Source organism: Aplidium turbinatum, chromosome 1 (assembly GCF_918807975.1).
Source record: "Aplidium turbinatum chromosome 1, kaAplTurb1.1, whole genome shotgun sequence".
NCBI lineage: Eukaryota > Metazoa > Chordata > Ascidiacea > Aplousobranchia > Polyclinidae > Aplidium > Aplidium turbinatum.
In genome coordinates, this window is record NC_137472.1 from 47,710,558 (window position 1) to 47,768,816 (window position 58,259).

Genomic DNA, 58,259 nt, shown 5'->3' on the forward strand with positions numbered 1-58,259 from the left:
AGCATTTGCTAGTTAGACAATCTGGACACTTGATAAAAAGAAAATAGCTTGCAGTTTGTGGTCGCTTGCATCTCACATTGTCTCTTTTCGAGTGATGGGCGGCTACTGTAGCATTTAATTTGCTTTCATTAAACTACAATTTTCATTGATGGAATTGTTTCGACAAAGTGTTGTGTTTTGATTCAGCTGCAACTTAGGCTACACTTATCCACTTTTCTGCTTATATCTGGATTTTTTTTTGTCAGTTTCAATCGTCGCCCCCGTTAGCTCAGTGGTTACGCGCCCGACTCAACATCACGTGGCGCTGATTCGGCTATCGAGGTGTGCGCTAGAGCAACGCGTTTCAGCACTGCTCTCCATTCAGCGGCACCTAGTTGATGGAAAATTCCCGAGCAAAAACATTTCAACAATCGGGAAACTTCACTCTGCCACTCTCGGTAACCGGCCTGCGTCAAAAGCCTCTACAAGTATGCGAAACTACCAGGATAACCTATCAAAGGCTTTGTCAGTCGGAGGATAAAAGTAAAAAACCAAACCAAATTCCCATACCTTTCTCAAAGTTTAGACTTTACAGCCAAAAATAACCGATTATCTTGTTTATTGCAAATTTTGTAAGAATGTTTTTATCAGAGGTGGGCAGTACCGCCACTACTAACGCTGCTACTTTTTGGTAGAGGTAGCACCGCTACATTTTTGTTAGAGTTGCAGTAGCAGCTGCAGTAGTGGCGCTACTTTTTTTTGTAGCGGAGAGGGGCTACATTTCGTTCAGTCTCACACCCACTACCTGCTACTTTCCAGTTTGAAGTGAAAAAAATGACTCATTTTTAGAGATTTTTTATGGAAATAACGCTTGAAAAAATCAAAGCAGAAATTATTCGACTATTGGGGGAAACATCAAGGTACGTTGACACCGACAAGAATGACACTAACACCAGTCACGACTCGGAGAATGAAGTTCTTGGTGTGTTGGTGCCATCGCATGAAATGTCGGTATATGGAAAGAAAAGTCAATTGTGGAGGCCTTTTTTCAGACACAAACAAGACCTTGAGCTTTCCTATTGTCGATTTATAACATCTCTTTCTCAAATAGGCTACATTGTAGCCTATTTAGTGGGTAGCGTGCTACTTTTAAAGTAGCGGATGCCCACCTCTGATTTTATCAATGTAGGCTATAGCCTATTTCAAAATATTTCACGATTTTATGCTTATTTCTTTTCATTACTATATTTTTTTAAATCTTATTTGTGTTTTTTCTCATTAATTGCTGTCTATATTATGAATTTTTTATATACTGTAGGCCTAAGGCTATATAGGCAATAGGTTATTTACAATAGCCTACTCCTAAATGTCTTAAAGTAAAATGGGCTGAGCAAAGCCATGCAATTAAAGAGAGGAAAAATAACACGTATTTGACTGAAACGCGTTATCGATGAAAGCAGTAGGGGAGACTGGAGGAAGTTGGGCCACCCATATATCTTGCGATGCACAATCGCTGTACCGGTATGTCACGTGATGGCGTCATGTGATGCCGTTTCGTTCTCAGATCATACAATGGTGAGGTGAAGTTGATTGCGGTCAGCGTTTATGAGCGAAATAAGAAAGTTTAGTTTTTGTGTTTTTTTGAAAAATTATCTACTTGAGACGTAAGCATGCAGAACTGAAACTGAAAGTGCTATAATTATTTGTGGCTCACCAGGGGTTAAGTGTCTTTATGGTACTCCATTCTGTCGAATCTTTCATAGATCAGTCTGGCAAGTTGTACAAAACAACATGGCTGCTGTTGGGGTAAGTTGGGCCACTTTAAAAAGTTAACTTGGGCTGGTGACCCAACTTTCCCCATTCATATTTTGTGATCAAAACAGAAGGAATGTAGCCTATGTATAAATTAGACAGTTAGTTATCTCGCGCAATAACACAAGCAGTAGCCTACTGCCCGAAATGGTTCGAAATAGATCTCGGAAAACCAATTTTGGCAAAGTCCCTTTTATGTCTATCAAGATGCACTGAAACTAATTCTTGAGAAGGGATTTTCTGAGCGAAAAACAGTTAATAGATTCAAATCTCAAGGCATGATCAGGTCTACATTCCAGTGATTCAGAAAAAAAAGTACTAAAAAGTGCACCAGATGGTCCGGATCCAACCATGGGATTCGGGAAAGATATTCCAAAGGTATTTTCCGCTGAAAGGGAAAGAGACCTAACGAATCATCTTGTGAACCTATCTCCTACATTTCATGGGTTATCCTCAGAGAAGGTGAGAAAAGCTGCTCATATTTTTGCTGAACGAAACAAACTTTCATGCCCACACTCTTGGGAGAGAAATGGAATGGCTGGTATTGACTGGCTAAGACATTTCATGAAGTGGAACAATTTATCCTTAAGAAAACCTCAAGCTAGATCCTTGGGACGTGCTACGGCATTTAATGCAGTTACGGTTGGTTGGTTCTTTGACAACCTGGTTAAAGTAATGGACATGAAAGTAATGAATTACAGTGATAGCTGGAGTCAATGCTGCTGGAAATCACGTAGTCTACCCCTTATTTTGATCTTTCCTCCGCTTCGTTATTTTGATCACATGATGAAAGGAACTCCTTCCACGTGGATAAGCAAGTCCAACCAATCTGGCTGGATAAACGAGTCGTTGTGGATAGATTACCTTCAGCACTTCATAAAACATGTAGCCTACGTTGTAGCCTCCACCTGAAGATCCGGTGCTATTAATTATTGACAACCACAAATTTCATGTAGCAAGTGAAGCTGTGAATCTTGGTAAAGAAAATGGAATTGTCATGTTGACGCTGCATCCTCACACCTCACACAGGCTTCAACCTTTAGAAAGATCGGTTATTTAATCCTTTAAAAGCATTTGCAACAAATATGTAGATGATTAGATGAGGTACTCAAGTAGCCTAATATTGGTAGGCACTTCACTATATTGGGTATTCCGAAGGCAGTCTATACAGCCTACAACAAACCAATGACTCCATCTAATATTTTGTCTGGATGGGCAGTTTCAGGAATTTGTCCATTGAATCGGAATATTTTCACGGAAGAGGATTTCTTACCAGCTAGTGTAGATAATCGTCCAGATCCGAATGAAGAGGATATCACTCATCTAACAAGACCGTCATCGATGATTGCATTTTCCGGAAACAACTCAATAGGGCACGGTGGTGAAAGTAATGTATTATTATTGTAACTGTCTCCGCCGCCAGTGTGGCCAAATCGTTTGGCATCCGCTGGCTTCGATCAGTCTTTCAACAAGGTTGATAGGATCTCCATTCTGTTTTGTCCTTTGCGATGTTTTGCAATCGATGGAGATGTGGTGTGCTGAGCAAGGATCCCAGGCCAGCTTTTCTGATGTCAGATCTCAGCAGTTGTAATAAATTGGTACGGTGACGTCCGGTTCGGCCTTGGTACTTTTTGCTGCCAATTATTGCAAATTCAAGGGCTTTCTGAGGAGGTGAGTCCTGGTGAAGTCTCAGAATGTGTCCAAACATGTTCCATCTCATGGTGGAGATCTTGCAAGACAATGGTTCACTGTTGCATATTTTGTAGAGATTTTTGTTCGAGATAAGACTGTTTGGCCAAGTATGACCAGTTATGACACGTAAATGTCTTCGATGACAGGCATCCAATCTTTCAAGACTTGCTTTGGTAACAGACCAGCTATTACAGTTGTAGATCATAATTGGGATGCAGTACGCGTTGTACAATCTTAGTCGCAACTGTAATGGGATTCTCGATCTCTTGCTCCATAGTTTCCAGTGTGATCTGAAAGCGACATTGCCTAAATTGCAGCGGGATTTGACATCGGCAGTGCTGCACAATAATGATCCCAAAAGTTTGTGTGTACGCCATGTTTCGTTTCCTCGAATCGGTAGGCTATCAGTATCAGTTTCATTTGTGTCTGCAAGAAATATGTGGGTGAATTCAGTTTTAGTCTCATTCATGAAAAGATTGTAGTTTTTCAGGTTCTTTGTAGCAATAGATTGTAGCATATCAAGTGGCTGTCTTTCCTCATCCAGAAACTCAACATCGTCTGCATACTCCATTTCCAAAGGCATGCATGTGTCAGATATAGGGGGGTTTGGTCTGGAGGACTGCTCTCGCACTGAGCTCAATGCTGCAGATAGGTAGCAGGTGAAGAGTATTGGGGAGAGGCTGTCTCCTTGAGGGGAACCGATGGTAGTCTCAAAGTTTGCGGACATTTCGTTGTTAATGCGCACATACAGTTTCGTGCCAGCTAGCAGGGCGCGGGTTAGTCGCAGTTCATCTTCATCACAGCCAGCTTGGTCTAAAATTTGAAGGATTTTTTTGCGTTTGATGGTGTCAAAGGCTTTGGACATATCTATTCCCATTTTGTGGAAGTCCCATTTTCTAGCCATTACCACTGAAACGAGCATACGTTGTGCCCAGACAATGTCAGCACAGCTTCTGCCACGTTTGAAACCGCTTTGGAAGGGTCCAGTGAAGCTGTCAATTTTGTCTCTAATCCGATGCAAAATGATGATGGAGAGGATTTTTCTGATGCTATTGAGGAGCACAATGGGTCGAAGATTAGCTGGTGGTCCTTTTGGTTTCTTGGGTTTTGGTATAGCAATTAGTATGCCTTCGCCGATGGTGTCTACTGGTTTGTGTTGTTTGAAAGATTCATTAATAGTCTGTGATATTAAACCGGAGGTTATGTCTTTGGAGAATTTGAAGAGTTCGTTGTTGACGTTATCAGGGCCAGCAGCACGACGGTTTTTCAAAGAAGAAATTGCTGCAGACACTTCCTCAGTGGTTATTGGTGTTTGCAAGGGTCTTGCTTCTCCGGTGAATGGTTGTATTGGTTCATCATCTGAATCTGTAAATTGTTGCTGAAACCATTTTCTTACAATCTCTACTTTGCTTTTGTCTGAGAGCACAAAACTGCCATTGACATCTTGAATCATGATGGGGGTAGGAGGCTTTCTCGCTTTAAGTAGTTTTGCTGCTTGGAACATTTTACTGCTGTCTTCAGATGCGGATATTTCTTCTGCCAAAGAGTTGGCTTTTTCTATTGCAACCTCCTTTAATCTTTTAGATATGCTGTGTAGGATGTTTGTACGTTTCTTTCGGAGGTTAGAGCGTTCCATGTTGTTTGTGCTTTGATAAATTTGTAGCCTTAAGGCTTTTTGTTGTTTGGACAGATCTGCTACTTGTTGATCAAACGTATGTTGTGGTGGGTTGCTTCTTGTGATGCCGGCAGCTTTTATGGCTGAAACTTTCATGCAGTCAAGTAGATGGTTTATAGTTGTGTTTGGATCATTGTTGCGGTCTAATTCGCTCAACATATTCTTCAGAATTTTCCTATATGATTGCTGGGTCTTTCGATCATCTCTCAGACGATGGATGTTGATTCTCTGTTGCTTGGATTTCTTTGGATGGCGTTTGTGAATTAAATGAATTTTATCAATTCTTAGTTTCGTGGAAACAAGCTTGTGGTCAGAGTTTAGGTCCGTGCCTGCAAAAGACCTTGCGTTTTGTAGTAGAGGGCGTGCTTTCTGTTGACAGATGACGTAGTCAATTTGGTTGTAAATAGGCTTACTTAAGTTGGGGTTGTTTGGATCTTTAATAAATCCCGTCCAGGTAGTGCGGTGTCTGCTTGGGTGTTGAAAGGCAGTGTTGCTAGCAAAGTAACCATTGGCAGAAAGGAAATCCATGAGTGCATTACCGTTCAGATTGCGTTGGCCAGTGCCGTAACTGCCCAGGCATGCGTTTAGGCCCGTGTCAATGTCATCTTGGGTAAGCTTTCCGAGTTTGGAGTTCATGTCGCCACATATAAAAGTAAGCCAGTTAGCGGGGGTGGAGCTAGCAGTGTGAAGTTCTGCATAGAAATTTTCAAGATTTTCTGGTGTTTCTGCTGCTCTTTCAGAGGTTGGTCCATAGGCGTTGATCAGTCGCATTTTTGTTAGACTACCATTTCGAGTTGGAATAGCGAGGTCCATAGTTGCAATTCTATCGCTAACGTACTTATAGTTCACAACGTGGTTGATCAGTCTTTGGCCAATAATAAATCCCAAGCCATAATGAACTGATTTGTTTTGTTGCAGCAGGACAAGTTTGTGCCCTGTTTGTAAGTTGACTTCTTGGTGGTCCTTGATTTTGGTTTCTTGAATGCATAAGAGGTCAATATTGTAGCTTTGGCAGTCTTTGCCCAGAGTTTGCTTTTTGGTTTCAGCATTAAGGCCTCGTACATTCCATGTGCCGATGGTGATTTCCCATGGTATAGTGTTGGGCCTTGAAGGTGCTTGTTGAAAGTTAGACATCTTTCCGAGGTTGGGCCGAGGGTTTATCCTTTTACCACCCACTCGGTGTTTATGCGGCTGTCAGCCCGCAAGCCTAGACGATGATTAGCTTCCTGAAAAATCAGTACTGACAGGGTGAACCGCGAGAAGGTTATCGTCTTTCCCACCCCAAGTAATGTATTGAGAGATTGAATCAATAGCCATGAATCTAGTGATCAACTTAAGGAAGGAATTGATGATGGTGACGGAGCTTTAGAAGAAATAACACACACACAACCTCTTTCATCAGCAGATGACCCTCCAAATACGTTTGAAGTGACAGCACAAGACAATTGCAACATTGATGTCAACATCATCAGTAGGCTACTGTAGGCTACTCCTAAAAGACATGTAGGCCTATCCGGATGTGACACAGTTTATGTATCACTAAAAGATATTTTTCCATTTCCGAGGGCGCCAGCAAGAACAAAAACAGGAAAAGGAAGAGGAAAAGGTAAAACGACCATCCTTGCAGACACTCCTGAAAAAGAAAATATAAACTTATTGGCCAAAAAGAAAAAACAAGAGCAAGAAAAAAAGCTGGAAAGAAAGTTAAACAAAAAGCGAAAGCAAAATGCAAGAGAATCAAACAATACACAAAAGAAGCGAACAAATTAATCAATCGAGTGAAAATATCAGTAAAGGCCAAGACGCTTGTCACCCAATTGATGGCTCCAAATATCTTGATTGGAGATGATGTGGGCTATTTGTGATGAACCTTATAAAAATAGTCCATCCAGAGAACAATGGGTAAACCAGGGCTTTGGAGCAGGCGTAAATGTTAAGTTGCTCCAGCTCCGGGGCTCTCTTATATCATAAAGTAGCTCCAACTCCTGCTCCGGAGCTTATTGATACCACTGCTCTGGCTCCAGCCACCGAAAAGTGCGTTCAAATATGACGACCTATCAAATTTAATTTCTTAAGCTTAGAGTTGTCTACAGTCAACTGTTGCTAAAAACGGCACAACTTTATGAAATTTAACGTAGCCTACTTTCATCAAAATGTCATGAGGAACTGCGTTTCAAAACATATTCGTTAATTCGACGTCTAATTACACAAATATTTTCTTAATTTTGTGAAGGGTTGCTGTTAAATTATGTGACTTCAGCCAATAGTAGTAGCATCTTATGAAATACATCGGAGCCGGAGCTATTTTTCAAACAACTGGCTCCAGCTCCTGCTCCACTTGAATTTCAAGCAGAGCTTCGTCTCCAGCTCTAGCTCCGTTCAAAATGCACAGCTCCGGGGCTCCGGCTCCTTGCTCCGACTCCAAAGCCCTAGGGTAAACTGCCGATGCTTAAGTTGTGCTATTTGCCAAAGTAATGGCATGGCATCCACAAGTTCTAGGCCTACCTGTAAAACTTGGGCGCACTCTTTGTGTACAGACAATCCATGCAAATTTGTGTGTCCAGATTGTGACCGAAGCACTGAAAACTGAAAGTGTTTCGTTTCATTTTTTAAATGTTTGGATACTTCGTTTTAGTTACGGTATTATTACAAATGTTGGAAATGAATGTTTATTTGTCAATAATTTTCGACCTATTTCTGCATTGTTTGTTTAAAAATGTTTTATTGTAATTATGGGAACCTGTAGCCTACACAATTATCCGAAAGACGCTTGCCCGAAAGGACACCTGCCCGCAATTGCACTTCCCTGAAGGAAAGTTGCATATAAAATACACTTTATTTTCGGGGAAGTATCCTGTTGGGAAAGTGTCCTTTCGGGAAAGTATTTCGGGACAGTGTCCATTTACAGTATGATATTAATTCATCATTTGCAGTTAACACTGATTTAGTATGATTATTTCTTTATTTATTGTTCTGCACACCGTCCCAACGTGCCCCATGTACGGCCCAATGTACCCCAGGGGGTACATTGGGCCGAAAAGTTACCGTTTTTTAAACCTTACAGTTTTGCCTGAAAGACTTAGAGTAAATTGAAAATTCGGAAAGAAATAAACTAGAAGAATCAATCAATCAATCATCAATCATTTTATTTTTCGTCATTAACGCGTCCGGGACGAAAAAGATACTAACTACAAAAATCGATATAGACCTACCAGCACGTGAACGGGAAAATCAAGAATAAGATCATAATGACGCATACTGCAAAGTGTTTTACAATCGAATTAGAGTTGAGTGATCTACTGTAGCCTATAGGCTACCGTACGTTCAAAAATGTGAAAAATGCCCAACTTCCCCTAGTCTCCCCTATAAGGCCTATAGGCCTAGTAGCCTAGGCCTATACGGCTATAGGCCTGCAAAATGCATCAAAAATACAAATGAGTAGCCTATTGGAACTATGTAATGTTTGACTTCAGCGTTCAGTTTGTTAAGCGCCCGATGCAAAAAATGCAAGATCAAGCGGAGCTGGTTCGACTTTCGTTAAGTGCGCTTGAGCTACGCATTTTAAGGACAGCTCTCCATTCGGAGCACCTGGTGCTGGTGCAGACAACAAATAATAATTCACAAACAACACTTCAACAAGCGGAAACTTCACTCTACCAAGCTCGGTAACCGGCCCAATAGGCTAGCTCTCAAAGAAGCTTTCTCAGTCCGACAATAAAGGTCTAATCAATCGCCGTAGCCAGTGGCGTACGCAGGGGGGGGGGCCATTGGGCCATGCCCCCCCCCTTAAAAATGTTTTAGTAGTTAACGACGTAGATTAAGGCATTTAATATGTTTTGCATTGCTCTGTCAAAGCAATTACTGTAACAATGTTGTGTTATAGACTAAGCCAATACGAAATACATGGCCCAATCCACCTACCCCACCCCAGGTATGCCAATGTAGCATAGCGTTCTGTAAGCCTATTATAGTGATTAGCAGTAGCGTAGCCAGGAATTTTGAAAGGGGGGGTTTTGACCACCCAACGGCGGGGGGTCTGGGGGGCCTCCCCAAGAAAATTTTGAAAAATTACTTTGAATTTGGTGCATTCTGAGAGCATTTTCAACAAAAATGTGGGTACGAATATTCCTGTAAAATGGTGCTGTCCAGTAGCATAGCAAAAAAATAAGATCATGTTTTCTTCGGCATGCCTAATTGCCTAATTTTAAACAAAACTGCATTAAAAGAGCGAGTTTTGCCAATACCAAACATTCAAATATCTCAGCCAGGAATTAACAACAAGAAAACATAGAGACTGAGCTTTATTTCCGAAAAATACGGAAGAAAACATGATCTTATCCTTTTGCTATGCCATCTGACAGCACCATTTTACAGGAATATTCATACCCACATTTTTGTTGAAAATGCTCTCAGAATGCACCAAATTCAAAGTAATTTTTCAAAATTTTCTTGGGGAGGCCCCCCAGACCCCCCGCCGCTGGGTGTCATCTTAAGCGAAAACGCCGTCGGGCTTCGCCCGCCGGTCGTCAAAACCCCTCTTTCAAAATTCCTGGCTACGCTACTCTCAATGGCCCCCCCCCCCCCCCCTTGAGAAAATCCTGCGTACGCCACTGGCCGTAGCCTATAACTTTAGCCTATATGCTTTAAAAAAGCCATTCTAATAACCTAACAAGGACTTACAATCAATAACCGTGCCGAGAAGGAAAAATTGCCAAAGTTTATCTAGGCTACTTTACGCTGTCACACTTTCTATCTATGTAGCCTATCTTTATAAACAACCAATTGGACAAATTACTGCAATCATGCCTGAGTTCTGATAGCATACAATCTCAAGCCTACACGTGGCAATATCACGACAGCAGCTTCAAGCCGAAAAAAAAAAGTCTTTACAAAACAATGATAGTTTGATACCTAGGCCTACACCGCTCTTCAATGAACATGACTTGATTAGGAAGTAGTTCCGAAAGCTCTTGAAAAACTGCTAGGGCTGTTACTTCAGCTAAGCAGCATTAATTAGGCTGAAAGAGATCATTTGTATCTAAGCTTACACTTTGAGTTAAGCATGTTTGGCCATCTCTGTAGCCGCTGGTATAGGCCTATAGGCTGGATTTGCATTGTCCCAAATAGCATAGGCTACCCTTCTTCAGCCATGGATGCTTTTCAAAAACAAATAAATCGCTTAAAGGTAATTACATGTCATCGTTTAAATTTTGTTTAATACAGTGTGATGGCTATAAAATGACACCTGTTGGGTACACCTGTCCCTAGGTAGGCTACACCACTAAGCAGTGTGCCAGTGGTGTAGCCTAAATAGCCCAACCTACTGGAAGTGGGAATCGGGCGTCAAAGCCTCCTTTCTTGAGCTTGATTGAGGCTATAGTTTTTCATACCGTACTTTGTTAAACTACTTGGTTACGTTTAAATAAACTTATAACCTAAAGTACCGTAGCCTACGGTACCACCGTAAGCTACAAAAAAATAAATTTTTATCAAACATTGCCGGTAGCCCATTAGCCTAATTCACTGATTCTTGCGTGAGTCTGAAAATGAACTTGGAAAAAACCGGAAGTGTAGATAAATTGATTCTGTTGCAAAATATAATAAGCTGACAGAGTAGGCCAACTGACAAATTGTGCAGATTTTGCCAAGGTAAAAAGAATCCCTGCTGATTGCTGATATGGTAAAATGCCCGATTTTATGGATAAAAAAAAAAGAAGATCAAGTGGCTCTTCTTCTGCTCTCGGGGTGAGCGCTTGAATAAGTTCAAGGACAACGGCATCTAATAAATGGAATAATTTACAGACAATAGCAATTCGATACTCGAAAAACTTAAATCTACCAATCTTAGGATCTATTTGATTAGGATTCGATTTGCATAATTCTATATGGGTAACGAATAGGACCTTCTGATAATCCCTCTTTTAAGCTGAAACAGGCAGTAGAAGTAATAACTATAGCCTATGTGATGTATTTAATTGCTTATGTATCTAAAAAGATGAAATCACTGAAAAGTGTTATAAAGGTGTGCTAAAAGATTATGCAGCTGCTTGTAAAAATATATATATAGACTATCGTAGTCTCTGCCAATCTCGGTAACCGGCCCTGCGTCAAGAGCCTCTACAAGTATGCGAAACTACCAGGATAACCTATCAAGGTTTTGTCAGTCCGAGGATAAAGATTCAAAAACCAAACCAAACCAAGCCTAGTCCACTTCAATTTGTCCCCGAATGTTTTGTTAATCTTTCGAGCAAGGTTTCGCGGGAAAGCTCACAGCTGGCGGGAAGCTGTGAATTACAATTTATTGTATCATCATTGACCCGATACGGTACCACTACCATTTTCTGACCTGGTTGAGATCCAAATACGTTGGCCACAAAATTGGTTGTTCAGTTTTATTTAGTATAGGTTGATTTCAACATAATATGGTAATTTCAACTTATCATACAGAAAAAAATTGAATACAACACTTGTTAAACTTAATATGAGGGGTTCTACAGTATTGGTGCAAATTAAGCTAAACTATGACAAGATGTATACAGTGACAATCTGCTTTTATTCCGACGTTTCGTCAATTAGACACGACTGACTTCTTCAGGGGGCTAGACCAGGTAGTGACTACCTGTCTAGCATGGCATAACACAGGACCATGTTACTGAAATCAACTAAAACATGCAAAATAGAAATTCAACAATCCTTGTTCTTAAGTTTTCGAAACATATGAAAAGCCTTCAACAGCAGCCTAACCACTACAGTATCATATCTCTAGGCTACTGTTTTTGACATGTATTGTTTGAGGTGTGTTTGCTAGAAATAAAAAAAATTGCTTGCAAAAGTACTGTACAGTACGGTATCCTATGTTTTTTGTTGATTGTTAACAGGCCAGATATGTCAAGACACTTATTTATATGTGACCTTGTAAGGTCTTCTGCTCACTTCATCCTGTTTTATGCCTCATTTCCTGGAGTCCAGGTGGGACATGGACTGGCAAGGGTGCAACCTAATTCGTACCATGAACATTTCGTACCGTCAGTTCGTACCTTGAAAAGATTGAGAGAAAAAAATAAAAAAAGCCGAATTCGCTGATCGAAGTTTCCGCAAGGAGAGTATCGGAGTATATCGGTAGTTAAGGTTAGGGCATCGGAGTATTGGTTAGGTATCGGTATCCGCAAACAAACAGACAAGATCAAGAGAGAAAAAATAGAACATCGCTGATCGCATTTTCCGCAAACATTTTAAAATTTCCGGTAATGATCTTAAGAGTTTGCCGAATTCGTTGATTGCAGTTTCCGCAAGCATTTTAAAAGGGTTAGGGTGTTTCCGCAAACAAACTTAAAAAGATCAAGAGAAAAAAAATAGAACAAAGCCAAAATCGCTGATCGCAGTTTCCTTTTTTCCGCAGTCGCTAATCGCAATTTCCTCAGACATTTTAAAATGGTTAGGGTTGATCGGAGTTTACGCAAACATTTTAAAAGGGTTAGGGTTGATCGGAGTTTCCGCAAATATAATAAAATTTCTGGTAATGATCCTAAGAGATTTTGTTTGTTTGCGGAAAACTTTAAAATGTTTGCAGAAACTGCGATCATCAACTTCGGCTTTTTTAAATTTTTTCTCTCGATCTTTTTAAGGTACAAACTGACGGTATGAATTGTTCATGGTACGAATTAGGTTGCATCCGACTGGCAAGGCACATATCACTGACATACTCTATGGCAGGGGTCACCAAACTTTTTTCTCTGAGGGCCAGATTGCTGCCAGATTAACAGAGCTCTGCGGGCCGGATGCAAATTGTGAAAAGATATACAACTATTTAGAATCTCCATTGACTTGAATTGAGCACAATAGATAACAAAGTCAGCGGTGGAATAGCAAAGTTGTGATGAAAATCGAAAGGTTGCTGGAAAAGTTATTTCTGCTGTGATACCGTACACTACAGGGCATCGTGCTCTTTAAAAAAATTACATCTTTCCAAATTTGACCTAGGCTGTCCCCATTTGTGGTTGCCTTATGATAAATAGCAACGTCAGTCCTTTACAAAAAGTTTGGTAACTTTTTTCCTTATTAGTTGTAGTGCAGCTGTTATTTCCGCAGCACGTGATGGGCCGGACGAAATCAGTATGCGAGCCGGTTCCGGCCAGCGGGCCGTAGTTTGGTGACCCCTGCTCTATGGTATGGCACATACCGTACTGCCTGACATACATCGGCACATACATACTCACACACTCAGTCTCCATGCATCATGATTTATGTAATGCACCAATGTATTGTCATGATATCTTAAGAAAAAATAAAATAGACCAGTGATTTGATTTGTGACAGCTACCCGGTACTGTATGTGAATAAGTTCAGGTATACAATACTGCATTGTTGGTTAGATCTCTGAAGATTATTTCCAGATGTAGTAGATCTCTCAGTTCAACAAAGCCTATTATTGCAAAATGGTTTTACAAAATACTGGAAACTTGATTGTGAAAAGCAGGTAATTGCATCAAACAATGCTTTAGAATTGGTAGCATAATTTAAGGTTGCTTGTTTCAGTTATTTTGTTGATACTTTAGCAGTAGCTTACATATGTTTTGTGCAGAGATTTGTTTTTTGATTGACAAGATATGCTAGGATTGGTTTTGATGAACCTAAATGATCAAAAAACTATTTACTGGTCACCACAGTTGACTACCAATAGCGTATAGCCTACATTGTATGACTAAAGTTTCATATCTAATAGATTCTTGTGGTTAAGGACTTAACCAATTTATAGCTGTTAAGTTCATGTGTTTATGATGCGTTTGCAAACTTACTTTTTACAAGGAAATATGCTTGAGCACATGCCACAACGTTTGTTTGATTAGAAAACCATAGCCTCTTACTATATATATATGTTAACTATAGCCGCTGTCTAGCCTAGTGATAAAATGGTGTAAGAAGAAATGACTTGTTTATTAGGCTTTTAACCTGGCGCTCATTTTTCAGTGATGTAATTTTTATTTTAGTTAAACTCCCAGCTTTTTAATTGTAAAAAAGACACTGCTCACTTCTACCCAGGTTGTAATGAATTGGATAGGCATCATTGCTAAAAAAGGGCAGTTGAGAGAAAGTAACTTGTCAAATGCCAATCCTACTCTTATCAGTGCCAAAGATGTAATATTAGTATAAGTAATGAGAACTTCATGTTTTTATTTCCCAATGCTTGGTATCTATTATTATTTCATATTTTTATGGCTTGTAATTTGTTTGACTGCTATTTCATTATGTTCACTGCAAGTTTAAATTTTGTGTGTGCCTTAATATTAAGACCCTCTCAGTAACTCACTGCCTGGTGTTTTTGCCAATGTAGACCATGTTCTCAATGCCATGGGATGGTCTGTACACAGGGCAGTCTTGGAATGTATGGCATGACATCTCATTTGCACCTCACCACACTAACAGGCAGAACTCCCTGTCAAACTCTTGACAAATTTTAGTCATTGATAGAAGGCAGTGGCTATTTGACCGGCGCCAGTCTTTGAATCTGAAACACTATTTGACCGGTCATGACGTCACTATATCGCTCACCTAGAACCGAACTATGTTATGTCCGTTTTTCAAGTTTTGAGAAAAACAGGAAAATAGATTTTGAATTGGGTTTTTGTAAATTATCTCCCGATATATATATATGCAATATTTTATACCAGTGTGACTAGTAATATCTTGCTGGTTGTTGGGCATCATTTATGATACTTTTTAACCACTAGGGTGAGCAATATAGTGTTTTTTTTAAGTATCGGACGGACTTAACATTGTTTGGTTTTGAAAATTCTAACTGATAATTTCATAAAATAATGGACATAGCATATTTATAAAATCGAATGAAGTATTATAACCACTGTTTTTACATTGAAACAATTTTAGATGGAGCTATAAATTGAGATGGAAGCATCCAGGTAGCAGATGTAAACTTTTTTACAGTGTAGAACCATGATTTCCTGTTTTGGTACTACACAATCTTTTCACTTGTGTGATATTATGTTCAATTGTTTCTTTGCCATACTCTTACACATCTTCTGCAATAGTGCTATAAAATGTGCCAGGTCTTATTTGGACTTTTGGTACATGGCCTCCACAAAAAACCTTGCTAGTAAATAGCTGAAAGATTTATTGCTCAATACCGCAATCACGTTCAAATGTTAGATAGAACCATAACTGAGATTTCTGAATATCAAATTTAGCTGCCTAATCACCAACTTTCATCAGACTTTGAAATAATCTCCAACAGCTCAACTAAATTAACATCTGGACATTAAAAAACATCCCAATCATAACACTGTAAGTTATTAAACAATACTGTGTTTACTAAATTAGTTGATCTGACAACCTTAATCATTGTCACAAACCAGTGATGCATTCATGAAACTAGAATTCAAGGAATGGTTAAATAAAATCTCTATGCTAATTTCTAACAGTATCTAAAGAACGAACAAACAACATAATGAAATTACAAGGAAAGATAATAACTCTGCAACCTAAATATCAGCAAAATTGATACTTAGTATCTCAGAATTTTCAACAGTTCTTTTGAGTATTGTAGTCAAGATGAGTCCAGCTGAAACAAAAGCAAAACTAGCACTGGTGTTCACTGTTCAGCTACTTCTGGAATGTCTGCATAAAAGTGGTGGTGGTGTGGAGGAATGAGGTTTTTTTGCATAATTTCATCAAATCGGCTTTTTTGTCCTTTTTTACTGCCAGCTGTGATTTGTAACATTTGGGTAGTTCCATAACTAACGGCAATGAAAATTCAGTTGCAAGTCGTCTGCTGCTCTGTCGACTTGATTTTATGAAGTCTATCTCACTGAAAGACGACTCTGAATATTTGTACTTGAAGTATAGCTTGACTGGATTTACCTAGCAAAACTTTAATTGCATAATCTTGGTCCACAGTATTTTTTCACCGTCAGAATAAGTGAGCAAGTCTTTTAGGCGCAGACAGTTAGGCGTTGGACCGTTGGTCAAATAGGCGGCAACACTGGCGTCAGGATATTTAGGTGCGGAGCACTGTGGCACCCGTTCATTTACATGCTATTCTTAGAAAAGTCTGCAGATTGTATCAGCTTGGCAGGTAGGGCAATGCTTTTCACACAAAATGTTACATTGAAAAAAAAAAATGTTGTTTTGTTAATGCGCATGCATTTATTTGTGGTTAGTCATGGCTTCAGTGAGTGAAGCTGATGTATCTGGCAATGCTTTAGTAAAAATATACCGTAGGCTATATTCAAGCGGGTGGTAGGCTTGAGTGAAGAATAACTTAGTTTTTCGTCAAAACTCCGACTAGGTTTTGCCAAACCTAAGCTGATACAATCTGCAGACTTTACTAGGAATAGCACCTAAATGAGTGGACGCCACAGTGCTGTGCACCTAAATATCCTGATGCCACAGTGTGCGCAGTTGCGCACCTATTTGACCAGCGCTTAACTGTCTGCGCCTAAAAGACGTGGACCCCAGAATCAAAAGTTGAGCCTCGAATGATATGTGAGTATTGTGGTGAATCATTCACAAATTTTTTGAAGTCAACAACTTGGCTAAAATCAGTGATTGTCACTATGGTAGGATTGGTTTTAAATGACCCATAGCAACCAGCCTTACACAGCCGGGTCTGCTACTATTCGGTGAGTCCGATTCGGTGAGAGCCTTTTTCGGTGAGAGCCTTTTTCGGTGAGAGCCCTATTCGGTGATTTTTTTGAATTTTTTTTTGAAATTTATCGGGTACCGTAGCCTAATTAAAACCCTTAACCCCAAACCCCCTAACCCAAAAACCCAAACCGCCAAAAAACCCCAAAACCCCCAAACCCCCAAAAAACCTCAAACCCCCAAAAAACCCCAAACCCCCAAAAAACCCCAAACCCCCAAAAAACCCCAAAACCCCAAAAAACCCCAAACCCCAAAAAAACCCAAACCCCAAAAAACCCCAAAACCCCAAACCCCCAAAAAACCCCAAACCCAAAAACCCCCAACCCCAAAAACCCCCAACCCCCTAACCCCAAAACCGCAAACCCGAACCCCCAACCCCAAAAACCCTCAACCCCAAAAAACCCCAACCTCAAAAACCCCAACCCCAAAAACCCCCATACCCCCTAACCCCAAAAACCCCCAACCCCCTAACCCTATAACGGCAATGATAATTAGGCTACGGCGCGCAATAATTTAAAAAAAAAACTCACCGAATAGGGCTCTCACCGAAAAAGGCTCTCACCGAATCGGACTCACCGAATCGGACTCACCGAATCGGACTCACCGAATCGGGCCATTCCGTACACAGCCTGTGTCATCCCTGAGTGACACAATGTCAAAAATGTGCTGAGAATTTATCATCAATACATCAACCAGAAGATCACCTTTTCACAACATGTATTATGTCCAGCATTTTCAATCAGTCAGAAGTAGCAACTAGTTTAAGTCCAACATACTATGTTATGTCCAGACACAGTTAATAGGTTGACATTATGTTAAGTCCAGGGAAGGACATAGCACAGTTCTGTTTGAAAATTTTGAAATTTCTGCTGGACTTAACATAGGCTAAAAGCTAAAATAATTGACATAAGAGAAATCTGAGCATGCCATCAGATAGAGCTATGTCCAAAACCCAGGAAAAGTTGAAAAAGTGATTTTTGCAAAAATTGGACATAACATAGTTCGGTTCTAGGTGAGCGATATAGGCACTTTTTTCTTTTTCTCTTTCAAAGCAAAAGACGAGAAGAGTGCCTATATAAGTTCCAAATTTGACCATTATGTTCAACTGATTGGGTGGCGCGTAGGATACGTCTTGGGTTGGTGTTCCAGAGGAAATGAGATCGATACTACACGGAAGTGTTTTTTTTTTTTAATTTGTAACTAAATTTTGACCCGAAGTGACTCAATCGTTAGGCTGCTGCATTTTTGTGGTCAGTTTTTAATTTCAGAAGCCTACAGCCCAATTTTTATGTCTTTTCAATTATGAGTAATAAAGTCAGAGTTTTTTAATTTTCTTGAATTTGAGAATTTCTCTGGATATTTTTCCGTTCGTCATAAGAGGATGTGACCGTGTTTGCCGAACGACATGCATTACATTTTTGCGTTGTTCGGCAAACACGGTCACATCCTCTTATGACAAACGGAAAATTATCCAGAGAAATTCTCAAATTCAAGATTTAAATTAAAAAACTTTGACTTTATTACTCATAGTTGAAAAAACATAAAAATTGGGCTGTAGGCTTCTGAAATTAAAAATTGATCACAAAAATGCAGCAGCCTAACGATTAAGTCACTTTGGGTCAAAATTTAGTTAAAAATTAAAAAAAAAAACACTTCCGTGTAGTATCAAACTCATTCCCTCTGGAACACCAACCCAAGACGTATCCTACACGCCACCCAATCAGTTGAACATAATTGTCAAATTTAGAACTTATATAGGCACTCTTCTCGTCTTAGAAAACGTAGCTTATGATTGGTTGGCGGTGCATTCTAGTCAATTGCAGTGGCAGAATTTTTCCTTGTTAAAGTGGCTACCATATAGTGACGTCATTACCGGTCAAATAGTGTTTCAGATTCAAAGACTGGCGCTGGTCAAATACCCACTGCCTTGATAGAACTCCCTGTCACTGATGTCAGTACAATGCAAAACATATTTTCTACTTTCAACTACTTTGCAGTAATGAAAATCAGTCGGCGAGTGCTGCAAAGCGACTGGAAGACACACAACTGTCTGAAGTTTTGGATGAAAAATATGGTTTTGAAAAGCTGAAACTTCCCTGTGAAAAGTTGGGATGGTTAATTAATATGTGTTCAGTAAGTTATAATTTGAAAACATATTATATAACCAATAAGGCTACATTTTGTTACATTGAGTCTGTGGAGCAGTGTTTACTGTTTGTTGCAGCTATTTGACCTTTTCAGTTCATATTTTTCAGTCCACTCTGATAGCTCAGTTGGTTAGCACGTGACTTCTGGAACAAGCAAGCTTAAAGAACGAGCTGTGCTGGTTCGACTCTCATGGTGTAGGCTTGAGCTACGCACGTTAAGGACTGCTCTCCATTCAGCAGCCCCTAATGGATGGAATAATTCCCCGGCAATAAGACTTCAACAATCGGAAACTTCACTCTCAATCTCGGTGACCGGGCTTGCATCAGTGATTCAAAGCCTCTACAAGTATGCGAAACTACCAGGATTAAGCTCTGCAAGAAGCTTTCCCAGTTCGAGGATAAAGATTCAGTCAATCAATCAATATGAAATCATGACCTCATGACCTCATACACCGTTTGTTTGAATTTTTTATTGCAAACAATGACTTAAATATGGTACAACTAGAGATGTAAAAAAACGTTTTTTTTGTTTTAAAAAAAACGAGCTTGTTTTTTTTGTTTCTTATCGTTTTTTTTTGTTTTTTATTCGTTTTTTTGGTTTTTTTTATCTATTTTGACATTAAATGTCACAATATGCAGCAATTAGGGTAAACTCATTGCAATAGCGTCTCTTTCAACAAAGAAACAGTCTCATAACTCGTATAACTTACTTTAAATCAGACTATATGTCTGGTATAGGCCTATTTTTTGATTGGAATTTTGTAGATCCCAAGTCTCAACACACGAGCCATAAAGATTTCTCACTGTCTCAAATAGTAGTAACAGTGTCCTACGGTTGGCACATCTCAAGTATTGTCTGTAATTTGGTCGAGCCAGTTGTTAAATGCAGTACCACACTTGTGTACAGTTTCGAAGCCACCTGGGATTTTGGTTAATGGGCATGTTAGGACCAGGTGGTCAGTGTCCTGTTTTTCTACTTAACAAAGGCACTTTTGACCAGCACTCCACACCTTTTCCAGTATAACGTTAAGAGGTTGTTTCAGTTGATGTGCATTTGGTGCAAACTTGATGAAAATCACACAAGCGGTTCTCGAGTTATAAGTGAAGTAGCCTTAGCCACTAGGTGGCTTCATAGATAAGGAGCAATAGAAAAATGGCAATATCTCAAGAACCGCTCAACATATTTGGATAATTTTTAGCTCTACCCATGGCTTACGTAATACAGGCCTTGCCATCGTGCAGGCTGGAGTCCAAGCTGGAGGCGAACAAAAACTCATGTCTATGACTTGCTAAACACACTTTTCAAGGCTTGTTTGCCCATTTTGTTAAATCCTGCTCGATTGATGCCATATCAGTAAATAATAATCTTTTTTTTTAAATTTAATTGATAAGTTATATGCATTCTATGTTCGATTTACAATGAATGACACATTTAAATAAAGCACATAGTAGAATAAAAGGTGTTAAATGAAACGGTACAAATGCACACAAGAAAACAATATTTCTTGTCAAGCATAATCTGCTATTATTAACGTTGATTTAACGTCAGTAACGTAAATACAAGCACAACACAAAAGCACAATGAAAGACAATATGTATGAGTCATTCTATTATAATACAGTCAAAATTTTGAAATTTTGTAACCCATCCTCTCAGAATTTCTTCATTTTTTAATATATTAGAGCTATTGGGAAAAGATGAAGATTGGCATTTGCACTGTCAAAATCCATCAAGCAGTTTTCAAGATATCAACGATTATATTTTTGCCACCAGAGGCGCTATTTTCATATCACAAAAACAAAAATAGCTTAGAATTTTTATTTTGTATGATGCAGCAATAATAAAAATATGTATTCTTATAGTTTTTGGGGCAAGGAATTCAAATATGTTATTACATTTGTGAAAAAAGCAACGGAAAACACTTTATTTTATTGTACAAAAGTTTTGGGGTACTCCATTTCAATGCCCCATATCTCAAATCTGCAAAAAGATTTTTTTCCCCCAACTAATGCATGTTAAACTGTCAAGAAAAGCTACCTGCTTCATGTAGAAAAGTATGATAAATACATTTTGTTGCAAGCTTCTGCAATTGACATGAATTTTTCATTGCTATATTCATAACGCTTTCAATCAATAGACTCGAAGTGTCATACAATTAAGGCACTAATGATGCTCTACAGTAGTAGAGCGAAATGCATATTCCATAAATAGGGCACTGCTGATTATTGATTTTTTAATAAAAAATACATGATCACACAGCATATGCATCATGATGTCATAGTAAATGTTCAATTAGATTGGTGACAGATTTTGATTTAAAAGACTTTTATTAAGTGCATCAAGTGCACCTTCGTTATTTGTAATTGCAAATTCTGATCTGTCAGTTTCAGATGTACTTGATGATTAGCATGCATCATCACACTCATCCGTGTCAGAAGGGTTGCCCTTGGCTAGAATATCAAGCTCTGTTTTGCTTGTCTTTGGCAAGTGATGCATAATTTCAATCTGGGTGTAATTGCATTGTGGGTTTTTATCAAACTTCTTGCCATGGGTATTTAATGTAATTGATTGGCGTGCTTTGGGAACCTTAACTTCATAATGGAGTTGTAAGAGATTGCAGCATCTCGTTTGTCTCTTTTCACATCGCGCAATATGTATACTCAATAAGGATAAAGGCATATCTTTGCACTTAGTCGTAAATGCAATCTTCCACTTTGACTCCCGCTCTCCATTATGCAAGTTCTAGTTCATTTCGTTTCAACTGTGCAATGGGTAACAATTCTTGTCGTTTGGTATACCACGTTTTATGACATTCATCAGACTCCTTTGATTTTCCAATAAAGCCTTTCTCCAGCTCCATAACTTTGACACATAAATTGTAGCAATAATGTTGTGTATTGTACAGTATGTTCTACAGTAAGTTATTTGCCTATTAAATTCCTAAAAGTCATGATGGTAACACATAATACATTGAGCACTCTGAAAGCATTGATCACTATCATATACAGCAGTAGTCACAGTCTCATTAACGACCAGAATTAAAGCAAATAGCCTTGCCATTTTGTTGTTGATGATTTAGCTAGCTATCTGTATTTCTTAATAGGAAGTGGCTATTTTTCCACTCTTAATGCCATTGTTATAATCAGGTGTTGCCAGAGTTAGGATTAAAGTTAGGAAGGTTTAAGGTAGGGTTTAAAGTTAGGAATAAGAATAGGGTTTTAATCTTTGCCCAGGACTAAAAAAAATTTCCAAACTACAAGTTTTTGTTTTCAACAGCTTTAATCTTTTCTCAAATTTGGGCAGAATTCCTTATCTGGCAACACTATTGAGGCTATTATTATACTATTGTGTAAATATAACCACAGCCTTCTTAATAACTGAATGACTATTACTAAATTGATTTAACAAATTTAGTCAAGTTTCACAAGTCATTCCGTTCATTGTATGAAAAAACTGATACATTCTTGCAATGAACAATAGACATATCAAGTAACCAACTGCAAAAGTTTACAAGACTACACATTTATCATATCTTTGGCAAGAAGCAAGTAATAATTGCAATTCATCACACATTTACGCCCCATTATGAATTAATTGTTATTAAATTACCTAAATATAACATGCGAGTAGTTAATTACAGTATATGATTTTATTCAACCATAGGCTTACCTTTTAGGTTCCTTATAGCCTATTAACCTATTCCTGATCAGTAACATATAAAAAAACTAAAGTTTTAATCTCTTGCTTTGACCTAGCCCTGCGCAAAGATACTTTTAGGCTCTTGGTAAAATTCTCTGTCAAAAACAAACATGCAGAGTAACTTCTACTCTGTGATTTGTTTATTAAAATTTTTATCAAATTTTGATTGCTGAGAAGCTGGCTGTATCTATAGTAGAGAAGTCCTCTTTGATATTTTGACTGTTCAAGGTACAGCTATAATGAAAAAACTACACCTATCTAGCAACTTAATGATTGTGAGAAATCTAATGTACAACAGTTAGTGACTATTCACCAGCTACAACATTAGCTTATTACCAACATTAAGAACTTGTATTAGTAGACTATACTTTGCTGCTGTCAAAAATTCACATCTTCTAGCTTGCAGCATCGATTCCTGTTTTCCCAATCATTATCTTCACAAAGACCGATTCAACATGTGGCATGGTTGTTAAGAACTCGAACAAATGGCTACTTTAATACACGTTTGTACAAATTATGCTTCTAAAAGTTACACATATACAGTAATAAATCAAAAAAATTGTTCAAAATAAAATCAACACTACATTGCTATTTCATAACCAAAATAAGAAAAACGCCCCCTTTTAGTTAGTTGGCTACTTTCGTAAAATATTTTCTGAATCAATCATTGTGACGATACATACGAGAAATACTACGAGATCGCGGAGGAGCAATTTTTTTCTTTCTCTTTATTATCTTATCGAATCAGAGAACTCTTCACTGCAAACAGTTCAAAAGCAAGCTTCGCCTCCAGCTTGGACTCCAGCTCGCACGATGGCAAGGCCTGTATTACGTAAGCCATGGCTCTACCCCATGTTTTCTGGGGTGGGCTATCTGTTTATGAATATTAAAACAAGTTTTGGCGACTACTTTGTCAGATAAAAACAAATTAACCTCTTGTCGTTACGCACCAATAAAACCATGATGTGTAACTTTAAAAAATTTTTTTTTTTTTAATTGGGTAGAGGAAAGATTGATGAAAAGTTTGGCAAAAGCAGAGTAGTGTTAAAGTCCCAACTTTTAGCCCAAATCACATTTAAATGTAATGAAAGATGGAAACATTTTGATGTTTTTTATTTTCCCTGAAGAGGTTCAATACTCCTTTGTGATGTCATAGTCATGTTTGTTTTCCCTTAATCACACCATTGTGCTGTCATAGACATTTTTAAAAGAAGTATGGTTGCACTTATCCATCCAAATTGAACTACTGTACTGTAGTTTTTCAGGACTTTGAGACTTTAGCACTTTTCTGTTTTTGCCAAACTTTTCATCAATTTTTCTTCTACCCAATAAAAATAAAGTTACGCATTATGGTTTTATTGGTGCGTAACGACAAGAGATCAATTCTCACTCCTTTTTACTCCAGCATAGTTCCCAAATAAATAAGTTTTCATCTTTGATGTTTGTTTTGTATCTTTATCCTGCATTGCGGGAATATGGGTAAAACTTTATTCTTGTCAGGAAAAGTATTATGAAGCATTTATTCACTATGTGAACACTGAGCAGTGCTGAAAAACTACACTTTAAAGGGGAAATTTCTTCATTCATGGTTGGTAGTTACTAGCAATAGTCAACATGGCTATTGGCAATAGCTTTAAACAAGCTATTGGCAATAGCTTGCATTAGTAAATTACCACAAACAAGGTACAGTAATGTGTGTTCTGAATACTGCCATCTTGTTTTTGCCAAAATTTCGTCAACCCATTGAGTGTGTACAAGAATAACCATTAACCAGTAGGCCTACCGGTATACTAACATCGTAGGCTACTTTCCATAAAGGGCACTTCCATAAAAGGAAAAAGAAATTAACTCATCTACATTATGTCATGTATCAAATTGCATTAATTCAATGTTTGTCAGGTCTACTGCCACAAACATGCATGGGAATGAAGAAGAAAGTGAAACAACGTAGGCCATAGGGCTATGCAAAAAACATATGCTGCTGCCAAGCACACACACTTAGGAATTTCAGCACACCAATAAAACCAATTTTACTAGTTTAATGTTTTTCAAGAGCACTATAATGAAACTAAGCTGCAAATTGTAAAAAGTTTGCAACTTTTCCAGAAAAATATGAAAAAAAACAAAAAAAAACAAAAAACGCGTGTTTTTTGGTTTACAACTCTAGGTACAACCTCATCACAATGAATCTTTGTATTGGTCAATGGTCAGTATTGAATTTCATTTGTGGGGTGACATTAAAAGTTTTACGCATATTTGAAATAATACAAGTCTCCTTCTCGTATCAAGGTTGCTATAATGCTATATGTCAAAAATCTCTGTTACCAAATGATTTTCTTGTAAAATGTTATCAAGTGATGACTTGTTGCCATGCCTGTGTAGTGTGTAGTCTTTGAAACCTACTACAGTTCTACACCTTTGCGTTTATTTGGCTCTACATGCTTTTGTCACTTCCCGTACCATAGTGCCTTGTTAATTTCAAGATTAAGCTAAAGTTAACTATCTTGCCTTAACATCCACTTGACCTAAACTTACTACTATAGTACCTTATCATGTTACTGTTGAATTAATATATGCTGTAGTAACAAGTTGACATTTACTTTAGGCTGATGTGGTTGACGATGACAAACGGATGATCAGTGCTGTTGATTATTATTTTCTTCAAGATGATGGAAACAGGTTTAAGGTCTTTAAACAAGAAAACTCATGTTCAAAGTTTACAATTTTTTCTCATTGTGTTCTTCAACTTTTAAGTTATTTTACCAGATTGTCGTTATGTCTTAACTCTTTGACTGACTGTTTTCATCTGATTAAATGTGTATTCACAATTATCACAAACTAATGCAGGTTTTGCATGTTCAAACCAGCAAGTCCTTTTTTTCATATTTTACCTAAAGACATTCTGATTTGTTGGCTTGTGTGTTGTGGGTTTTTCCAAAGTTTGTTCTATGTGGTAGTTTTTTTTAATCTATTGTTGTACAAGAACATACTTTCTGTGGCTAAATGTTACAATTTAATGAAGTATTTTTTTGCAATGGGTGGTCGATTAGGGTGACTTTCACTAAAAATGTGATCAGCAATTATATATAGTATTAGTTTCTTTCAGAGGCACGTTAGTAAACAGAGACACATCAAAACTCACCATGCCACTATTGGGTGGACTATTAAAATCTTTTAACCTTTCCATAAATTGATCAGCTGAATTAAGCATGTAGGTATTAGGCATGTACGGTTTTATCATTTTATCTAAAAATGTAACCAGTTTGTATTCAGGAGTGTCAATCTTGGAAATGATTGGTCTCATGAGATTGCCTGGCTTATGCACTGTTATTAATCTATATGAATTTCCAATATTGCTTGACACTGAAGACTGATTCATTGAACACTGATTCCAGTATTCCAATCGGAAGCTGTCCTGTAAATTTATATAGATTAATAAAAGTACAATATTATATTTATATAGATTAATGAAAATAATTGTCCGCCCAATAGTGGCATGGTGAGTTTTGATGTTGTGTCTCTGTTTACTAACATGCCTCTGAAAGAAACTATTATTGCTGACCATATTTTTAGTGAAAATCAACTTAACCGACCGCCCATTGTGAAAAAAATACTTCATTAAATGTTTTTTCATCATCTCTTATTGTATTTATTTGTTTTTTTTGCAGATTTCCTTGCCATTCAATCCATACTTTTATGTTGCTGTTGCAAGCAATACTGAAAGAGAAATGATGGTGTATTTGCAGAAAAAGTTTTCAAAAATAAAGTCCTTAGAAATACTCAAGAAAGAGGATCTAGATTTGGTACTACATTCTGAGTGTGTTGAGTGTTTACTAAGTATGATAGGGCTTAATCAATGTAGTGTAAAGGTATCACCACAGTTTACTTCAAACCAGTTTTTTGTATAAAAAAAAGCAACTCTTTAAAACTAATCACATCATGTATATTACCTAATACCTATTTGGGTCTGCTACTATTCGGTGAGTCCGATTCGGTGGGTCTGATTCGGTGAGTTCCTAACTTCTAACCCCTAACCCTAAAACGGCAATGATAATTAGGCTACGGTATCCGATAATTAAAAAAAAAAAATTGAAAAAATCCCCCGTTAAGGGATCGGACTCACCGAATCGGACTAACCGAAACGGGCCATTCCGTATCTATATAGTATAGTAGTGTCAAAGAAAGTGTTTGATGTAGCAAGCAGTGCCAAATATATACAGTGCATATAAATTTGTTATTATTGGATAGATATTAATTAAAATAAATTCTTACTTGCAGCATAATCACTTGCTGGGACTGAAGAAAACTTATTTGAAGCTGTCGTTTTATCACGTTGATGACTTAGCAAGTGTCAAACAAGCTATTAATAGAGCCGTGAAAAAGAACAAAGAACGGAATAAAGGCAGCTCAGCTTATACATCGATGCTCACAAGGTAGCTATTGGTAGAGACATTCAAAAACAAGTGGCTCATTCATAGAAATAAGCATACTAAATAGTATAATATAGATTGTATTGGTTACTTCTTACTTTAGTGCCTGAGGTAATGTGGTGCTACGCAATTGTGTATTGAACTGCAAAGCTGGAATTCATAATTGCAATCTGTTGTTGTAATTTGTATTTCGGAAAAAATCATCTCTTAGTTTATCTCTATGTCTATCAAAATATTTTACGCTGAATGCAACAATTATCATACATGTTATAATGATATGAGTTACTACACTATATATCATATACAACCTCTTAAGCAATCACTTTCTCTGTGCCTCCTTTTAGTGCTTTGGCTGGAAAGAAGGTTGGCAACCTTTCAGATCGAGCTGGAAAAGTACAAGATCAGATGGACAACTTGGTTGACATCCGCGAATACGATGTTCCGTTTCATGTTAGAGTGTCCATCGATCTCAAAATTCACGTTGGGTTGTGGTACGTTGTTCAATACAGAGGCAGTGGGGTTCCACCGGTAATAACACACAGAGAAGATCTTCTTGAACGGCCAGTGAGTTTGCCCAGCAGTCAATGATTAATCGCATTGTGAGTTTTCCTTTTTTGTCTAGTTACGCAGAAGTGGGGTCTGCTACTATTCGGAGAATCCGAAAAAGGCAGCCGTGGCCGAGTGGTTAGCGCGTTGGGCTCGCAGTCGAGAGCCTGCATGTTGGACTCCAACCACCCGCACTTGCTGTTGTTTCTCTGGGCAAGAAACTTAACGATAATTGCCTCTACCTAGTGATCGATTTCGAGTAATGGGTAGTACCAAATTTAAGTCATAAGTAAAGTAGACAACCGGAAAACAGACATTGCCGTCGGCTGCAGCGTGGGTCAGGTGTATGTCGGAAGGCGTACACCGATGCATAGCGTTCAAGTCCGCTTTCCCGCAATGCAGGATAAAGATAAACAAACAAACAAGGCTGTCTCCGAATCGGGATTTCTCCGAAACGTGCCATTCTGGCAGAAGTTGGTCCACATTACTTCCAATATGCAACGATGGTCATACTTTATAGTATAATCAAACTCATATGTCCATGCTTTACTTTTTGTACGATTGTTATTCAAATCACTTTAATAACTTATTTTTTGTTCTTATTTTTTGTTATTTTTAGGATCCAGTTGTCCTTGCGTACGATATTGAAACGACGAAGTTGCCTTTGAAATTTCCCGATGCAGAAACGGACAACATCATCATGATCTCGTATATGATTGATGGACGGGGATTTCTTATTTGCAATAGGTTTGATTCTTTTAAATTTGTGTTGTCACATCTGTGTATTAAAATTTTGTTGAATATAGAAGCGAGTGTGCTGTTTTTATAGACATTTAGCTTTTTAAATAAACGATATATAACTATTCTTTTACAACTAGTGGCACTATACGACTGTTATTTTATTTGGTAGATGAAGTCTTGATTAAAATGAACCATCTCAACATGGATTATTATTATCAATTTTTAAAATTAACATTTTTTCACCTTCAAGTTATGAGTGAAGCAATTAATCACAACCACAACAAACTGTGGTGACTTTCACAATGCTTTTGTAGTGAATACATTAATATATTTTTCAATAGGATTTGAGGTCTTCATTTTTCTTGGTACAGGTATAACAATTTAGTTTCCTTTTTCAGAGAGATAGTGTCTGAAAATGTAGATGATTTTGAGTTTACCCCACGACCCGAATTTGAAGGAAAGTTCACTATCTTCAATGAGCCTGATGAGGTACACTCTCGATGAATTAAAGATACCTAAACTTAAAACTTTAACATTTATTTGCAAACCACAGCAACTTACGCCACCAAAAGAGATATCTTTCTACAGTATATATATGTGTTTGAAGTCTCATTTACTATAATCTCTGTAATTTCCTTCAACTGGTCTTATGGTTTGGTGACATTTTTATTTACACTGCAATAAGTAAATTGAAGTCATCATCGATATGATTTTAGCATATTTCTGACATCTGTTCATTTCCTTTGATTTTATTCAAAAATTTATCACTCACATACATATTTAGATCTGTAACTCTTTTGCTGTTACTTGGAACTTTAGGCTTATGATCATGCACACTTCACAGCTTTACTTAACCATTTTTTTGTATTTTCCTGTTACAGATCAGCACCATACACCGATTCTTTGATCATGTTTTGGATGTGAAGCCCCATATATTTGTAACTTATAATGGAGATTTTTTTGACTGGCCTTTTGTCGAAGCCCGGGCACTAAAACACGGAATCAGTATGATGCAGGAAATCGGTTTTTCAAAAGACTCGCAAGGAGAGTATAAAAGCAGACAAGCTTCGCACATGGACGCGTATAAGTATGTCATACATTTACTATGTAAGCAAAAACCGATGTGATTCAAAGTTGTGATTCGAGAAAACCTTTGTCCTGGAAGCGAAATAGCATACAGCATGAATCACAAACATTCTCCTCACCCAGGGTTCATTTCCTACATCTGAAAAAAATCTCGTCCACTACGTTTTGTAACTTTTGTTTTGCTAGTCTTTTTGCACCAGACCACGAATGTTTTTAGTGTGGTGAGTGGATAATAAGTTAAACATTTTCACCCTATCATTACTGTTTTATAGCAACAACAATGGGTGCTCAGTCTATAAGCACTTTTAAGTTAATGTCGGTCAATGAATGAGCACTGCTCACTGTGGAAGGCTCGTGATAACTGAAGTCGGTTTTCATTTAACAATAAAATACATCCTTCAGTAAACTGGATAAATACCTGATCCGGGAAGACCCAATGCTGTGTCTTAGCCTGCCATGAGAAATAGCGAGTCAACACTTGCAATAAACGGTCGTAAAAAGATATACAGTATTGTTTAATATAAAATCATCTCATTTTATTGCAAATTATTGTTTTCAGCTTGTGATAGATTTTTTTGGACCGAAGTGAGTGTCGTATGCAGGATTCTTCATAGATTTGATATTATCAAAGCTATATTTAGCCACAAGTCTAAATCTTGCAATGCAGATTAAGGAATTTGCTCTAAAACAGTGGTGATTTGCCTGTTTTTGGCTTGTTTTTTAGATTCACTTGCTTGTTTTCAAAAAACAACCTGGCATCACTGTAAGATGTAAAATGAAAAGTTCACTGACAGTGCAACCTCTACGACGCAACGACAATGCAGTTTGAAACAATTTTCACTTCGTAAACAATTTTGACAAGTCAAAAAATCATCGCCCTAATTATTATAAATAGATTTTTTATATTTTTTGTGGGATTTTCAGGGGTCAATGAGAGCCGCAAGAAGGCTAGCTTAGAGCCGCATGCGGCTCTAAGAGCCGCGGTTGGGAATCACTGCTCTAAAATGATATTATTCTCTTTCGCAGATGGGTGAAGCGAGATTCTTACTTACCGGTTGGTAGTCAAAATTTAAAAGCAGCTGCCAAGGCAAAGCTTCGATATGATCCCGTGGAATTGGATCCTGAAGATATTTGCAGGTGCGATTGATTTTTGAAAGTTATTAATCATTTTGTGCTGCCCAAACGTGAGTACGAAAACAACTTTGCATGTACACTTTTTTGAATATATTTACTAGACTTGCTAGCGAAGAGCCGCAATCACTTGCAAATTATTCCGTATCTGATGCGGTTGCTACGTATTATATGTACATGAAGTACGTGCATCCATTCATATTTGCCTTGTGTACCATCATTCCAATGGAACCAGATAGCGTGCTGCGCAAAGGATCTGGTACGTATATGGTTTATGTTTATTCCCTTCTGTTTTCATTTTTCTTTCTAAGACGACTGGTCTTTAAACCGAAACATCAGGGACCAGGGTGGACCAGTTGTCTGCAGTGACCCCTCCATTTTCCCCCATCGTTGGCATTTTGAATTTTCAAATTTAGTTTTGTCAGGTAATCAAAAATGATTGCTCTGCATTATAATTGTCTCCTCTTGGCTATGGCGTGATCAGCTAAGAAGGGCGTTTGACCGGCACTTGAAATGTAGTTGTTTGACATTTCATAAAGAGCAGAAAGTTGTGCAAGAAACTTAATAATATGCAATATGCGGGTTGGCTTTTTAGCTTGTATTATATAACTTAAATGTTGCTGATAATATGCTGGTAATATGCTGATTTTCTTTCTACTGCAGGAACCCTGTGTGAAGCTTTGCTCATGGTGCAAGCGTTCCATGCCAACATTGTGTTTCCTAATAAACAAGAATCTGTTTTCAACAAACTTACCAATGATGGCCATGTACTTGATACTGAAACTTATGTTGGTGGTCATGTGGAAGCCTTGGAATGCGGTAACATTTTTGACAATGATCTATTTTCAATGCCTTACCATTACATTTCCATGCTTCTCGTATTGCGTATTGTCGTTTCATGATTGTGCATTCTCATTGCACCTTTATTTCTTAGGCGTATTTCGCTCAAATATCCCCTGCAGTTTTCGATGCGATCCTGCTGCCTACCTAGATCTTCATGATCAAGTGGAGAGAACGATCAAATTTTGCATCGAAGTCGAAGAAAAGATTCCACTTAACGAAGTTTTGAATTTTAATGAGGTGTGGTCTTTGCGACACAACCCAGGAAGCAAAATTTGCCATTTTTACATGTCTGTTATGACGTAATAACAGAAATTTGGCATCTTGGAAATGGGCGTACTGAACGTTTAATCAACAATATTCACATTTGTTGGTTTAAAATGACTAACAGCATCAGTTCATTTGCCGAGTAGCTCCACATTATCTGGGAAAATAGGGTTTCATTTTTGTCCAATTTTTTTTTTTTTCTATTTACCGAATGATTTGTTCATCATTACAGCTGCTGGAAGCAAGAAGTTTTCTAAATTGTATCATTTTTGTCCGTCGTTTTTGTCTATCAGAATGCACTCAAGTTCTTTTCAAAAGGCAATGAACAGTGCTAGATTTTATTGTTGTTAGGGATACATAGTAACGAGACTGAATCCGTCACATCCACCATCCATTTAAGATAAAAACGTCATCATAGAAGTGATATACTGTAGCCATTGCTTCCCTGCGCTTACTTTGACAGGGAGACTCCCATGACCTTAGAGCCGACGTCACGAAACTGAAGTGTCCCAATTTTCAACGATTGAATGTAATACCGACTTGATTTGACCATTGAGAAGTTTATGTTCAACTTTAATGTTCTCTTTTCTTTAGGTTTGCAGTGAAATAAAAGCCAAGCTTCTTGCTCTTCATGACAAACCCACTCGGCTGGAGAACCCGATTATTTATCACTTGGACGTTGGAGCTATGTATCCCAACATTATTCTTACCAACCGACTTCAACCATCAGCTATGGTTGACGAAGCAACGTGCGCCGCGTGTGACTTTAACAAACCAGGCAAGTGTTAAGCTTTTCAATTAAGATATAGCGCCGCATATCATGGTGTTGTGACGCACAACAAAGCTTTGTGAGTTTAGTTACCTACGATTTTTTCGTTTTGCTTATAGTGGCGGAATCCATTTTTTAATGCCATGGTTTCGATTCTGGCGTATCATTTTCCGTTTTCACAGCTGATTTTGCAACTGTTGTCATTCTCCATATTCTGTGTACTTCAGGTGCTACCTGCCAAAGATCCATGTCTTGGATGTGGAGAGGAGAATACATGCCTGCATCCAGGAGCGAGTTTCATCGCATCCAGCAACAGTTGGAGAACGAAAAATTTCCTAACCCTGATAAAGGGAACGAGCCCGTCCCATTTCACGAACTTTCAAAAGAGGAACAAGCAAACCAAGAAAAGAAAAGGCTGCAGGTTAGCAGGAACTGAATCAAAGCTATGATTTTGGCACTTGAGAAACCTTTGTATGGCTACGCGACGACACATATTTATTACGATGCGGGCTACATTAGATATGACGTACTGTAGATATGTAGATTAGAACATTTCTGACTTAGCAAACAGTCGTCATTGTAGTTGCTTTAAATATATAGACGTAATATCACTGTATGCTTGTCCTTTCAGCAAGATATAAAACGTTTACAGGAATACTGTCGTCGAGCTTATAAAAAGATCAAAGTGAAGCGATTAGATGAGCGCTATACAACAGTGTGCCAACGCGAAAACTCGTTCTATGTCGACACAGTGCGAAATTTTAGAGATAGAAGGTATAGCCAATTGTTTCAGTGCTGCTTTGAAATAATAATAATAATAATGTAATTCTTTGTCCATGTCTTGCGTTTGGAGTAATATTTTAGCTTAGGTCTTGTCTGAATCTAAAATATTTATTCTATTTATCATGGATCAATTCCTGGGACAGTAATATAAAAATAGGTTGTCATATAATGTTTATGGTGTCTAAGGTTAACGTCTAGTGGTTTTAGTGAGATTATTCAAGTTGGCGAAAATGGTGCAAAGTGTAATTTGTTGCCCACCTTCTGACATGTTATATTGTGACTTACCGAAATGTACTCGATTACATAGGTAGACGTCGAACTGGCGAACTTTCAGATGTCTCTTACAGTAACCTTAATTAGTTGGCTACATAGCTTTCACATTTAGGTGAATAATCGCTATGTATTAACATCAACAACCTTTTAAGTGATTGTTGTTGCGGCTGTTAGATTACTTGTTTTGGAAAAACGTTGAATTTTAGGTACAAGTTCAAAGCCGCATTAAAACAAGCTAAGAAGCAAGTTGCTGAAGCTGTTGCTTCAGGTGAAGCGGCAGATATCAAAAAAGCCAAGGGAATGGAAGTTTTATATGATTCTCTTCAGCTTGCCCATAAGTGCATCCTGAATTCCTTTTATGGATACGTTATGAGGAAAGGGTTCGTAAATCAGTAAAATGCTTTGTTTGTTCGATGATATCTTATGGTATGCTTGCAAGTTAAAGGAATTGTTTGATTATTTTTAATGTATCAGACTCATTGTTACGCTACCACCGTTTTTGCATTTTTGGCTAGTCGACAAGTTTTTTGTTTAATCTTCTATGATGTTTAACAGAGCACGTTGGTATTCCATGGAGATGGCTGGTATTGTATGCTACACTGGCGCAAAGATAATTCAGAACGCAAGAAAGATTGTGGATAAGATAGGTAACTCAGTGTGCTGTGTAAGTTGTTTATGCCATGTTATCCCATTAATTTCTTATCGAGACCATGTGTTATTTATGTTTGTTTTGCTGCTGCTGCATCACGTTACGCTGGTTGAGCTGTTCTTCGCTGCTCATTTAAAAACATCATCTTAAAAATTGTGGATGCGCATTTACACGACATTTTTCTTTCGTGTGAAAGAATTTGATTTTTTAGCCTTCAAGACAGTTGCGATGTCGAGCCAAGTTACCGTAGCCTTGTTCAGCACTGTTGTTACCACGCATCCCATTTTCTGCCTTATAAGGCGCAAGTATGTCATGATCAGTAGTTTGTTCAGGCCTCATTTACAGGATTTCAAACCGCATTTGTTCAGGTCCTGTCCTGCTGTCTGAATTGTTTACCACTGAATGCCTGTGTGTTCCAGGTGATGTGTCTTGAGTGCAATTGTTGGGAAGCTTATTGAGGCAGCAATGGTGTACAACTGTACAACGACACCCCGCTGACTTATTGGCAGAAACAATAAGTTTAGATACAAAGATACGATACACCAGTTTTGGTAAATGATGCTTTTGCTTAGGACGACCTCTGGAGCTGGACACCGACGGAATTTGGTGTGTGCTGCCTTCTAGCTTTCCAGAAAATTACGTTGTTAAAACATCCAATCCAAAGAAACTCAAAGTGACGATATCTTACCCTGGGGCAATGCTGAATGTCATGGTCAAGGTAATGTTATGTTTTGGTAGCAACCATAACCTCAACCTTTTTTTTACCAAAAAAAAAACAGTTATCAATGCTTTCTTTTTTGGTCGTTGTAGGATGAGTTCACGAACGATCAGTACGAAGAACTGGTTGATCCAGCCACTTTAAATTACTCCCGCCGCAGTGAAAACTCCATCTTTTTTGAAGTAGACGGTCCTTACCTTTCTATGATTCTGCCCGCCGCTAAAGAGGAAGGCAAAAGCTTGAAGAAACGTTACGCGGTTTTTAATTTTGATGGTTCTTTAGCCGAACTGAAAGGGTGGGTTTCATCTTTTGGGTGGACAAATTGGTTTTCATGCTTCCATCACACTTTTTCTATTGTATAGTAATTTATTAGTTTAAGTACCGGATTAATATGAAATTTTTATTGGTAGATAAACTTTTCGTAATTTTAACGTTTCATATTGATCATAAATAGGTTTGAAGTGAAGCGTCGTGGAGAACTTCAGCTCATCAAGATTTTCCAGTCTTCCGTGTTTGACGCGTTCTTGAAGGGAACAACACTTGAGGAAGTGTATCAGAGTGTTGCTAAAGTAGCTGACTACTGGCTTGATGTGCTGTACAGTAAAGTAAGTGTGATACTTGCTTGGTGTAGATTGTAGCATCTTCGAAATGGCATGATATCGTTGCGTTCATCTATATTGGTAGGTTGTAAAAGTTTTGGCATAAAAATTACAGTACGGTAATTTGTAAGTACAATTTTGACTTTATAACCCTGATTTTCATCGATCTCTTTCAGGCGGGCAACATGCCCGATTCTGAGCTGTTTGAGTTGATCAGCGAGAATCGGTCGATGTCGAAGAAGCTGGAAGATTATGGCAGTCAAAAGTCAACATCCATCAGCACCGCAAAGAGGTTCCAAATTTTGTTTTATCGTGGGCCTGATTTTTTTCTCAAATCATTTTTTATAGCAGATTACTTCATCGGCCCGACCAACGTAGCAATTGTGCTTTTCTGTTTAAGCAGATCTCGAACTAAAACAAAAGATCACGATGAAAACTTCATTTGTGGTGGTCCATTATTATTATTTCCTGTCATACTTATTACATGAACTTGGTATTTTCTTTAGAGGTTCGTAAGAATGTTATCTTAAATTTCAGGCTCGCAGAATTTCTTGGCGACCAAATGGTGAAAGACGCTGGCTTGGCTTGCCGCTTCATTATATCCAAGAAACCCGAGGGAGCTCCGGTGACGGAGCGGGCTATTCCCCTTGCTATATTTCAGGTTATTTTTTTTCTTGCTTTGACTGAAGCCTGAACTTACTGAATAGTTTTTCTTGTCATGCACTTTTAAGGTTAATGCCTTATGCTTGTGCTTTATTACCTATTTTGAACGTAATTTGCGTTTCTCATTCTGCAGTCGGAACCCAGTATAAAGCGACATTACTTACGCAAGTGGACTAAATCCTCCAACACTATAGACTTTGATATCAGAGCTATCTTAGATTGGGAATATTACATTGAAAGACTGGGAAGTGCCATTCAAAAGATCATTACTATTCCTGCTGCATTGCAAGTACGTGTTTTTTGTTTTTGAGACCATGTTATTGATTTTTCACAGTCAAGTTATAGTATTTATTAAAGAACAAACTCAGAGTCCGCTTTTTTTCGTTATTTTTGCAATTGACTAATTGAAAAATAACTTTTTAAGCTTATATACTCTGCCAATGGGCTCCATTGAATATAAAATATCATGCGTAAAAATGCTTTTGAAAAATTAGTATTTTTTGTTGTACAATTAACGACTTCTTTGATAAATACGATATTGTGCATCACAGCTACGAGGTGAAATCAAACTTACCAGTAATTAGAGTTTTATCCACATCATTGTTAAAGCATGATAGTGTTCGGTGCTGAAAATTTTTAGCCTGTTGAAACTCCATCTTTGCACCACAGGGTGTCACTAATCCTGTTCCAAGAGTCCGCCACCCGGATTGGCTCCACAAAAGATTAGTGGAGAAGAATGATGTCTTCAAGCAGAAGAGAATCACGGACATGTTTCAGCTTGCCCCTAAAAAGAGACCTTTTCAAGAAGAAGAAACGAAAGAAACAGATGACTATAACGATGGTAGGTTACTGTTTCCTGTCAGTTGATAACGCAACGACATTTCAAGCTGGATTTTATTCGTCGTCTTTTTATTGCATTTGTGTCTTGTCTTTAAACAATGTAGTACTTTCTGTACCTGTAATCAGAGGTATAGAGTCGGACTTAAAACCCTCGACTTGGCAAGGAACCAAGGAACGATATCCGGCGATCCCACTTAGACTTCGAAGATGTCAAGTTTTCCGTCTCACGACAGTGACTTGCATGACTTAGTTTTTCTACAGCATCTGGTTTTGGTTTATACCAGAAATGTGCTCAAACGAACATGACGACCTAATAAAGCGTTGAAGGATAGAATACATTTGAAAGCACATGATTGCAAAGTCAGAAAATATTTCTTACGTGTTGCAGAGATCTGTCTATCGTCTGCTTTGACTTTGAAATTAAAAAATGCACTAAGTTATCTGATATATCTACAGAAAACGACCACGTTGTTGACATTGAAAATATTGTGAGCAACAATATCAGCAAGCCAAGTCAAGTTACTATAACAACAGCAAAGAAACGAAAAACCACTCAAGAGGAAGTATGTGTTTCAAAGCATCAAGTATAATTCTGTAGTGCCATCAATATTCATGTTGATTCTCCTATGCAACGGTAATGAACTATTTTGTAAAGTATAAACTACTTTTGCTTTACTGCTACTTTTTCAGACACATCTATTGTAGTATTTATTCCCCCATTGCGCAATTCTTCTATTACAGCTGCTTTTTTCAGCAGGAAATTGATCTCTCTCAGACATGGAAAGACATCCTTGGAAGTCCTCCTCCTGTCTCAGATCTGTTCCATAGCACAAGAGATAAGCGACAAGAGTGGATTAACTTCCACAAAAAGAAGTGGGACATCCAGAGAAAGCAGAGAAGAGCGAGGCAAGAAGGGGATTCCTCCACTGTTGGTGGACATTTTCCCATCCCACGAATGCCAGCCACTACAGGTTGGATCGATTAAAGATCTAGTGAAATTTCTGCAATTAAATAAAATCCTGTTATATTAAGTAGTGGATATGCCGCTCGCTGTATTAATTTTTTTTCCCAAGCAATAAATTTAATATTGTTTCGGTCAGGTCTTGGTGGGTTTCTGCGGCAGCGAGCTCACGCGGTGTTCCATTCACCATGGGAAGTGGTCGAATTGATGCCAACTGGGGAACCCGGTCAGTTCAAAGTTTTCGCATTGATCGGAAATGAACTACACACTATGAGGGTACGTCGTTCGGTTGGTTAAGTGCTAAAAGATGCCAAAGTCTGCAAGTGACTGTGTCGTTGGTTTTGAACCCATAATGATTAAAATTTTGGATGATTGCTGATTTGACTTACGATCTGCCGATGTTTTTGTATTTTACTGATTTACATGTATTACTAGCATGAAAGACATTTTATCTGATTTTCTATCCACATCTTGAAGTTAGGTTTAAGCTTAGGCCACTTTCCTTGTGTGCTGCAAACTTTAAAATATAACCCAGAGGCAACGAGGTAAAATGACTTGACACATTCGATTTACTTCAACAATGAAAGCGATTGAAAAATATTTCCAAATTTGAAAGTTTTTTTTTTATGTCTACAAACAGATGAAAATAAACTGGTTGTAATGCAAAAGTACATTGAGATATGACTTATGCGTTTATAGGTGAATGTGCCCAGGATATTTTTTGTCAATCAACGTTCAGTGAAGACGGATAAGAACGTGGATGTCGCTTGGCGAAAAGTAAACAGGATATTGCCGAGGTATGAGGTCAATCGATAATAATTGACTGATTGTGGGTATATATATTCTGGAACTGAAAAAGCTTCTTGTTGGCTGAATCAGCAGAAGCTCTCCAAAAAATAAAAAAAAGATAAACAATATTGGAAAATAATATAACATGAAAGTTAACACAAAAAAACGAAAACCATTATTACAAGAAAAGAAAATGCCTTAAGTTTAAATACTACTATTGATGGAATTCTGGTCGAACAAGTCAAAAGTTTTACCTATCTGGGACACACAATAACTGAAAATGGACAGGTGTGATACAAAAATATTGAGACGAATAGAAATAGGAAGAAACAACTTTGTCAAAATGAAACAGACATTAACAACACGCAAAATTAACATCAACTACTCTAAGGAAAACTTAATGGAAAACGAAATAGGGGCAAACCACCAAGAATTTGGATTAATGATATTAAAGACTAGTCAGGACTTGATTACATAACTGTAAAAGAAAAATCTCACAACAGAGGAACTTGGCGCTTCATTGCCTCCAACCCGTGTCGACAGGAAGGAACTTAATGATGATGAAACTACGATGCTTACCGCTATTTTTGCTACATTTTATACTTGCTGCTGAACACATATTCAGTATATTTTATGTTTTTGGCTGTGAAATGAGAAGCCGTGTTTTTCTGTAACGACTAGTAAGCGTAGTATTCTGACCTCGATAGTGAGCAGTTATGTTTGCAGCAACAACTACTGCTATGTTGCACAAGTAGCCCAGACCACTAAAATTTGCTTCATTTTTCTCATTTTTCAGATCAGCTCAGGTTGTGAATTTGTACGAGTACAGGATTTCCGAAGTGGAATTCCAGAAGCATCTTTGCAGCATTAAGTCTGAGTTATCTCATCCTGATGTCATCGGTGTCTACGAGATGCAAATTCCCCTCGATCTTCGGTTGTTGACGGAGCTGGGATGCGTCTGGACAGTTTCTAGAAAGGTAGACACTTGAGGCAATGTTTCCAAGTTCATTGGTCTACTTTGATACAATTGGCATTTCGTTGGCATTTTGTAACGTCAAAATATTGTTTATGAACAATTCTGGTTGAATTTTTGCTGCCTAGTATCAACTTGGAGTTAAATGTGATCGCAACTTTCTAAGTAAAACTCTTCCAGTCAATAAAAGTATACCCATTACCCATGCTAATGGGTATAACTTGTGTGTTGTATCTTATTGTTTTTCTATTGAGGCTGTGCGCATGTTGTCTGGAACCGACACCGACACATTTGACTTGGAACAATTGGAATTCCGGTCTTTGGTGGAGCATTCTTATTTGAAGCCTGGGCTGATGAAGCAAATTTTTATATACTATCATTTCACAGGTAGGTTAGAGCAGTAGATCCCAACCTGGTATCCACAATATATGAGAGTTTTTTTTTCAAAACTTACACTAAAAGTCACTCTTAGTTGGCTTTACGAACTTCACTTTTTAGAGACTCTAAGCCTTTGAATTAGATCCGTGACTACCAAAATGTTGTGAAACACTGCTGTACTAGATCGTTCTGGTATTCCGTTGCACTTCAATGTATTGAAGACACAGTTTTAATAATTAAATTGACGTATTTCACGTTTGAGAAGCAAGTTACATTCCATAATGAAGTCGAGAATCCTATGACTTCATAGATTGAAACTCACTACTTTCAGCCTAATAATAATTCAATGAAACTACGTCATATCAACAGGCAGCAAGCACATTTTCGGAATTTTTCTTTCTGCTTCCAAGAAGAGCATGGTCTATGTTGTTGACAGAGTAAGAGTGAACAGAATGCCGAACCTTGTTAACGCTTACAGGTGAGCTTCTTTTTTGTTGAAGTTAGCGTTCAGTCAGTTGAGGTTATTTTGGTTTCCAGTTTGTTGCTCAAAAAAGGATTGGAAAAATATCTTTCACCACTGTTTTACTCCAACAACCACCGTCTTTCGTTATTCGCTTGCTTGCATTGCTCATGTAGAAATGTATATGCTGCAGAATAACGTTCATTTCACGTGTTTTCAAGTAACAAAAATATCCTTATGTCAGGTCAGCGTCTGACTTACTATCACTTTACATCTCACTATAACCTTGTCCGATATTTTACTACATGCTGTTGAGACTATATTCATCAGCATTCATTGCACATGTAGCCGAACACTGTCTTGTAATATGTTGCATCTTCGTGTTTAGAACTGAGCGCGAGAAATGTTTGAAGGAAGAGGAAGTTAAAGAGGAAGATCTTCCTGCTCCTGACTACACCTTTGAAATTCGTCTTGAAACTGATCTCAAACAAATGTACAGAAACGCGCAGGTAAAGATGCATGTGACAGCTCAACAATTCGTTTATTGGAGCGTTGTTTAGATCTAATATTAGTGTGAGTCAAATTCGCTCACGTTTTTTTTTGTATTTTTAATCGCCTTTTTATTTGTGTTTTGGTGTTTGTGGTTTAAAGGTTTTGAACCACTGCGGTTTTGCTGCTGTTGCACGATCATATTAGACGTATATTCACGTTTAATGTTTTTGTTTCAGCGATATCTGTCTGCATACAAGGATGAGAGGCGTGGACCGACTTTCATTGCTTACCAATCCAGCGTGTCGTCAGCTAAGCTTAGAAGTAATCTTTCCATTGCCAATGACTTTCCAATCATATCTATTTTCAACAAACAATCAGAAGATTTTACTGATGAATTTAATTGGCAAAAAGTAAGAAATTCCTGCCCATGGATTTTATTCTCTGGCCTGCCTGTTCTCGTTCATGTGCCCATCAACTGACCCATGTCCTTTGTGTACATTGTACAGATCTTGCTCATATTCATTCAATTGACAAACGACCATTATTAATTTTTCGCATGGTCACTAGTTTCAACGAACATTTTCTCATCTATGTTTAATATTAAAAATTAGTTTGTCTCTGTGAAAGTTCAGATTTTCTTCCACAAACTAACTTATCTGTAAATACCTCATGACAGTTAGGTTTACTTTGATCTGACGACAAGCTCCTGAAGAGAGCCCGACGAGAAGAACTGCAGTTTACAGCTATGAAAAACCTTCTCGCAATGCTAAATTAAAAAATAATTTCAAACTTCTGGAGATACAAAGCTTTAAATTTTGCATGCTTGCCAGGAAGCATCGATGGAGATGTTGCAGCACTTCCTCAATACTGATCTTACCATTCCACAACTTCTGGAGCACAGCAGATACTTCCATGTCCCTGTGGGTAACTTGCGAAAGGATCCAAGCGTGTTTGGAGCAGATTTATTCTTTACAAGGTATATGACAATTTTAAATAGATTTCTAATAAGTTACTTTTATTTTAACAGACAATAGTTGTGTTAGTTTATACTTTGTCTTCTCAATTAACGTTACTATTTGATTTTGCGTCGTACAAACAGTACTGTATCTCAATTTCTTACATAAACTGAAAAAGGAAAGCGTCGGAGACTAAAGTATGAGCTCAAACCTATCCGTTAGTAGATCATTGCAATTGACTTTACTTTCAAGCACTTTTGTTTCAGGCATCTTCAAAAACACAATCACGTGCTGTGGTGCTCGCCAACCGATCGACCTGATCTCGGTGGGAGAGAAGCTGACGACAACAGATTGGGTTTGTAGCAATATGATAATTACGTCATAGTTTCACAAACGCTCACTGGTGGCGCATATCTGTCAAAAGTTTGATCCCAACATCGCTGACCACAATGATTGCACAGAGGACAATTCGGAGCTTGATTTTATTTGGGCTACGGTGAAGTCAAACTTTTTTTTTCATAAGTTTGTTGATAATTGGTTATTTTATCATAATGCCCGGCGTGCAGTTATTTTAAAATGACTGTGAAGATTTCGAGTTATAAAAGTGATATGCTCTCACAGTGACTTGGTTTCCAGTGTCATGAAGTCGACCCTTTATTGAAATTGTCGTGGTTTAAAAACTGCATTTACCTGCACAGCGTAGTCAGTTTGTTAGTAGAAAAATAAAATCTTATTGTATCTTGTGGAGCATACCAACTTTGGTGTATATAAAAGTAATGTGGTTTGCCAGGTATGGACGAAAGTGACAACATGTCAGTGGAATTAAACCAAGCTAGCTTCTACCAGTGCGTGTGTGTGCAGCTGGATCTGTCGTCCCTGGCAATCAACACCATTGTGCAATCTCACCACATCAACGACATGGAAGGTAATAGCATCAACCTAACAGAGTTGTTTGTGCATCTTATCTGATGACATAATTTGCTTTGTGTGTCTTACCAGTGAATGAGATATATGGAACGGTTCGATTGTCATCGAACTTGTGGACTATTTTCACGAGTGAAAGATTATCATCGGTGTTATTTCAGCAAAGATTCAGAAAATTTGAATGGGTTGTGTAATACAGATTGTTTGTGTCTTAGTATCATCATTCTCCATTCTCCAAATTCCGTTTTGTCCCCACTGGTTGTGGCCGATTTTTTTTTTGCAGCGATTGTCTTTACCTCTTTTTTCCATCTTATTCTGTTCATTGCATCTTCCTCTTTCAGTCCAGCCTTGTCTGCCTCATCCTTCACCACTTCTTTCCATGATTTTTTGGACGTCCTTTTCCTACCCACCTTCAAAGCTATTTCTTTTTGGAGAAAACTTCCTTTTTTTCTTAGCACATTCCTATACCAGCCCTCGCAAGTTGGTCTATTGCTCTATAGTCTCCCTCATCTTCAGCAAATTCACGAATCGCCACTTTCTCACTCCTTGCTTTTACCAATTTTACCCCACACATTCTTGCCTTTTTCGTTCTTTCGAAGATTACCGATTTACTTTCAACATATGGTTTGGAAAAAAATTATGTATAGTGTGAAAACAGCAGTGAGGACTTTCAAGATTAGATTCACCTGAAATAACGAATTTAGCAAATGACTTATTTAATGCTGCCAGGAGCCGCAAGCAGCGGTGTGAGCTTTGACGTCATTCAACAGTCGTCACTTGAGGAGCTAGTCAGCGGTTCACACTCGGCTGTTAGTGGATTGGCGAGCTATGACGATACAGCTCTTTGCTCGAATACTTTCAGGTTGGTAGCAACTCAATTTCGATTTTTTTGTGACGCGATGTCTTATCGAACCGGCAGTTTGTCGAAGGTGGCCTTTTGTTTCATAACTTCCTGAAGCAAAGTTTTATGGAACTTACTGTCATGAGGCGATGGTGTTTACAACAATCATAACATTGGTCTACTTTTTACACGAATTTCATTTCGATTATTAACATTATGTTTTTTTTGGTAAGTGTCGTACTGTCATCCAACAAAGTCATTTTCTACTTATTTTATTTTTGAGTATTATTTTGAAGCTAATGACCATTGCTACAATTACCGGTGCAACAAAAATAAATATGTGTTTTATTTTCGGTTTTATATGCAAAGGATCTGTTTCACCCCACATGTGCACGAAATCTAGGCATCACCACTACGAAGCCACTACCAACGTATTATGCTTATGGCTTATCTGTCTCTATGCTCTAGCTTCTGCGTTGACTTACGCCATGTTTGCTTCGGTTTGGTACTTTTTATCCATTGTCATCGGTTTCACTTCAGAATTTTGAAGTCGATGGTTCAAGGATGGCTGCGTGATGTGTCTCTCTATCAAAACCACTTTGCCGACTATCAACTCCAGAATTTCTATCGCTGGCTTGGCAATCGATCGTCTCTATTTTATGACCCGGCTCTCCACCGCACTCTTCATGTCATGATGAAAAAGTTATTTTTACAGGTAAGTTCTTGACGATTTGGCACAGTTTTTGTGCTGTGTGTTTCACGTCTATATTGGCATGTAAATTTAACGGGAGTTTTGGTATTTCCAATCTTTGAGATGTATTTCTTTGCTGCTATTATCTCTGGCGTTTTAAAGCATTCCTGGGTGCACATTAAAAGTGAAAACTGAAATTTTACTCCTTTTGTATTTTGTTGTTTGCAGTTGATTGCCGAATTTAAACGCTTGGGCTCCAAGATTGTTTACGCGGATTTCTCACGCATTATTGTATCAACGCGGAAGCGAAAAGTAGAAGATGCCTTGGCTTATGTCGACTATATCAACACAACTATCACATCGCAGGATTTATTCCATTCTGTCGTCCTGCACCCCAGTCAGGTAGAAATGGATCTATGAGTAATTAGCATGCTTCCAGCTTTTCACATTCGACAAAGCCACGTAAAGGTTGTTTTATATCTTGTTTTGCTCTTGGGTAACCTTTTTTTGAACTTTTTGTCAGTTTTTATTTACCAGTTTGACTAGTTGTAGTGCAAACACCCATTTTGTGTGGTACCCGGTCATTTGGTCGACAGGACGTTTGGTCGACAGGACGTTTGGTCGACAGACAATTGGTCGACACGACATTTGGTCGACACGACATTTGGTCGACACGACATTTGGTCGACAGGACATTTGGTCGACAGACATTTGGTCGACATGACGTTAGGTCGACAGAACGATTCATTTTATGGTTAAGGTTAGTTAACTAACCTTAACCCTAACTCTAACCCTAACTCAAATCTCCTGTTGACCAAATGTCTTGTCGACCAAATGTCCTGTTGACCAAATGTCTTGTCGACCAAACGTCTTGTCGACCAAACGTCCTGTCGACCAAACGACCGGCCACGTTTTGTGTCGTGCTTGATTGGGCAATGGACAACGATTATTAGTTATTTTTTCACTGTTAATCTAAAATACATGGAAATCTTACTTGACTTTGCATGAGGATTGGGGATTATATTTGAAAGCAATATGTGGGTAAATTTGCGACAGCAATTAACTTTTAAAAGTACAGTATATTATTTGAAATTGAATTAATGAATGCAGGAAACACCAAATTATTTCTCTTAAACGTTCACCTTTCAGTTGATCTGCAGAGACTATTGCAGCCATGGATCGTATTGCCGTGATCGCGGAACTTTCAAGACGAACAATTTACTATTGAAAGCTACTGTCACTATGCAACAAATGTAGCAAGACACTGATTTTTATGCGTATTAAAATTAGTTCAAATATGTTGAAATATTTATTTTATGATGCATTCAACACCAACTAATCTTTTTTTTAGTGCTGGGAGAATTTGCTGTGGTTGGATTGCTCAAATTATGGAGGGATGAAATCAAACCACGATTTAGGTGCAGTATGTTCTAGCTGGTATCTTATCAATGAGGGTTTTTTTGTTTCACACTAAATCGTTATTTGCTAAAACGTTTTTTGTAGCAGTGAAAGCCAGTAACATTAACTTTCTATAACTAGAAGATCTTTCAAAAAGCGATAAAAACGAAGATGGAGAATCAGAAGAAGAGCCGGAAGTCGAAAAGCAAAAAGATTCAGACGTCGTAGAAATGAACTTTACGATTGGCAAATATTTGCCGACTGCTGCAAAAATTCAAGCCAATTTCGAGATGGTGATCGCAGGTAACGTGCCCCGCAGTGGGTTGTAGGTTTAGCTAGTTGTTGCATTTGCTTTATAATATCTCCTCAAATAGAGCAAGACCGCTCTTGAAATTAAGAGTTGTGTGCAATGTGCATTAGGGTGCCACAGGCGCCCTCATGTGGCCGAAATCACCTGAACTTTTTTTCTGGTGTGACATTTCACATATTAAGGCACTTTGCAAAGTTTGATTGAGATTGGACAAAAATTGGATGTGCAGATTGAAAACGAAAGTCTAAACTGAAATACAGTAAAATTAGGGGATTTCCCTAGTTTGAACATCAGTTTTTTTTCCTATTTCTCATCTTTTTCTCAACATTGAAACAAGGTAAATTCAAGAATTAGGTTAGGAGACCAGTGCCACTATGTCAAGATCTCAATTGAGGTCGAGCATGACAGCTCCGCGCCTGTTACATTGATTCACCATCTTGCAACATTGAATCAACATAGCTGGCTTGACCTCACTCAGGGTCTTGGAATAATGGCTTTAGTATTTCTTCTTCTGTTGAATCAGTGTTGCAGCGCCCAGGAAAGCTTAGTATTAAACCCATGCAAGTTGTGACTTAATCTGGGAGAATATAGCAGACAGCAAAGATAAGGCAGGTAGCCTACTTGTAAGAAAGGGTTATGTTACCTTCGCTTCTTGCAGGAAAGGCTAATAATGTTGCAAAACCTATGGTTGTATTGTTTTTTAGGTTATTCTACTAATGATAATTGCTACGGTACCGGTAGTGCTTTTACAGATCGGTCTGGTTAGTATTACAATAATGAACAGCCAGTCTCAGAATGCTGAGAAACAGTATCTTCTTCTTTCTACTATTCCAACGAAAGATGATCAGAAAATCAAGGGAAGCAAACTGCCAACTTATCATCAAGTGATTTTAAGCTTTCTTGCCTTTAAGCAGGAGCTTGAATCTCAAAATCCCACGAAAAGAAAAATCCTAATATCAGTAGATGCAGCAAACGAGACAGTGAAGGACATCTTAACGTTTTACTACAAAGCTAATACGTATTCCAACAATTCATCCAAAAAAAATGGCTCAAAAAATTCAATCTTTCTGAGATGAAATGAGTCTTATCTTCAAAATTCAGATCGAATACTTCCATAGGAGTGATGGAAAGCAATCGGAAAGGATTAAGAGATTTAAAAAGAAACTTCAATTGACCTTTCCTTTCTGGCCTCGCAATGTAATGAAGAAGATGTCAATTGAGGAAGATAAAGAATTTTTGTGGAGCATGCAAACTACCAGAGAGGCGTCAATGGCAGGGAGAGACAATGCTTTGCATAAGACGTTGAAACGAAAACATTCTAGAAAAGAAGCAGAAGTGCAAAGGAAAGAAAAAGAAATAAAACGTCAAGAGGCTGAATCCAGCAGCAAAAGTAACATTTCACTTTCTTCTAGCGATGATACCAGTAATGAAGTGATTGCAGTTAATACTGCCGAGCCTTCTACATCCACAGGAAGTAAAAGGAGTCACCGTCGAGTTGTAAAAACCGGTACCACAATATTTGTACTTCACGACATTTTACGATCACCTGGTTTAGTGGCCACAAGTTTACGAAACAGAATAACACCAACTGCATTATCTGCAACACTACACTCGTTAATCAAGAGTTGTTCTAGTGAAACTATTCGCGTAAACTTAAACCACATGACGGCTCAAAGGTATAGAGTTGAAACGATTTTCAATATTTCTGAAGCGGTTAAAAAAGGTTGGGTACCTCTTGAAGTTGGAACCATTCATTGGGATGGTAAAATGATGGAGTCTCTAACAAACCCTAATAAGCAAGTTGATAGGCTTCCGATATTACTATCAGGTATTGGAGGCTCAAAACTGCTTGGTGTTCTTTATTTGCCTGCACAAACATCCGATCCAAAAGGAAAGCAAATAGCCAATGCAAGAATGGAATTGTTAAACAATTGGAGCTGTACTGCAGGTCTTGCTGCAATGGTGTTTGACACCACAAGTAGCAATACGGGCCACAAAACTGCGGCCTGTATCCAAATACAAGATCATCTTGGAAAAGGCCTACTTTGGGCAGCATGCAGGCATCATATTGGGGAGATAATACTGACGCATGTTTGGGAAGAACTCAAAATAGAAAGCAGCAGTGGACCCAACATTTCCATATTTCAACGCTTTAAAAGCAATTTTCAAACTCTTTCTGATAGCGCATCAGGTTGTTTTCATACATCAAAATCGCACGAGGAAATTGATCTGCTTGCTAGCAAGCGGGAAGAATTGTCTGAGCTGATAAATCAGATGAAGCTCCATCCAGAATCATCTAAATTTTTAAGAAGCGACTACTTAGAACTTTTGAATTTGTGTCAATTGTACTTGAACATTGAGCCACCTACCAGTAAGGATATGTCTCTCCAAAGACCTGGTGCATTACACAGAGCCAGGTGGATGAGCAAACTTATATATTCACTGAAAATTGTGCTCTTACAAGACGAAATTCATAAATTGCCCCAAAAAAATGTCATCATGAAAGCATCTCAACTCGAAAAGTTAAAGAGGTTTTTACAATTTACAGTTTATTTCTATGTATCATGGTGGTTTACATCCCCCATTAGTTGTGATGCTCCGCTGAATGACCTACAATTATTACAAGCATTGTCTGCATACAGAGAAATTGATTTAACTGTTTCTCATTGCGCACTCAAAGCTTTTAAGAAACATTTGTGGTATTTAACAGAGGAAATGATTCCATTATCACTGTTTAGTGCCAATATTTCTAATGCTGACAAGGATGCAATTTCTCAGAAATTGCAACAACAACAGAACAATAATGGGATTTTCCTGAAAAGATTTGGAATTGGATTTGGAAAGCCAATTTTTCCAGATGTCACTGAACTTAGTGAAAATGCTTCCCTGCCTGATTTTGTCGGTCCCGATTCGTGGAACTTTTTTCATCTCATGAAGATAAACTCCTCATTTCTTTCTAAGTCATCCGATGAGTGGCATAAAGAACAATCATATGTTGAGGCGAAAAAGAAAGTTGATGCTTTCAGAGTCGTTAATGATGCCGCTGAGCGAGGTGTCAAGTTTGCCCATGACTTCTTGTCAACTTCAAACCTTGAAGAACGCTACCAAAACATTTTCCAAGTAGTCGAAAATGCGAGAAAGGTATTAGCCTACCTAATCAACGTACTCGACAACTACAGTCTGAGGGCACATGGTTTTTAACTATGTAATTGTCAAAGCACGGACTGTACAACTCCATAAAGTGTTGTCAGCTTACACAACGTTGCAATCAGCATTATTTGCAGCCTGTCATAGCATACCAGTAGCCTATTATGCTGCATTTTACTTTGTAATTAGATACTAGATAGTTGTGTGTTATTAATTGCCATTTTACCTTTCCATTTCACTATTATTGCAAGCGTTAAAATAAATGTAAGCCTCCATAAAGTTTACGCTATTGTGATTTTGTTGTTAAGTAGTGGATGTCTGGACTCTAAGCATTGTGCTTTGTGTTTATCTTTCTGTGTTACGTTTTTACTGACTATGTTTAGTGCGTAAAGATCCAAATTTTTGTTTTTGAGTTCAAGTTCCGTACAAACATAGCTGAGATTTTGATCTTCAAAGACCAAAAAGTTTTCAATAAACAAAAACGATTAGTTAATGATTTTACTTTTGATTCTTCAAATGCTGTAGTAATTTCATCTCAATAGGCATTTTCTTTACATGGATCCTTTTTTATAATGCATGAAACCTCATATTTTTAGGCATTTTTCATAAATTGTTGAACATATACAATTGACACATGGTCTGCACGATTGTGAATTAGTAAGTAAGTTCACCAGAAACTGTTCGAAGTTTAAATACTCCGTAATTAAGAAGAAATGTCTGAGTTTTGATGATCTAGAGAGGATTTTACTATTGAAATTGTGCAAATTTACCTTTAAAAACTTTAAACTTAATCTGCACGTCCAAATTTTATCAAAACTTATTGAAATTTCTTACATATGCTTTTTTTACCAAGTGTCACATATAAAAAAAAGTTCAGGTGTATCGGACGCAATTTTAATTTTTGAGGGGCGCCTGTGGCACCCTAATGTGCATACAAAGTAAATTGTGCGTGGAAAACACGTTTTATTCTTCTGATTGTAGCGACATACAAGTTAGTCTGCTACTGCGGGCGGCCATTCATTCAACTAAATTATGTGAGCGTGATTGGATTGTATGACATCATCACTAAGTTCCCTCCTCTCTTCGAGGGTTAGAGGCAATGAAGCGCCAAGTTTCTCTGTTGTGAGATTTTTCTTTTGCAGTTTTGTAATCAAGTCCTGACCAGTCTTTAATATCATTAGTTCAAATTGCCTTTATTTCGTTTTCCATTCTTTTTTTCTTCGAGTAGTTGTCTTTGAATAGAATTATTGCGAATCATATGGCCAAAATACTTCAATTTTCTTGTTTTAATTCTTTGTAGAGCTTCCATATTGGTTTGCATTCGAAATAGTACAGCTTCGTTGCTGATTTTATCCTTCCATGATATTTTAAGCATTCTTTTATAACTGTTTGAATGAGAGAGTGCAGACTCGACGACCTCCTACGCCTTCAGGGCTACGGTTTTTCGCACTTTTTCATTCACGACTGCACGTACGACTGTACGTCTTTGTTTTATGTACGTTTCGCATCCAAACAAAAATAAAATGACCATCCATCCTATAAAGCCACACATCAAATGCCTCCAGTCGTTTTACCATTTGTATTACATGACTAACATGCTTCGTTTTTCAGGTTATATTTCTATGGTATATCATGAAGCTAAACGTGAAAGGTCTTTAATGGCGCCTGGCGGAACACCAATCGTTAAAAGAGGCAATACCCAGACCCAGCTGAACATGTCCGCATCAGAGATGACCAAAGAAGAAAGGTTAATGGCTGTGGTGCCCAGCGACCCCTCGATAACCCCACACGTGGTGACGTTCTCACAGGACCTTGTAGCTGGAGATTTGACTGAGCAAATGTTCAGGTGAGGCTTTCTCTTCTACACATTAAACATTCCATTTTTTTAATAATCAAATAAATTGGCGGTGAACAATGATTTGATCGTTCCCTGCCAAGCAATTTCAATTGAATTGTAGTTGATGTTTTGCCCTTTTGATTGACTCTATTCCGAGGTACTTGCACATTTTTGTATTTTTTGATTAACTTTTTACCAACTTTTTTTTTTCTCATTTGAACACGAGTCAGAGTCGTTCATATGCAAGGAGGACAGTTTTGCACGAAGTGATCCGTATTTAATAAAAGCATAGCTGTGGTGTAGAGTCTAACCACATCGACCACAAAGCAGCTTTGGACAAAGGATGCAACAGTTCTTAATTACCAGAAGTGTTATATGTTTTGATTTCTGGTTGTTGGCGACATACCAGCTCGTACATTTCTAGGCAGCAAAAGCCGTTGTTGTAAAATGACTGTTTTTGTTGTCTGAGTTGTTACAATGAAATATTTTTTCACGTTATTAATGAATTCATGTTTTTGTTTCATAGCACTTCCCAAAAAATAATGAAGAATCTTCCATGTGATGCTGCAACGTTGAAAGGTTTGTTTCCGCATCTTTCCGGTTCTCACCTAACTCTTGCGAATCCTACGCTGGAATTTGTTAAGGCCATTTGTAAAGTTCTTTCCGTTGACCAGCACATAACCGTACAGGTACTCTTGTGAATATTGCCAGTGTTTTGACTCTTAACTGCAGAGGATTGGCAAAATGTCAACCTAAAAATTGTGAAAATCTTTACATAGAAAGCTTTCACGTATTGTGAAGTTTTAACATTGCATTTACACTTATAGGTTGCAAAGATGCGTAGAAACTTGTTACGACTCATCGGTGTGGGTGAATTTTCGTCAAGTGCTGAATGGACCGATCCTTGCGCATCGTACGTGCTTGGCCAGGTTTCATGTGATACATGCAGTTTGTGCAAGGACGTCGATCTCTGTCGCGATTCCGTGATCTCAGAAGGCAACTGGTACGATCGTTGATGTGTTACAGTATTTTTATCAGGATACGTTTTTGTTCATTGCTTAGGTTTTTCATCTTTTACGCTCAATAGCCAAAACGGTTGAGTTAACATTAAAAAATGTAATATTTTGTTTTTATTAATTGCAAACAATGTTTGAATTCGCCTGCCTGTGTCCAGTTTTAATCCGGTGTTGTCCCCGTTTCCTGAGGTGGTCGGATCCACCACTATGGTCCGCTATTGCTTTACCACCCCGTCTCCACATCCTCCTTCGTCAAATTTATAAATTTTTCCAACTTTAGCTTATGGTCTTGCTCTGGCTGTGGTACACCGTATGACGTATCTTGGATCGAAAGCCGATTGGTCGATGACCTTCAACGAAAGTTCATGGCCTTCAGCTTACAAGATCTTTCCTGCACAAAATGTGGCGCCGTGAAACTTGCAAACATGAGCAAACACTGCGAATGTGCAGGTAAGATCTCTACTTTTGCAAGTATAAGTTACGTTGAAACAAGGTTTTCCGTTGAATTTTGGCGTTTTCTTTTATCGTGCTACTTTCGGTTACTTTTAAAGTTTTGTTTTTGGTTAGACAATAACTTGAGCATTTAAATAAAACCACGCAACATCATAAGCTCTATTATTGATAATGTTAACTTTATGCTGTTTAGTATGTTTGAAAGACAGCGTGTGTAACTATTTATTAGAAGAATAAGAGTTTTGTTCTTACTCCGACATCAGGAAAAATGTTAAGCCAAGAGAATCTATTGACGTTGTTTTATTGCGTCATAGCTTTAATTATTATCGTTTCTAGCAATGGTGAAGAGGTGTTGTTCATTTTCAGGTGATTTCAAGATGACAATCTCCTCTTCCACTTTAAAACAAACCATCTCAATCTTCCGCAACATTGGCAACCAGGCTGATATGACTTGCCTTCTTGATGTTATTAAGTGGCTTGCAGGAAGCTGCGGAGAAATACTGAGCTGCACTTAGCGAAGCGAAAGTCTCTTTCGTGTTTTAATCTGACGAGAAATATCGCATTGTCTTTGGTGAATACTGAGTTGAGACAAAATATGTGAATGTTTTTGCGCATTTCTGTGGAATTTTTTAGCTACATTCTGTGTCAGTTCCTTTCTAACATATGATCGTTAGGGTATTTAAACTTGTTTTGTAATCACTTTGCCCTAACAAATGTCGAAATTCTCCATAGCAAGCTAATTTTTGGTTTTGCACTTTCCCAGACCCAGTGAGATCTTCAAACGCAAGCTCGGTAGTACTTCAGTTCAGTTCAGTTCAGTTGTTTTTTTATTTCTGACCATCATATCAAAACAATACACATCAACATAGCAAAGGTCAAGAAAAAGGTAGAAGCGACAAAACGCGAACGTTAAAACGTGCTTGTGATCGAAGTAAGTTATTGAGTTGAAAAAAATTTGGCACGGTCGCAACACCTTCAGAAAAATTTAAGATATAAAGGGAAAATTAAAAAAATAAAAAATGTTACAAAACAAATAAACATATAGCCTATAGGCTATAACTTTATTAGCCTACATAACTTTAGCTGATATATTGAAGATTTGTATGGACAGTTGCTATGAAGATCGGCCATGGTGCGTTATCAAGAGTGCTGATCCTTGGTTGTGCATTTGGTTGTGCATTTGTGTTGTGCATTTGTGTTGGGAAGGTAGCTGCGTTATGCTGTATTCTGGAGAGCAGACTAGGTATGCCAATATTTTCAATTGTTAGAAATCTCTAAACTCAGCCAAAAACTTTTTTTTTTCAAGAATAGTCATTTTGCAAGGTTTGTCGTCAAATTTAGCTTGGCCACTGAAGCAAGTGTTTTTAGATTGTTGGCTATTGAATGGACGTTTTGTCCTCGTAATATTTTGCTGAGCAGTGAAATCGTGTTGTGTTGTCTTGATCATTTTATAAGGGGAGGGAGGGATGCAGCGTTTGCATTTAGGTTACTTTCTGATTTTATGAAGTTAATAAAAAAACAATGACTTGAGTTGTTGAGTTAAAGTTGTGCTTGGCAGACGAGATGTTAGAACGAGAAACTTTAGCCTTTACTATTAAACTAGTTAAGAAACAACATTAAGAAAAAGGATTTCTGTTGATTGCTTTTGCTGCAACCCGAACACACATCAACTTGTTCTGGTTTTCACTTGAAAGTTTCGTGTATCGTTTCATTAATGCCTAAATTTCAAAGAAAGGTAGCATTTAACTAAAAATGGATGCTAAAGGTATCTTTTGTTACAAATTTTTGGCAAACTTTATAATGTTTCATGTATTAAAGCGTGTGAATACTGACTCAAGATGACGCTTTTCCGGTCTCTTTTTGGATGCAAAATCAATCGATTGGTTGGCTACGAAGAGTCGCCTTAGGATTCTTTGTGGAACGTTGACGCAACGTACCGTATTTAATTGTTTGGTCTGGTTTACAGTCACTGAATCATATTTAGAAACATTTTAGTTTCTCCAATTTGGTGCAGGCCACTTTGGTTTGTTAGGTGATGCGTTTTAAATAAGTTAGGTTGAAAATGGAACAATTGAACAACAAGCTCATAGTCTCAGGGTGTTAGTTTGAGCTTCTGTGCAGAAGATTTATGCTTGTACCACGCAGATTGTCGATGTTGAGAGTAGGCTGCAAACTTGCACTGTTTATATGTTTGGGGAAACGGTTTGTCTGTTGCCGATTCCACGTACAACTTAAGGGAAACGTTTTCTTTTAAAGTTGGTTGTTAGTCACAATTTCATTCCCAACTAGATCTTCTATAAACATCGAGGACAAGTGCAACATTTTTGACTGAAAGGTGCAATGACTGAGTCAACCGATGACGTCTGAAATAGCATTTCTGGCCACCTGTAAACACACGGAAGCAATAGGCTCATTTCAATGTTAGAGGGCACCAGATATTCGAGTGACCATTTACATTCATTACATCGGTCTCAAATTCGCTCAAAAACGAGTAAGCAAGCTATGATTTTTAGATGAAGACTAGGCCTATAACTTGGACCTCTAGGCAAGCTATATATTCTAGAAAGGTTTTGTCAATTGTAGGCTATTCCAGCCAATAGTGTAATTTTAGCGAGACTCGCAGGCAACGGTAGCTTTTAAGCCAGAAAAGACAAAAACAAATACAGTAGAACTCGGTTAATCCGGATCTTCGCCTAATCCGGATGAACCTGGAAGTACAAATGAGTCAGGCTTGATAGAACCGTCATCGGTTAATCCGGATCGTCGCCTAATCCGGATGGAATCGCCGGTCAAATCGAATCCGGATTAACCGAGTTCTACTGTAGGCTATTGAACAGACTTATCTCCAATAGTCCTTCGCATTGTAAAGTTTCTCTGCAGACTAGTGTAGCTTGAACTGACAAAGATAGATACAAGGCTGGCCTCACTTGTTAAATCAGAGCGCTACATAAAACGCATAAAGCGTTGTCAAATTAAAACCTAGTGAGAAAACAGCTTTGGCTAAACTACCGGTACGGTAGGCCTACTGTTTTATGTTACACAAAATCCATCATCATAGTTTGATTGGGTTGTTAATCCTAAACTATGGATTCGCGTTAGAAAAAGAAGTGTCGGTTACCAGAAGAGCATCTGACAACATAAAGTGATTGATAAAACATTGACTAAACTAAATGGACAAAATTAAGTTATGAAAGTGCAGTACCAACAGCTCATGGTCGAGACTCGAGAACAATGGTGCGTTGTACCCAACCCTCAATACGAGGAAGGGACGTAATGATGATGATGAAAATTTAGATATTACTGCTCTAGGAACTTTTCACAACGATAAGGCTGAAAAACATTATTTTTTACACTTGTGCTGACACAAACAATTCCCATTTAAGAGTTGAAACAAACAATGGGTAGGCTAAAAATTGTATGACTGCCCATGACGTAGGCTACACTGTCAAAAGGAAGGTTGAATTAAAAAACAAAACAAAAACGATTAGGCTACTCCTCCCTACAATACTAATGTGCCTTTCCGAATTGTCTACGATTAGCATTTCGTTCATAATAAAAAGTTGTAGCCTAATAGTGACAGTCTTAGATTTAGTCACCCAGATCAATCATACTTTTTATTTAAACCAGTGAAGCGTGCTGCTGTATTTCAACACATTATTCATCCATCTCTGTGGCTCCTTTGCAAATTTTTTATGGCCCACCTGTGAGCCCTGGCCCACAGGTTAAAAAACCGTGGCCTAGTGGATCTCAAAGTATGAAAATTGAATCACCAGCTTTTTACTGATAGATTGCCAACCAGGCTCAAGAATTGGGTCGCAAGAAAGTTCATCTTATAGCAACGGTAACGGAACACTTCCTTGTTGCGTCCATCATTTCTTTTCAAACTTTTTGTTTGAACTGTCGCAAGGCATAGCATTGTTGCGGAAAGTGTTTCACTTGATAAGGAAGTAGCCTAGCTCGATCAACTACAATAACAATCAACGATTTGTTCGATCAGTTTCGAAATCAATTCAACTTTTTGGAAAAAGCTGGTGAAGATGAATTCTCTCTACAGAGAGATAGCCTGTCTGTAGAGTAAAATATCTGTAGAGTATTGAAAAACGTTGTTTTTTGTCTTTGTGGTTTGCTTGCTTAGTTTTTATTTTACTATTTGCGATTATTTTATAGCTTCAATTTTTAAGAAAGTTATTTTTTAATAAGCATTATGCTAATTAAGTTTATAGCTTAGTTCAATCTTAGTATTGTGAACCATTAGGTTTATTGCATGTTGGCTAATGCAAGTGACTAAATCCGTAAGGTTAATTGAAAATTCTGCAGCTAAGCAGGGGCGCCGGAAACGGGGGGGCAGGGGGGGCGATTGCCCCCCTGCCCTCAGTTTTTCTTTGGATAGGGGGGCAATGGTGCCTTTTTAAGGTCATGTGAGGATTGTGAGCTACTGCACATTTTTCAATATAACAATTTCTGTTATTCGCTTTTAGCCTAATTGCAATCTTTCGTTTTTGCCTAAAAATAATATTTACACATAAAATTCTATATCACACTATGTTTATGATGCCCTTCCGTGCCATTGTTTTTTGTACACCGGTAGGCTATAGTTCTTGTATCATTACTCGATAATGAGCTATTGTGTAGGTCACAAACATAATTTATTGACATTCTACCACTCCTATGCTTTTTCAGAGACGGTTTTGTCACAACTATATTTGATGTTACCACCAGCTGTGAAAATCAAACGCCAATGATTCGAGGCACCACTAACGACCGTTTTGCATTGCATAGGACCAAAGGTAGGGCCGGGTGGCTGGGTATTGTTGATGGCTGACTGATGAGAAAAGAAATGTTCCTTGTGGTCTTGGTTTTAATTAGAAAAAAATCTGAGTGATACAGAATTGTAGGAAAGTTAAGGAATGGTATTTAAACGTCTTAGCATAGCAAAGAGTATGAGAACCTGGAAGTTAAAATTTTTTAGAAGGAAAAGTGTAAGTAAGCCGTTATGATATAGCCTAATAGGGTCAAATTAGGAAAGGTGAATGCTGAACGCAGTTTTAGCGCCATGAGGCGAATAAAAATGTGCCATCGTACCAAAATGACAGAAAACAATTTAAACAACCGAATGTTTGGGAATATTCACAAACAGGTGGTGGACACCATTGACTTAGAAGCTGTTGCAAATGAGCTCATTCGAGTAACCGACGCGCGTAAAATGTACTTTGGATTGGTTTGATATCTCATATCTGTGTATATACAGTACAGTATACAAATTATCCCGTAGACACATTTTATACTTTGTAGCAGATTGTGACGCTATGAACGTGAAATTTATTTTTCGTTTCTACTTGTTCAAACTATGTCAATATATTTCATTCATTTATCTTCATCTGTCTCCCATTTCGATTTATATGGTTAATAGGGGAAGAACGATTAACGAACTGCCCAGCATTATTGCTATATCTTATTTTAAAACTTAAAAAAGTGCCCTTTTTTAATAATCTTGCCCTCCCAGTCAAAAATCGTTCCGGCGCCCCTGCAGCTAAGTTATTTGACTCAAAATAAAATGGGTCTTTGCAACGATATATCGGTGTGATATATGATAAATCCGTTTTAAGTTCTATAAAAACAAAAGTAAACTGCGATGT

The 58,259-nt window shown here is 38.0% G+C and overlaps 1 protein-coding gene across 1 annotated transcript; it reads left to right on the forward strand.

The window, feature by feature from the left end:
• The first annotated feature begins 13,525 nt into the window (after positions 1 to 13,525).
• Positions 13,526 to 54,153, forward strand: LOC145781680 (DNA polymerase epsilon catalytic subunit A-like). The gene is made up of 47 exons (XM_082593358.1): positions 13,526 to 13,634; positions 18,814 to 18,949; positions 25,268 to 25,348; positions 26,331 to 26,465; positions 26,941 to 27,095; positions 27,437 to 27,656; positions 28,258 to 28,385; positions 28,778 to 28,868; positions 29,261 to 29,466; positions 30,492 to 30,602; positions 30,701 to 30,855; positions 31,260 to 31,415; positions 31,531 to 31,676; positions 32,298 to 32,481; positions 32,700 to 32,893; positions 33,125 to 33,246; positions 33,735 to 33,908; positions 34,084 to 34,175; positions 34,750 to 34,895; positions 34,988 to 35,190; positions 35,350 to 35,500; positions 35,671 to 35,786; positions 36,032 to 36,155; positions 36,291 to 36,446; positions 36,827 to 36,998; positions 37,454 to 37,560; positions 37,755 to 37,968; positions 38,098 to 38,234; positions 38,658 to 38,755; positions 39,544 to 39,724; positions 39,975 to 40,107; positions 40,468 to 40,576; positions 40,947 to 41,067; positions 41,287 to 41,460; positions 41,881 to 42,026; positions 42,273 to 42,361; positions 42,797 to 42,931; positions 43,660 to 43,792; positions 44,312 to 44,486; positions 44,691 to 44,864; positions 45,814 to 45,880; positions 46,002 to 46,163; positions 50,929 to 51,163; positions 51,681 to 51,843; positions 51,982 to 52,157; positions 52,451 to 52,620; positions 52,990 to 54,153. The coding sequence occupies exons 1-47, from the start codon at positions 13,594 to 13,596 to the stop codon at positions 53,136 to 53,138; spliced, it is 6,843 nt and encodes a 2,280-aa protein (XP_082449484.1). The 5' UTR covers positions 13,526 to 13,593; the 3' UTR covers positions 53,139 to 54,153.
• The last annotated feature ends 4,106 nt before the right edge of the window (positions 54,154 to 58,259 follow it).

Excerpts from the sequence above, each read along its gene's own strand:
- LOC145781680 (XM_082593358.1), top strand. The coding sequence starts at position 13,594 with ATGGTTTTACAAAATACTGGAAACTTGATTGTGAAAAGCAG. Across the intron at positions 44,865-45,813 it reads TCGTCCTGCACCCCAGTCAG|TGCTGGGAGAATTTGCTGTG; the intron begins GTAGAAATGGAT and ends TCTTTTTTTTAG. Across the intron at positions 52,158-52,450 it reads GTGATCTCAGAAGGCAACTG|CTTATGGTCTTGCTCTGGCT; the intron begins GTACGATCGTTG and ends TTCCAACTTTAG.